At 43.6% G+C, this 72,089-nt stretch overlaps 1 protein-coding gene and 2 long non-coding RNA genes across 3 annotated transcripts; 2 read left to right on the top strand and 1 right to left on the bottom strand.

Annotated features, from left to right (window-relative positions):
- Positions 1-10,980: 10,980 nt before the first annotated feature.
- LOC115385894 (uncharacterized) lies at positions 10,981-13,583 on the top strand. Its single transcript, XR_003931204.1, has 4 exons — positions 10,981-11,123; positions 11,228-11,317; positions 11,593-11,725; positions 13,482-13,583. It is a non-coding gene; the product is annotated as an uncharacterized LOC115385894 (long non-coding RNA).
- A 13,539-nt stretch (positions 13,584-27,122) lies between these two features.
- LOC115385867 (tripartite motif-containing protein 16-like) lies at positions 27,123-42,360 on the top strand. The gene is made up of 2 exons (XM_030087949.1): positions 27,123-27,133; positions 41,087-42,360. The coding sequence occupies exon 2, from the start codon at positions 41,168-41,170 to the stop codon at positions 42,116-42,118; it is 951 nt and encodes a 316-aa protein (XP_029943809.1). The 5' UTR covers positions 27,123-27,133; positions 41,087-41,167; the 3' UTR covers positions 42,119-42,360.
- On the bottom strand, positions 33,427-45,004 carry LOC115385868 (uncharacterized). The gene is made up of 3 exons (XR_003931195.1): positions 44,922-45,004; positions 40,620-40,625; positions 33,427-33,438 (listed from the first exon to the last, which is right to left on the bottom strand). It is a non-coding gene; the product is annotated as an uncharacterized LOC115385868 (long non-coding RNA).
- Positions 45,005-72,089: the final 27,085 nt, after the last annotated feature.

Raw genomic sequence — 72,089 nt, forward strand, 5'->3', positions numbered from 1 at the left:
TTGTGTTACATGTGTAAGTAGGTGTATATTAAAAGTCATGTGATCCTTTCCATAAAATCTTTGAAACTCAATAACAAACTTTTTAAGTGCCAGTTCTGCCATCATTATGGCTCTGGTCTTGATCTTTTCCTGCAGTAATGTATATATGCTGAACACCAAAAGGAACAGATGGTTCCAATATTTAGCAGGAAGAATTCCTTTCAATACAGGCAAGGCATAGAAGAGGAGAAAGGCACGCCACTCTGAAGCCTTCCAAAACTTCCTTTCAGTGATAGATCTTGGGGTTCTAGTTACTTCAACAGGAGGCTTTATGTTTTCTAGTCTCGAATCAATTTCTTTTGTTTGTTTCCCCACGTACCAGGGAGCACCACTGTTTACTGTATCAAACCATAGTGAAGACAGTTGTCGAGTCACACCGAGGCACACATTGTGTTGGTATTCAGGAATGAAACCATTTATCATTTGAAAGTGACCAAGCTTCATTAAAGGAGAAGGGCCTTTGACTCCAAACACTGGCTCTTCCACAGTTGCCGACATTGCATGACTAAAATGATCCTTCTCATTACGCAAGGGAGGTTCCGGTCTATTGTACGGATATGTTTTGCCGCCTTTGTGATAGCAAAAATCACAGCCATAAAAACCATTGAACTGCTTTGTGTTACGAAGTAAAGGACGAGCCACAGAATCAGAACTACAAATAACCACAAATACTTTAGAAACGCAATGGTTTCCCTGCTTGTCTTTCCAGGCAACAACTTCAGTCTCCAATAAAGATGCTTCTTTAACAAATGGTGCTAGTAATGTAAACATAGAGGGCTTACCTGGCCCAAACCATAATGCTGGCATCAAAATGTTTTTTTTTTCTCAAGTCTGGGGACAGTTCATTGACCTGACACTGAATTGGCCAAATGCTGCATTTGGAACTTTTGAATACTGGTGCTCCATCACAATTCCATATTAAAGTTAAGTCATTTTTCCCAAGAACACCACTGTCACATAATTTCTTATACTCTTCACCAGACTGTACATCAGAGACAATCCCCAACTTTGTATCATGCCGATTAAGACTCAAACTGTGTTCTTTCAGAAGCTGTTGAATCTGTGCACGCAGAGGTAACACAAGAAAATAGATGCCTTTCTTCAGGCAAGCATCCACATCAAACAGTTCATTGCAGAAGTCACATTGATGGGGGCAGTCAGCCTGAACACCAAAGTACTTTAAACAGTGTTCACAATAAAAATGAAGTTCATATGAAGATGGCCTTCCAAATTCTTTCTGGAGCATGTAATGTGATGGAGGAATCATACCAGGAAGCATTATGTTGAGCATTTCAAGTAAATTAGTAACTGCTTCTCCCGATAAATTGTGCCGTAGCAGAAAAGACATCAGCATCAGTAATGTTTCCCCTTTTGAAACTGTTGCACCTGGATACAAAGGCTTTTCAGCTTCTCCAGATTCTCCTCCATCCTCTCCGACGTCCCCTCCTCCTCCTCGGTCCTCTCCTCCTCCTCCTCCTCCTCCTCCTCCTCCGCCCTCTCCTCTTCCTCCTCCTCCGTCCTCTCCTCTTCCTCCTCCTCCGTCCTCTTCTCCTCCTCTGTCCTAGGTGAGAATAGTTGTGCTCATAAGTTTCCACATCCTGACAGAATTTTTGATTTAATCATGACATTTTTTCAGAGAATAGTAATGACAACTTTTTTTTTTTTTAAATCAATCAGGTTCGTGGTTACACAACCATGTGGTTCTATAAGGAGAATATGAAAGAAAAATATACAACGTGAAAGGAAAACTTTAGGTTGATGCTGCTTGTGTAAAGACAGACACTTGGATGTTAAGAATGATGAGCCTGTGACCAATAATGACCAGAAGAGGAGTTAAAACCTGCAGTGGGGCTAAAAGGTCTTTGGCAGCCAAAAAGATCTTCAAGTCCCCCCACTTAAAAAGATAAGAGTGGTCTGTAATTTTAATCACAGGTACACTTCAACTGTGAGAGACAGAATGTGAAAAAATCCAGGATATCACATTGTATGATATGAAACAATTTTACAGTAAAAATGTGCCAACAATATGTATTTGGTGCGTACAAACAGGCAAACTTTTTGTCAGCCAAATACTTTGCATATGTGAAGTCTACTGAGAATGGAATTTCCGGAGCCCTTATCTGTATGTTGACTAGTTTTAACAAAGTCAAGGTAATCACTGACTGCTATTTTACAGTGTATGATTAAAGCAGAAAATGACTCCTAAGGACAATCACTTACGCTGTTTTCAGCTGCTCTGCTGTCGGAGACCATTTCAGAATCTGACAGGTATTCTTCATTCTACAGGCGGAAAAAAAAAAAAAAAAAAAAAAGATCAGTAAAGATTATTTGTTACCGTTGGAATTTAATTCACTCAAGCTAAAATTTGGGTGAAGTATGAATTTACCGCTTTATAATCTGTAATTGAGTTTTCTTCATCTTCCCCATTTTCTTCATCTTCTGTGGTACTTTGGCCAAAATCATTGAAGGCCTACAATGTAATAACAAACAAAAGAATTACTTGAAGTTTAAGGTAAGGAAATGATGCAATGCAGCATTTGTCCCCTATTCTTTGGAAGGATGAAGCAAATGTGGAAGTTAATGGCATGCAGCATTGGGAGGGAGCCTATTTAAAATGACAAAGTACTGATCCCAGAAAAATGGAATTACTTGTCTCAATAGCAGCTTTAGTATTGATTTGGTGTTGATGAATTGATTTTTTGACAACCATAACCCCTACATTTTAAAACTCACAAAATGTCTAACATTGGCCCATTACTTCATCTTAAAATGTCATTGGTCTTATGTAAGGGGAGTTCAGAGTGCTTGGTATCACTGTCCATGTTTATGGATTTACCTCTTGAATGTCAGTCCTGCAAGAAATTGTGGGTAAGTCTTCCACCTCCTCATTTTCTTCATCACTGTTTGAGGCACTGCTCACATCATCTTCTTTGTAATTTTGGAGAGCTTCACAGGTTTTTTGGGGCTTAATAAATGGATAGAAAAACCAAGTCAAGTATTTACATTTCAAATGCATAGAATATTAAAGGGCAACTCCGGTTTTTTGACACCTGGATATTATTTATAGGTGTGTGCATGCTCATATACTCACTCAGACAAACATCGTGCACCTCGGAGTCCTCCAGAAGTTATTTAGATCCAACCGATTTAGCAGGGGCCACGGCAGGGGAGCTTCAGCGTGGTACATAATGTCTGCTAAGTCGCTCATTTCGGCTGTATTTTTTCATCCATCGCCAGTGTTATCATAAAGTCAGCTCGTCTACTGTCTTCAGCTGGGTCAGCTGACAGTTTTCGCTAACTTAGCCACAATTAGCTCAGATGGGAACGTTGCGAAGCTCCTCTCCCCAGCAGAGAGGCACTTTGAGTCGGCCGTGGCTGTCACGGTGCCCCGGCGTCTGACTTCCAGGGGCCGAGTTGGGGCCGATTGGGTAAATGGCAAAGAGCTGCTCCACGGAGGTGACGGGAGAGCTCCAGTAGCCGCGCTGCAGCCTGCTTCACGTGCCTCCCTGGTTATGCGGCGGTTCGCCGCGCGCTCCGCGGCTGGCACGGAGCGCGTCTCCGCCCGCCGCGGCTTGCTCCACGGAGGCGCGTGAAGCAGGCCACGGCCTCCAGGGGCCGATTGGGTAAACGGCCTGGAGCTGCTCCACGGAGGCTGATGGGAGAGCTCTGGATCTCTGCTCCCGGGCGGAGACGCGCTCTGTGCCGACTGCGGAGCGCACGGGGACCTGCCGCATAACCACGGAGGTGGAGAGGAGCTCCGCGACGTTCCCATCCAAGCTAATTGTGGCTAAGTTAGCGAGGTGTCAGAGAAGATCCAAGCACAGCAAATCCCATCAGAGCAGAGCAGACCTTTGAGCATCCAACCCCGGGGCGCTCCTGGAAGTCTCTCCTCACCGAGAGTCTCTGGAGGTCTCCAAGCCGGGCAAGGAGTGCTGTGCGTGGGCTGCGGGGCACGCACAACCGCTGATGGGAGAGGCTCCAGCATCCGAGCTAATTGTGGCTAAGTTGAAGAGAAGAGCTAAGCACAGCAGATCCCATCAGAGCAGAACAGAGCAGAGCTTTGAACATCCAACCCCGGACCAAAAGGCCACGGAGGCCCCCCGCCCAGCACGGCACCCAGCGCGGCCGCTGTTTCGGACGGTTCTCCCGACCCAGCGGCTTAGCCTCCAGGCTCGGCTCTGCAGGCAGGCGACCGGACACACGCACCGGTCACCCCTGGCCGTCTGACCACGGTAGACATATGAAGACGGTAGACGAGCTGACTTTATGATAACACTGGTGACGGATGAAAAAATGTAGCTGATATAGGGCTGGACGATATGGCCAAAAATGTTATCACAATATAGGTCTTAATTTCGGTCGATACAGTATAATTCCGATATCGATATAAATAATACAAAAACCTTAGAAAAACTGTTAATCATGTAGATAATGTACTACCTGTAAAACTAGAAATTATTTATCCAGGAAGCTCCTCCAGTATAACATTTTAGAAATAAAAGCTACAATAAATTAAATGTTTACCTTTTATTTAAGAAATATGAAATCACTGTCAAATAAACCTAAGTTTCACCTTTTTCAATATAAATAGCTTTAACTTTACACTTAAATACAGTTATGTTATTGTTATAGATTCAAACAAAGCTGCTTCAACCAGGAAGAAAAATAAAAGTGTTCAGAATTACTGCAATAAACAGAAAAAAGAGTGAGCAACAACAAACAAATATTACTGGGACAGGGAATTGAAATAACTGCCATACACTCACCTTTTCAATATTAATAGCTTGTCTAAACTACAACAGTTTTTATTATAAAAAAGAAAAGTGCTCAGAATTACTAAGGTTAACTACAGAATTACTTAAGATTGTAGTGATTCTGGTGACACTGCAGCGAATCCCTGTACTGTCTTTTTTTTTTTTTTTTTTTGGTGGCATTTGTCTTCACTGTTGCAGCGCCTTGTAAATTGTAGACGGTCCCTGAACCCCGCAGCACCAACGGCTCCTAATCGAAAACAATTTTGCTTCTGCTGCTTGATAGACAGATACTTTTAATGAAAATGAGCTTGCAGCATGTCGTCCACCTCACAACGATGGGATGGAGGCGCCCTTTGTATGTTACTGACGTTTTGTTAAAAGAGTTATTGAGACCGAAAGTCCGCATCTGCCAACATGCTGCTAACTTTACTGGACTGTTCAATGAGTGATATTCCTAATTCGTGGCCACAAATTAATATTTGGAGCGCACGATTTATTATTTCGCGGCCACAAATTAGCTTGTGGAAGCTTGTTCAGTCGCGTTTATATCACAAGTTCTCATTTTGGAGCTCAAACTTACCGCGGTGGAGCTTAGCTTGTGGCCTGAGCTGAGGACGGCCCGCTGGGGTGTGCAGAGTACTGATTACTCTCTCACGGCGCTTTCTGCTCGGCTTGAATCGGCGGCGCCGTGAACAGCAATTAGTGATTGTGAAATGCATACTGTAATGCACTATATCGAAAATGTGTTTAAAATTCATATCACCGTTATTGAAGAAAAATATACCGCGGTATATATTGATATCGAAATTTTGTCCAGCCCTAAGCCGAAATGAGCGATTTTGCAGAGATGATGTCCCGCGCTGAAGCTCCCTTGCCGTGACCCCCGCTAAATCGGTTGGATCTAAATAACTTCTGAAGGACTCTGAGCTGCACGATGTTTGAGTGAGTATATGAGCATGCACACACCTAGAAATAAGGTCCAGGTGTCAAAAAACCGGAGTTGCCCTTTAATTAGTAGTGCATTATATAAATCAAACTTCAATATAGCACAACAAGATGCATAACCTACTAAAATCATGGCATTTACAGACAGATCTACTGGAGTCATGTTCACTGAGGTAAAAACAGCTATTTCACATGATGCGCAGAAAGCTGTGCAGTGGGTTTGACTGGTTTAAGATCAACATCATTCTTTAGAAGGGAATTTATGGTGCAGAGGCAACCGAGTTAAAAAGGCCAGAACTCATCTACACATCATAGCAGTGCTGGAACATGTGTAGGGAATTGAAAAACTGTAATTTTAACAATTAATGTCCGTATGGTTACTTTAATGAATGAATGAAAACATATCTTTACTGTTGCTGTGCTTCACACAGTTGCATTGGTTGGAATGTGATTTAGATATTAGATATTTTATCTAACACATAAATTAGAAACTTCTGGCCAGGGACCAAAGCAAAATTAAACAAAAAAAGCATTGGGCTAAAAGTAAAGTACATGTAGATCTTGAACAAAGTACATACTTGAATTTACCTTTAAAATGTCAGTTTGCAAACATCTCGTTGCAGAAAAGTCTTCCTCCACCTTCTCACTTTCCAAGGCACAGTTTGAGGCACTCCTCAAGCCATCTTTGGCATCTGTTTGGAGAGCTTCATAGTTGTCTTGCAACTTATGACAGGAAAAGGAAAAACACAAGCCGACATATTTACACAGCAGATTTTTAATGCAGACCTTAGTACAGGGGTGTCAAACTCCGTTCCTGGAGGGCCACTATCCTGCATATTTTAGATGTTTCCCTCTTCCAACACCTGATTCAAATGATCAGGCTCGTGATCAGGCTTCTGTTGAGCTTGATGATAGGCTGAGCATTTGAGTCAAGGGTGTTGGAAGAGGGAAACATCTAAAACATGCAGGATAGTGGCCCTCCAGGAACTGAGTTTGACACCCCTGCTAGCTAATAAATAATGTAAACACTGAAAAATGTAGGAACTCCGCTACAAGGCTCGGGAAAAAAAGTGAAAATAATGCATCTCAGAGGGTTAGGCTATGACTTTTCTCCTCTGACATTAAAGCTAACACAGTGATGGCAAATTTACGCGGATTTACGCCGATTTAATCGTTAACATCTCGCCGGGAGTCCGCGAGTCTCCGTCGGATCCAGAAACAGCCCACACTGTGGTGGCGGCATCCGGAGAACAGCACGCACTGGACACTGAAGCGCCGTGCACGGAGTTTCTGATCGCCTCCCATGTTAATCTATCTGACTGCCCGGACACAACGCGCAGGAGGGCTATGGGTGGCCGTTTGTGCCATACACCGCCTGGTACAAAACGCCGTTCAGAACGGCGCTTTTAACGCCGAGCGCCGCCAGGCGCTTTTATTTTGAAACGCCTTCCGGCGTCTCAAACGCCGAGCGCCGCCAGGCGCTTTTAAAGCGCCACCAGGCGCTTGAAAACTGAGTGAGGAACTTTTTTCCATATATGTTTTCTTGTCCACATGACGTTTGATATATTAAATGTATTAAAATATATTTTTTCCTTTCTAATAAATTTTTCAAAACTGAAATGTTTAAAAACAAAAAAAAAATAAATACTTTTGATCAGGGGTGAGCTTAATGAGGAGACTTACAGGGTTATAGGGTGGAAAATGTTCAAAAAATTACTTATCTGACATGTTTTCAGAGCAGCTAAAGTTTGCCAATAGTCAGAACAGGTCACAAAAGGATTGTAAATGTTCCCACAGGGAATTTTTTACCTTTGAAAAAGTTAGATCACATTTTCAAAATGTATGTAGAATCAAATTCCTTCACCGAAAATGTTTTAACTCTCATAAATACAATAAATAAATCCCACCTTGTGATAGAACCCCCCCCCCCCCCCCCCACAAAGAAGTCTTGTGTAAACAAAGAAATCTTGAATAGTTGAGCCTATATTTCTTTCCTTCTCTCCTTCTATTTTGTAATAACAGATTGTAATAATACCTACACATTGTGCAATAAATTATCTTTTTGACCCCAGCCTTGTGACTTAGGAATTGAGAGGAATACATGAAGCCCACTGGTGTGACGATCCAGGAAAAGCAGTGTTCCTCTCTGACAGCAACCTGCTTGGTGGCTCCCCAGATGTCATGGTGTCCAATGACTGCATCATTGAGATAAAATGTCCCTATGCAGCCAGAAATACCATGTTTATAAGTGAAATAATTATCTGTGCCTTCGTACCAGTTAAACTGTTGTTTTATGTTGTGTGATTTATTATTAAAATATAAGCAGTAACAAAATAAAACAAATGATGTCATAATAAATTAACCAGTGTGAAGATTTGTGTTTAAGTAGTTCAGCATCCCTGACACTTACTGCCAAACGAATATTCAAATACTTCTTCTAATCATGCATTCAGATATTATTTGAAAAAACTGAATTGTACTGAGAATGTAATGTTGTAACAGACAAACATAGACCCTAAAGAGAGAATCTCAGATTTATTTTTAAACATTTCAGTTTTGAAAAATTGATTAGAAAGGAAAATATATATTTTAATACATTTAATATATCAAACGTCATGTGGACAATAAAACATATATGGAAAAAAGTTCCTCTAAAAAGAAGACCGATACCTTTTACTGGCTGGTGAAACTTCAGGGGAGGAGAATATTAGCATGTTATGGAGCGCGTGGCGGCGCTCGGCGTCCAAAAGCGCCTGGCGGCGCTCGGCGTTTGAGACGCCGGAAGGCGTTTCAAAATAAAAGCGCCTGGCGGCGCTCGGCGTTAAAAGCGCCGTTCTGAACGGCGTTTTGTACCAGGCGGTGTATGGCACAAACGGCCACCCATAGAGGGCGCCGCGGCTCGCGCTGTCCAGCGCGCCTGCTCCGCTATTTTTCACAAGAGCCAAGAGCACCATTTGTCAAGCTGGATCAAGCAGATCGGACAAGACAGAAAGTCGGAAACAGAAAAGGCAAGAGATTCCGGTCAATGTTCAAAATAAAATAAATTAAATGACGATTAGTTATGGTGTTGCCCGTCCGTCTATAATTAGTCAATTGGGTCTAATCACAAGAGAGATGGACACACACACACAGACAGACGTACACGCCCAATCAAACAAACAAACAAACACACACACACACACACACACTCTCCCACACACACAGCGACAGAGATTCACGTGATGCAGAAAAAAAAAAGCACAGGAGGAGAAAAAGTCTCTCCACAGGACACCAATACACACACATCCATACTGACAGAGCGAGACAGAGGTAACAAATGTGAAAACCGAGAGCAGACGGGTCCAGCCGAGTGCAGTCGATGTGTGACCAGGCGGAGAGCGCAGGCAGCAGATATGCCTCCAATACGAACAGCCGAGCGCTGGCGCGGAGACGTTCGCGGCGCCTCCGCTATGCTTCGGCGTCCAGGGCGTTCCTGGCGTGAGGCTGAGCACCGCGAACGGAAAGCACCAAGCCACCGGAGCTGTCATCGACAGGTCCGGTGGCTGCTCTTCCCAGACTGCTCTCCCCGGCAAGCTATCCCCCGCTGGCTGCTCGGCTAACATCTGCTCGCCACCCGTCTGCAAGAACCGCACCTGTTCCGTCTGTCAACGTCTCCCCGCCGCCCCGGTCTACAACTTTCAGCTGAAACCAGAATTTACTGTTGCCATCACTGCTAACATGTTGAAGACAATAATAGGGCAAAATTTAAAATTTAATCTCTGAAGGAAAAAACGATGTTTTTGACTTCCGTGTCTCGCCAGACAAACTGGCAAACGTGTCACTCACTTTGCATTTTTTCAGCGAATTTTGAACAGTTTTAAATGAGAAAATTACCGTAAATACTTACTTTTGCTTTCTTCCATCTGCAACGTGTACTTTTTGGGATTCTTTCTGTGTCATCCTCCAAATATCTTTTGTAAGGTCCCGAACGTTTCGCCATTAGCTCAAGGTCCCGAACGTCTCGCCATTAGCTCATTCTCCTACCCAGCATGCATTGTCACAGTCATCTCGCGGGACTACTTTATTAAAATGCGCCTATCTCGCGATAGTTCATTTCGCGCTCTGAAACATCTTCCCGCTCACTGAGCCTTGGCTGTGACTCGGACTGTTCCCAAAACGACAAATATTCCTTCATTATGGCTTACGCAATTTATTATTTTAAAGACCACACAGTGGAGGTAGGGAAAATAAGTTGGCTAAGCAACGAAGATCAGGCGGACCTTTCTTCAAAGGCAATTAGTCAGTGTCCGAATCTTGATTCTGAAGAAGGATGGAGGAGAGTGAAATGGCAGCCAGGAAAGAAACGGAAAGACGGGCCAGAGTTTTTTCCTGCTAAGATTCTGATGTTGAGCGGTAAGTACGATACGTTTTCTTTCTTAGCAGGCCATTGTTTTTTTTTTTTAGTAATTTATTTTGTGGCGGGAGATATTTGTTAGCTCCATTTAAGTTTTTAAATCTTTCAAATCCATTCAGGAATTGCACAGAACGGTTAGCTACAAAAACTCAATTGGTGCAATTATATTATCTACATTACCGCCTACCTAATTATCGTTCAGTTTGCAGAAAACACTGCGTTTATTGGTCGTTTCAGCCGTGTCTGTATGGCTAAAACAAGTCTTTTTTTTAATGCAATGTTTTTTTTTTTTTTGCCGCGGATAGGCTACCGCCATTGTGAATAACTGCATTATTGGCATATGAAGAGTTCATACTTAAAATAAAAAGAACTAACTCAAAGTTCAGTTCACATATCTAAAAATGAACTAGTTTATTTTTGTTAGTACTCAATAAAAGCCTCTTCTTAACTATCCATCACAAGTCACTGATCCTACAAAACAAAACAAAATTCTTGAACATGGGTGAAGCGGATTATACAGCGTCCTGTGTCATGCGCACAAAGTCTCTCGAGGAACTTGAAGGTCTTTAGCTCTGCAGCAGCAGTCCTCGACGCAGAGCAGAGTGTTTTTATCTGCTGATATCTGCTCAAATAATGTCCCAACACCTCCATGATACGCTGCGCACCGCTGCGTTATCCGCAAAATGGGCTATGTTTACTTTTATCACAGTAGAGTTTGAAAAAAATGGCTGAATTATGACCATCTAATTTACATCAGAAGCATGCTGCCCTCTCTTGCTCTCAGTCTGGTGTATATTTAATCAGGTAATGTCTGTGTCATTGCTTCACATCTTGTGTTTTATATAGACAACTACAACGATCTTTGTCAAAAGAGAGAAGCATTCATCTTGGGGGAAGACATATGGAAAAAAAATGAAGATCAAGGAGAGGGGCAAAAAAGAAAACGTAAACCAAAAAGGTGGATTGAAGATGATACAGAAGCATCAAAACAGGTAATACATTTATAGAAAAAAGTATAAATCTCTCCTGTACAGAATAATGGTTTCTCAGTCCCATATCAACAATGTTTTTTGATATCAATGTTTCAATTTGCCAGCCACAAGCAAAAAAGGTCTGTCGCGCTAAAGAGGCTGCAGATCAAATGATTGAGGAATTAAAAAGAGATCTTATGGAACAAGGAGTTGAGGTACTCAACCCTCTCTCTCTCTACTCTTTCTGTATTTTCTCTCTCTCCTGTCTCTGTCTCCCCTCTCTCTGTCTTTCTCTGGAGGTGTGTGTACCCATGCTATTTTTTGATACTGTTTAACGAAGGCCTTTTTAGTTAAAAAAAAAAAAAAAATCTAAGCCTGCAGTCAACTCAAACCTAATATACTTAATCAGAGAAATTATTCAAGTTTTTCACAGTCACTGACATTTTCAAAACATGTTATTGTGTTTGTATTTGCTGTTTTTGTGCTATAGTCACCCGCTGACTTGTCAGATGAAGACCAGCCACGGAACTGGAGCAGGGCGATGCTCCAAATTAAGCAATTAAGAGCAGAGAACAAAAGGATCCAAGCTGACAATACAAAACAAATTGTCGAGGCTCTAAGAGGTAAGTTTACTTCTTTACAGCCAAATAAATATACTCACATCTCCAACAGGTGCCAGAATAGTTTATTGAATATTGCAGTAGGAAAAACAGCCTGCACACTTACTCCTTTACTACTTTTATTCAGACAACGTTCAGAAACATCTAAATAAAAGGAGAACGTGACACACACAGACACGGGAAGACCTAAGGAAGATCCATCTTGGATCAAAACATTTGAATGAAAGCGGTAAGGGAGGAAGGGTGCAGGCTGTTTTTCCTACTTCAAGTTTATTTCTTTAACCTTAATGAATACTGTTGATTTGATCTCTTCATGTGATTCTGGGGATGTTGCGCTGTAGAATCACACTACCCTGTCGAGGTACTATGCCTAGCGCTTTACATCGTGACAGATTTTTCAATTCAAATTACACTGCAGTGCTGGGTGGTGCAACCTGAGAAGCTGTCCGTTTTGATGGTTCTCCAGCACTTGCCTGAGACAAAAAGATGTCTCAACTGAGTGGGACTATAAAATAAATAAATATCCATTTGTCCCATGTTTTTGACTTTTAATGTAAATGATGAATGGGTTTATCTGTTTTATATATCGATTTGATTTCATGATTTCATTTGCTTATTGTGATCTTGTGAAACTGTGAAGCATTTTGAATTGCCTTGTATATAAATTGTGCTGTACAAATACATTTGCCTTCCTATTTAGCTGCGATGGGTTAATATAACAATTTAATTGTAGGCAAATATTCTTAGGTCTTTGTCTGTACTCTGTAGTAATGCTGAAGAATGTTTTACTTGACCTTCACTTGGCCCCCAGAGGGGCATAGGCCATCCACAACAGTCCACCAGCGTCCACGGTCCTGGGCGATTCGCTCCAGCTCCCTCCAGGTGTAGCTGGTCTGCTTGGCGTCTGCCTCCAGGTCTCTTCTCCAGGTGTTCTTTGGTCGGCTTCTCTTTCTCTTCCCCTGAGGATTCCAGGTCAAGGCCTGTCGTGTGATGTTTGTTGATGGTTTCCTCAGGGTAGGCCCTATCCATTGCCATCTTCTCCTCCTGATCTCTTCTTCTGCTGGCACTTGGTTGGTTCTTTCCCAGAGATCTGCATTACTGATGGTATTTGGCCAGTGGATCTTTAGAATTCTTTGCAGGCATGAATTGATGAAGGTCTGGACTCTTTTGATGTTGGTCTTTGTTGTTCTCCATGTCTCTGCTCCATATAGAAGGACTGATTTGACATTGGAGTTGAACAGGCAGATTTTGGTGAGAGATGTTATAAGGTTGGATTGCCAGATGTTCTTTAGCGCTATGAACGTTGTTCTTGCCTTCCCGATGCGGGTCTTAACATCTGTATCTGTTCCTCCCTGCTGGTTAATAACACTTCCAAGGTAGGTGAAAGTCTCGACCTCATCCAGGTTTCTTTCTCCCAACTTCACCACTTCTCTGCTGAAGGTGTTGATTTTCAGGATCTTGGTCTTGTTGGGGTGGATGTCGGAGGCCGACTTGTGAGGCATTGGAGGCTAGTCTTGTGGTCTTGTTCTGCATCTGTTGTTGATTGTGGGAGAGCAGAGCAAGATCATCAGCAAAGTCCAGGTCGTCCAGCTGGGTCCAGAGGGTCCACTGGATGCCGTCTCATTACCCACAGAATGTGAAGAATGTTTGCTTAGATGGAAAACTCCTGTACGACTGTATTAGCGCTTACTCTGGAAAATCAACAGTTATGCGTCATATGCAGTTTGTAGAATTAATTATGTCTTGTTTAATTTCACAGAGCTTCCAAAAGTTGTACAACAGTTGAAGGACATCAGTGAGCAGTTGTCATCCATATGCTGTCCCTCAAAAGCCAGTACAACAACTCAACACTTGTCAGTTCTTCCATCTGCCACTCAAGTGGAGTCTGATGACATGGTAATTTTGATTTGTTCACAATATTTGGTTTTATTTTACATTCACCGTTTGAGGCAATGTGGCAACACATCTGGCAACACAATATATTGCCAGATTGTTAGTAAGTTTCCTATTTAAAAAACAACCTTATTGCTGACCATGCATAAACCACCATTATCTTATAATTGCCACATTCCCTTAGTTGTTTAGATTTTGTTTTAAGAGGAATAGCCCCTTCCAATGAAGCATGTTTTTATTTCTTGTTAGTAAAAGCAATGCACCTAAAAAAATTTATGTGTAAGGGTATAATGGTTTTTGTATGTAGCTGATAATGGTGTTCGGCCCATTATCATCATTTTACTCTTCCATGTCTAGAAAAGCTCCACTGATCTAAGAAAAATATCCATAGCTACACCTTTGCTTTATCAACAAATCTTCGTGTATTATTTTAACACTGTGGTTTTCTATTGGGTCCATTAAAATCATGTGTTACTGTGAATTTTCTCTTCAGAGCTATGCTTTTGGTCAGACATCAAGATTGAGGAAAAAATAGAAAATAAAGAGTACTTTTTATTTCCAGTGAACACCACCTCTCCTTTCTTTCTCCTTTGCTTTTTATTACTGTTCTTTGGCATCTAGGATAAGCTTTGACAGAGATGGTGCATTTACTGTTTGTTGTTCACGTGCGTTAGATCAGGGACATAGTGGTAAACGTAAGCATTTATGTTGGAGGTGGATCGTAGCTCTTTTTCTTCTTATCTATTTTTTAGACACATGATAGACATGTTGCCATTTGTGTTGAAGGGCAAAACTACAAACCTGATCACTCTGATGCTGTGTGTGTATTATAATAGCATGCCATTGAATGAATGATTGAGTTCAGTGTTGGAGTTGAAAACAAAAGTGTAACCTATATATACAGCTTTTAAAGCACACTGCAAGTGTAAAGCATTATTAAAATAAATTGCAAATAACTTGTTTTTCAGGTCTCTCTCCTGCCTAATTCATCTGTGCAAGTAAGCAGGAAGAAGTTCAACACACTGCGGACCAGCAACGCATCCATTTATATTGGAGACCTGGCAGTACTGGTGTTTGGGAGGGAAACACTGGCTCACTCAAGCTTAACAGGAAGGCAGTCTGGAGCACACAAGGAAGTGGAGTCCAAACCACAACTTGATTGTCAAAAGGTTGAAGCCATCATTGGTGAGTTTACATGTTTTTAATTGTAAAATAAATTCTACAGACAACCATAGCAAGTAGTACTCTGTTGCATTCTTTTTGAAGTAACTGTTAACGATGGGCGACAATCACATCCTACATCAGGGGTCGGCAATTAGCGGCCCGCGGGCCAAATGTGGCCCGCCGAACTGTCCAATCTGGCCCACGAGAGGATTCCAACACGCGCGCGCTCAAACGCAAGCATTACCCCGGGCCCTCGAGCAGAGGCACGCACCCCTGTTGGAGTGTGATTTCTGTCATTGTGTTGCAATAGACAATCTTTGAAAGATGTGTTGTTTAGTTGTGGTTTCCGGGTTGTCACTGAAAAATAAAGAGGAGTGGCACCTCGTCTGGTGAACTGAGAGCGCAAGTGAGTGCGCTGCACCGAGCTCACCGTGTGTGTTTATTCTCCAGTAACGGTGTGTTTCCACCGGGCGTGACGCAAATTTTTCAGGCGACGAGATTACCGTATTGGCCCAAATATAAGACGATGTTTTTTTCCAGAAACTGCATCTTCAAAAGTGGGGTCATGTTATAATGGCGGACTTATGGTAGATGGTCAATACCCATCCGCGCCGCTAGATGGAGCCAAAGTATCGCTGAACAGAGAGCGAGTGGTGCGATGAAATGAGATCAAATGACCTGATGAAAAATGGCGGATCATCTGGAACAAAGGGGCTGAACGCTGGACAACTGAGCAAACAACAGAGGAGAAGTTATGATACCAACTTTAAACTGATGGTGATCAACGCAGCAGAGTCATCGAACTACTACCAAGCCGCCAGGAGGTCTGGTGGAGCAGAGCCTCGTTCTTATTGGAGAGCACAGAAAACACGCCTACAGATGCTAACGCTATGAGAAAAGCTTTCCGTGGTCCGAGAGCGACGTTTCAGAGAGACTGATAGAAGGGTGAGTGAATACGTCACTGAAAAACAGAAAGACGGAATGTCCACCACCAGAGCCTGATTCAGCTGAAGGCACTGGAAAGTTATTTACATCATTTATGCAGTTTGGACCCCTTGAGGTTCTTATTTGTTGCTTGTTGTTTCTTATCTTGAGAATGAGAATATATTTTTTCCATTTTATATCTCGTGAAATGTTATCTCAGTTGTGAGTTTTTGAGTTTCTAATAATTCTATAATAAAAAGTTGTTTTATGAGTGACCACATTGTCTTCAACATTTGTTTTTTTTTTTTTTTCACAAAATGATCTTTGAAAAATAGGGGTCGTGTTATAATCGGAGTCGTCTTATATTCAGGCCAATACGGTACATACAAAGTCACTGTAATGACGTGATTGTCGCTCAATCTTGAGCGGTGGAGGGCGAGTGTTTCCAGGGAAAAATCCACGCACCCGTCAACTTGCACTGCCACTCGCTGCCGCCCACCACCCGCAGCTCCATTGCTCGTCGCTCGAGTTGAAATAATTGAACCTTTCAAGTGAATTCGCGCCAGGACAGCCTATCAGCGTGGACGTCTTCACAGACGTGCTGACGTATGCCAAATCTAATTGCCGACCCCTGTCCTACATTATCTTTGAAGATTTGTTGTCCCATTGACGAGTAATCACGTGGAGTTGTTGTTTTTCATGTTTATATTTCAAAGTACCTACTAGTAGCTTTCAGTAAGTTTTTGAGTGGGGAAAAGCTTTATTTTGACATCAAACACAACACAAGACAATTTGTGCTGTAGGCACCGCATATTTGAGATTTTGTTACTTTTTTTGCATTATTTGAAATGTTTTACTGAAACGGACGTCATAGTTAAAATGATGTATTTTGTTTTTATGACTGTGTGTGTGTGTGTGTGTGTGTGTGTGTGTGTGTGTGTGTGTGTGTGTGTGTGCGCTTTTCTCACAGACCATGCCTTGTCCAAATATCCAAATATGAATGTTCAAGATGTCAGACGTATTCTCCGAAAGAAATGCAACAATGAAAACTTCAACCTAAAACAAGGATCGAAGATGGAATAAGGACAATCACGTTCTACGCGCACCCCTGCAGACAATTTCCCCAGATAGACATGTATGTATGTATTAATGGAATGGCTCCAAAGTTAAAAGTGCAAAATTAGCTGCATTTTCTCTCCTTTAAAAGTGTTGTTAGGCACTGTAAGTGGCGCTGTCAATGGGACTGATCCACAAGGAAAATTGTTTATCCCTGTTCTGTTGCCATATATGTGCACAAGTTAGTATTTTCAACATATGTTCTTGTATTCGAGTATTATTTCTCCAGTGGTACGGGACTTTAACTCAAGGAATAAACTCTGACTGTTTGACTTCGACCACCACTGCCTTAAGTTTAGAAGTTCATTTGTTTGTAATTACATGTGGACATTGTATTCTGCATATTTGCTCTTTGTTTCACTGTTGTCATGTTCTGTTGCTTTTGTGATCTTTAATGTGGCTCGGGGAGCATAACAAATCATTTACTGTATTATATTAAGATTTCATTATATTCCAAACAATAAAATGAAGAAATGAAATTAATAATAAATTCCCACTATGTTTTATTACCAGTGTACTTACGTGTTTTTAGTAAATTGCTTACCTAAAACGATGCTTACAATATACTTCAAATGTTACTTTGAAGTAAACTTGTGTGTACTTAAAAGTAACCTTACAACTAACTTTTAAGTATACTTAAAAGTATACTTAACTGTACACTTAACTGTACATTTGAAGTAACCTGGAAGTTTACTTAAAAGTATACCTGCATATACTTTTAAGCATACTCGAAGTATACTTAAAAGTATATGCAACTATACTTAAAGTATACTTAAAAGGTGCCAATTTAGTCCCAACAAGTATACTTGTAAGTAATCATTTAGTATAAGTATAAGTATTTTTGGGAAAGTAAACTTGCATATACTTAAGTATACTTATGGTTATGTACTTGAAGTATACTTCTTTTTGGTAAGGGCACAGCTGCCTCGGGGCAGATTGACGGAGGCGAGGCTGCACCAATCGGACTTTTTCCAACCACTCACTCTCACACTGCATTCTCCCAGGTTCCCTGGTGTTCCCTCGTGCTCTCCCATTCAGGAACTGACCAGGCCCTACCTTGCTTAGCTTCCCAGATCTGACAGGAGTGGGTATCATCAAGGCAGTACGACCTTCTCTCAGGCACGTGCTGTGAGCTCCAGGGTTAGGTAGGCAGACAGTAGCAAATTGCGATGTACACGCCAATGACAATTTACATGTGTAGGCAGGTAAGTGCCAGCTTACTCTAACAAAATCAAGATCGCATAACACCATTAAAAAAAGGCTTAAACAATGACTTAATAGCAGTCCCAAAACTCTCCCAATTAACTTTATATCTCATGACCACACAGCGCATTCTTTGTGATCGAGACGCAAAATGAGTGAGAAAATGACAATTCGGACGGAGCTGTCTGCGGTGCCGAAACGTCTCTCTCTGCAGGGCCCACACCCCAACACACATTTAATGAAAGAACACCTGAAAGCAACAACCAAAAACAACTAATAGGTTTATGCTCAAAGCTCTACTGCACATATGTGCCGCTCCTCTTGCCCCTAATTCATGCCATTCACACAGTTATCACAGTGAACAGCTTTAGCATGAAGTGATTCTCCACTGCCCTCCTCTGCTGACTGGATTTCACAAGTGAAGTTGGTTCGCAGCTGGATGAAGCTAGTTCGCAGGTGCGCTAACCGTTAGCGGCTAACGTGACTTCATTCAGAGAGAAACCACATTTTCAGTAACACTGCTTAAAAACAAATAAACTCGCTTACTTGCCTTTATGAAAATGTCGAGAGCAAACAACCATGTTGGCAGATATGGAGTCGAAAGTGCTGCGACCCCCGCCGTCTGACGCCTCTTCCTTATTTCCTCAGTCTGCTCCACGTCATTTCTTTTCCAGGTGGGAAACTGGAAAAAATGGAGCTTGCCTTCTGTCCTGCTCCCATTCCGTCGATGCGACTTATTATGGCAGCCTATCACGCAGCATGATCTTCCCATTTCTGACAACTAATGCCGCACTCAAAGACGTGAATCACAGAGTGAGACCGTGGCCTGTGAAATGGTGATTCAATCCCACAATGCACAGAGTGATGTCACCTGAAAAGGACCGATTCACTCATTGTCCGTGAACGTAGCTAGAGCTTTGGCATAGCAGAGTAACGTAAAAAAGGCAGCGCAGCGATCTGCCTTTTTGCGTATATGATTTTTAGATGGTGAAACTGACTGCGCCTGCGCGAACACAAATCATTGCGACGACATGACAGATAAAGGCAGAGCAGCGCTGTGCCTTCAGGAGAGGGCGTGGCCTTCACTGTAATACAGCGCGAGGGTAAGTTACTTGTGCAGCTTCTCTGCTTGGCCAGGAGGAGGCGGTGTTGAGCCATTTTTACTGGGCTGTGAAAAGCACGAAATGCTGTCACTTTCAAACCGAAAGGTACTATATATAGTACTATATCGGAAATTAAAATTTGAAAAATTATATATAAAATAATAATAATAATAAAGCAATTGAAAAAAATTAGAAAAACTAATTATTAAAATGGAATGATTTCATTTTCCTATCAGCCCAGGGTAGGCAGTGCCTACCCTGCCTACCCTGACTGCACGTCACTGTCTTCTCTTGATAAAATACACCCATGATGCTATAATCCAATCAGAAAAAAAACAGTAATCAATCTGATATAGTAAAGTATCACATGATGTATGATAATACAAAATTCAGTCGGATAAGATACTATATTAAACAGTATAACATTATGAATGTAGTGTAAACGCTTTGCAGACTGTCTGATGGACTGAGTATGCAGGATGCAGGATGGATAGTATGAGTACGGAAGGATGTAGGAGACAGTATGCGGGTTTGAACACAGCCCCCGTTTTTTGCACTGTCGTACACATAAAAAAATACAATACAAGAAATGCATGGCAACTACAACATAAATATGCTGAATTTCCATTATGTAAAAAAAAAAACAACAACAAAATATGAAATGCTAAATTTCATAGGGGTTACAGATAGATAGATAGATAGATAGATAGATAGATAGATAGATAGATAGATAGATAGATAGATAACTTTATTGTCCCAGTGGGAAATTTGTCTTGGGCAAAGTGCTACGTCAACATACATATACATATAAAAACAACACAACGTAAAACCACAGTAGCAGAAGTGCAAAAGGATATTTGTCACTGTTGTAAAAACTCCATTGTAAGCATATTTTTAATTATGTTTAGATATTTAAATTTAGAATGTATCATATAACTCTTGTATCATAAATGATATCTAACAATATCTACGGCTTGTTAGAAAAAAATTAAATACATGAACTTCAGATTATTTCTGTAAATTCTTACAACAAATGACAACCTGCAAGAAAAAAGCTCCAATCATAACGACCAGCAGGTGGCGGTAATGTAACCAGCGGGATGCAAGCTGCCCTAAAACATCACAGAAGGAGAAGAAGAGAAGCACAACAGACACGGCACTGACAGTGCTGCGGTGCTGCGTCTCCATACCTGAGCGGGACCGGAGCCAGAGAGTCCGGCGTGAGGATGGTTGTAACCCAGCTTGTCCGGCAGCCAGCGGCAGCTTTTTCATCACATTTTTACTCGTCAGTTCATAATGTCCAGAGATTTTGTTTTAGTTTTTGTTGTCATTACTTATTAAATTTACGTTCTCGCCACAAATTAGTCACAAAGAATCCTGCGAGCTTTAGGATGCTCTTCAGTAATTCCTTTTCTTCTGATTCTTTCTTGCGAACCACCTTTTGCTTGTGAGCACCGCTCTCAAATTTCTTTTCCCCGTCATTTGCTACCTGACACTCAAGGGGTGAAGCTTGATAGAGGTAGAAACGGTCAGCAAACAGGGAGGCGGGGCGGGTCTAGCTAAGGGTTAATTTGGATCAATCTGCAGCCACAAATGTAAAGTATAAAATGACTGACAGAAAAAATGACCAGTAACACAACAATGCGACTTTTCCAGCTTATTAATAGGCCCCTGAACTTGGGCTTCAGCCCAGGTAAGCCCGAGCATTAAAGCGGCCTTGCTTGTAGACATAAAATAAACACAACTTAGAAAAGAATTGCAGTCTGATTTCACTGTCCAACTTTTTTGAAGTGAGCTGAACTTACTATGATTTTTTTTTAACTCATATGAACTAATCACAGTGAAAACAACATTAATGTTGATGTTACAGTTACCGTCAGGCAGTGGTGGTCAAAGTACTCAATTTCATTAGTTGACTAAAAGTACAGATACTACCAGTGTACCAGTGAAATACTCGTCCACTAAAAGTAAAAGTTGGCAAATCAAAAATAAGTAAAGAAGTAGGCTATTTGCTTTAGAAAACACTTAAGTACAAAAAGTAAATCGTTTAATACTGTCAAACATAATTCAGCACTTCACTTCAGACATATATATATATATATATATATATATATATATATATATATATATATATATATATAAATATATATATAGATATAGATATAGATATATAGATATACACATATGAACATATATGAACAGAAGAAATGTAGGTAAACTGTAAACAGAAATTTATTTATATTTTGTCAATTACCAGCCAGTGGTAATCACAACCAGATAACCCATCTCCAACTTTGTGCAACATATTGCAAATAAGGCTAATAGACAAATAAAGCCAGTGAGGGGTCTTATACACCAGTAAATAAAACAATTCACCAAATGGCACCACCAAAACAACACAAGTCGTCGTCTTCGGGTCCTTGATACTTTCATCCAGCATACAGCTCGTGCCTCAAACACGCTCGAGCCAGATGGCAACACTTCCTGCTCACAATCCATGTTTCAGTGCCACCTACTGGTCTGGAGTTTGAATAACACTGCTTTGTGATTGATTTAAAATAGAAAAAATTAAGTAACGAGCAATGAGAGCCTTTCCTGAAATGTAGTGGAGTACAAAGTATGATATTTTTTTGCCAAATGTAGTGGAGTAAAAGTAAAAAGTAGTCAGAAAAAATTATACCATGTAAAGTACAGATCCTCAGAAAATGTACTTAAGTACAGTACTTAAGTAAATTTATTTCGTTACTGACCACCTCTGCCTTCGTGGGACCAAAACTGATGCGCAGAAAATGATTTCAAAAAGACGTCTTTGGGCTGTGTTGTTGTGCAGTGTGTTTGTTCTGCTCCTTTGCGGACATCTTCTGGATGTGAAATTTATTGATTTATTTGGAATGCTGATACATGATATTGCTTGACCTGACAGGGGGACAGAAAGTGAAAGAAACAGAAAGTAAAATACAGAGGTGGAAAGAGTACAAAAATATTATACTCAAGTACAAGTACTGTTACTCTGATGTGATTTTACTTAAGTACAAGTAAAGTTACCTGTCAAAAAATCTACTCAAGTAAAAGTAAATGACTTGAAATGTACTGAGTAAAAGTAAAAAGTTACTTTTTAACAACGGGTGTTTTCTGCCTCTATTGTGTTGTGCAAGAAGGAAAGGAGGACGTGCATACGTACATATCAATTAAACTGTTTTATTTACAGGTAGTGAAGCAAATTCAATTATATACATGAACTGCCTGAATATATACTCGCTCCACCACTGAAGGTTAATGAGCCCACCACAAATGAAGCTCATGACAAGTTTGTCCACTGTTGCCTGTGGTCCACGTCTGCCGTCCTGCCATCATGTCGTCCTGTTCAGGATGTTCGGCAGCATTCCTGGAGGCTCCAGTGTTTGTTTCCGTGTTGCCACACCGTCACCAAAGGCCTTCAGCTCTGATGGATGTCTCCTCTGAAAACAGAAATATACAAATATTTTCATTACTATGTAAATCACTACCTTTATTAAATACTCAGCATTTTATTTATTATACTCATAGATATGTTTTCTACAGCTAATGCATTTGTGCATCAGAATGCAAAATTTGGTCACAAAAACATGAAGTATGAGGTACATAATAATAAACCAGAGAAACTGTGATCTAAATGATGAATGTATTCACACAATGTGTCTTGGTCTGGTTCAAATAACGACCTAATAAAAGAACAGATAAAACTTAAGCAATTGTGATTTGTTAATTTGTTTTGAGGATGCTAATGGAAAAGATTTAGGGCTCCCACTCTGGCATTAAAAGTGGAGACTTGGAAAAAAAAAAAACAGCAGTTTGGTGTTTGCATGTCAGCAGAGAAAAATGGAGACTGGCTTTCAGAATCAGTGCCTCCATCCACACTGTCTGCTGGAGTGTGAGCAAAGTTATTTGGAAAACGGAGGGAAGAAAGTGTCCGTTTATGGAAAGACTGCATCATGAATTACTCTGCTTTCTCAGCTGTAGGATTACTAGGTAAAGACAGACGCTAAATAACTAGCTTGCAAATGTGCATGTATCAGGAGGCGATAAAAGAGTTAAAAAGCTGCCAAATCCTGCCTGGGCTGTACAGACCACGGGGGGAAGCAGCTGCAGGATGTTTGCTGTGGGACCTGTAACACTGATCACGTCAGGTTGCAAACTAACTTGCGCATATAATTAGCCAGCAGAATAACAGCATTAGTTAGCTTGTTGGAAAGAAAAGGAGAAACAAGACTTACCTCAACATGCTTGCGCACAGGAGCCAGGGGTGCACTGTATTTTTTGTATCTGTGTCCTCGACCTCTCCACGGTAGTCCTCCACAACGCCTTCGCCTGCCTCCATGCTCGCCATCTTCTGTGTGAGACTTGCGCTATGTCTGTCTCTGCTCGCACCAATTAACTCTCCCTTCCATGATTCGGCACCAGAACGCGTTTTCTCTTCTGTTTCAGCCTTTTTTCCTTTTCTTTTTTTTTACACAGTAACGTTTGTGATGTAAAATGTACCGGAGTACATTACTTAGAAGAAAATGTACTTAAGTAAAAGTAAAATTACACTTTTTAAAAAGTACTTGAAAAAGTATAAGTACATAAAAAAGCTACTCAATTACAGGAACGCGAGTAAAGTAATTTGTTACTTTCCACCCCTGGTAAAAGAAACAAGGGAACAGACAAGCTAACAACACCAACAGGGGGTGAAGAAAAGGAAGAGAGTGCAATGATAGACTATCTTTTTTTTTTTTTTTTTTTTACTCCAGACAATAAGCTACTGCACCTACATAAAGACATGACAGAGGGCAACTTACTGACTTTTTGTTGTACAATGTAGCTGGGAGTGAACTGGGGCGTGCAAACTGAAGATTCGAGTATGAAATTACACCTGAACATCAGGAGAGGTCGACTACCGATCACCATTAGTCTAACCCTCCACAAGAGAACAAGCTAACTGAGTCCACAGGTAGAATGTGAAGAGTGATCAAAAATCAGCGTGATCATGAAAATGTGACAGTGATACTGATCATGCATATATGACCTCTGACCCCTGAGAAGACCAGAAGGAGATCAGAGAGGCCCTTAGGGCCCAGATAACCAGCAGCCATCCCAGAGCCCAGATCCGAGCCTCTCCCCCAGGCAGACGCCCACGTGCCGGTCCAGAAGAGGGCAGAGGAAAGCTCCGGCCGGGACCCCCGGGGAGCCAAGACTGGCAGGAGCCATCCCCCTACCTGGGCGCCAGACGCCCGGGGTTGGCAGAGCCAAGAGCCCAGGGCCCAAGAGCCGAACCCCCCTACTCAGGCAGAGGGCCATGACCATACCCAGGAGAACCAGCCCACATAGGCAGCTACTCGCCCCAGGCCAATATCCCCGAGCCACATATCCCGAGATCCAGGCTATCACCATCCCTCTACCCTAACTCTAACCCCCACCACCCATCCACACCCCTCATCCCCCACACACCTCCGACACCCACTCCCCTCCACTCCCATTCTCCCCCACCTCACTCCCCCACAACCCCACCCAGCCCAGCCCCCCCACAACACACACACACACACACACACACACACACACACACACACACACACACACACGCACTTTTGTCTTCCTATCCTCGTGGGGACCTTCCATTGACTCCCATTCATATTTAACTCCTAACCCTGACCCTAACCCACACCAAAACAAAGCGTAGCCCTAAAGAAACGTTTTTGCACTTTTACTTTATTCAGTAACAACAACATGGTCATGAAAACACTGTTTCCCCTCATGGGAACCCAAAAAATGTCCCCACGAGGCACATATTGCTGGAATTTCCATCCTTGTGGGGACATTTGGTCCCCACAAGGATGGAAAAACGTGTACACACATACACACACACAAACACACACACACACACACACACACACACACACACACACACACACACACACACACATCACACAGTCAGTCAACCCTAAGCCAAGCACATTAACATTCCCATGTCATACATCCGTCACGTCCTGTGAGAGACCCTCCACGCCCCCCGGAAAGGCAAGGGAACACTGAACCCCACATCCAGGCCCCCCACCACCCACGACTGCCACCCCAACCGGAAGATGGTTTGGTTGGTATCAATACGTAAAATCATCATTTTAATGGTGGCAACCCTCCCCATAACAGACATAGGTAAGTGTCTCCAACGTAAGAGGTCATCTTCTATTGATTTCAGTCACGGAACATAACTTAGTTTTGAAAGTTCTGATATCCTGTGAGAAATGTTTATACCTAAATATCTAATGTTTCCAGACTGGATTGTCGTATTGGGTTTGCTTTGTAACTCACAGTTTGTAGGCATAGACCAGTTGACAGAAGAATCAGATATTAGTGAGAATTTTAGTGTGATTGTCTGGGAGATAGAGGTTTGAGAGTTCTGCAGGAAAAGGAATACATCATCTGCATAAAGACTTACTTTATGTTCTATAGTGTTGTTGGCCAGGATCCCTCTGATGTTTTTATTTTGTCTTTTAGCAGCTGCCAGAGGTTCAATAAAGATGGCAAACAGTGAGGGAGAGAGTGGACAGCCCTGTCTGGTTCCTCGCTGCAGACAGAAGCTTGGAGAAGTCTGCTAATTGGTCTTACACATGCAGCTGGGTTGTTATATAAGATTTTGATTCAGTCTATGAAAGACGTCCCAAACCCAAATCTGGTGAATGTTACACATAAAAATTTACAGTTTACTCGATCAAAGGCTTTTTCGGCATCTAAAGAGATAATTATGGATTCTAGATTATGTATTGTGGAGTAGTCTATTATATTAACAAATCTGCTCATGTTAGTACATGAATGTCTGCCTTCAATAAACCCTGTTTGGTCAAGATGTATTGTAAGAGAAGTTATCTTTTCTATTCTCCTGGATAAAGCTTTGCTGATGATTTTAAGATCTACATTTATTAATAATGAAATTGGATGATAACTGGATGGAAGTGTGGGGTCTTTCCCTGGTTTAAGTATTAAAGTTATTTTGGCTTGGTTCATATTTGAGGGTATTTTTCATTAATTTTTTTATTTACATTACCATTTTATGGAAAGTCGGAGCCAACATGGTCCAGAATTCTTTATAGAATTCTGCTAGATAGCCATCTGGACCTGGAGCTCCATTATTGGGCATATGCTGCAAAGATTTATGGACTTCACCCAGTGAAAGAGGAGAATCCAGCACTGTTCTATTTTCATCTTTAGATTTTGGAAGATTGAAATCATTAAAAAAAGTTTTAATTTCCTCATCTGTTGTGTCTATTTTTGATCGGTATAATCCTTGATAGCTGAGATTGTGTTTTTCTCCTTATTTGTTTTAAACTGATTTGCCAGGAATCTTCCAGATTTATTACTGTGTTTTGAACCACTTTTGTCAGTGGGTGTCACAGTGCAGGGGTGGAAGGAACCATGCACAGGCAGCCCAGGTTTTGTAGAACTTCTTTATTTCCCAAAACAAGCTTCACAGGGACGAACTGAGCTGAGCTGAGCTGAGCGACTAACACAGACAGGACATGCTGACAAACCCACAAGGAACCAACAAAAAACAGAGAGGGAGGCAGGGCTTAAATAGAGGGGAACACAGGTGTCACACATTAGGGTGGTAACGAGGCAGGAGAACATGAGAAGCAGACAGGAACAGGTGGGGCAGGGCAAGCATACAGAACAAAACTGACCCTGAGTGCCCCCATATGGCCGCAGGAGCACAGGGCGTGACAGTGGGTTGGAAAGAATGAACTGCAAAGGATGGAAAGTGACGGTTTCATTGATGAAGTAACTGAACCACCAGAGCGGTGCCAGTTCTTAAACCCAACAGGAAGGAAGTCAGGAGCTGTGCTCACCTGAGACGACTCTATCGAACAGTGAAATGGGAGAAATACAAGCTGCCATCACTGGAGGAAATAATGTCACGTCTTGTCGGGTCTCAGGTGTTTACCTCGCTGGATGCTGCCAGTGGATTTTACCAAATTCCCCCACATAAGGACAGCAGGAGGTTCACAACATTTATTGGCCTGGTCAGGAGATCCGCTTTCCGCCATCTCCCTTTTGGAATAATGAGCACCCCTCAGATATTTCACTGGAACATGGCAGAAACACTGACAGGTATTAGAGGAAAGAAGACGCTCTATAACCAGGATGTTAGAGGGAGGAAGATGCTCTATAGTCGAGATGTTGGCCCAACAGCGACTTTATTTTGTAACGACACTGAGGAAGAACAATTCATTTCAGAGCTTCTCTGCATGTTTTGCATTTCTATAATCAGGATGTTAGAGGAAGGAAGATGCTCTATAATCTGGATGTTGGCCCAACAGCGACTTTGTTTTCTAAGACACCAGAGAGTCTGGACAACTTCAGTGCAGATTTTTTACCAGGGCAGCACTGAAAGTGTCCTGACAATCTGGTGTACCAGCTGTACAGAGAGAGACTGGAAAAGCCTTAAATGAGTGGTAAAGACAGCGGAAGAAAGAGGAAAGATTTTTTAAAGTCTTTAAATTTATATTAGTCATTAAATTTTAATTATAAACACATTAAACATTAGTTGAATTGTAGAAGAAGAGGAAGGTTGCTGTATATTTATTTGTGGTTGAATGACCTTATAATGACTCTCTGTGTGTGTAAATGTCTGAACTGACAGATGAGGTGATGGTATATATAACAGCTGTGGTTGTGTCACGTTTGTCTGTGTGGTTGAGCAGAGCAGCTCTTCACCACAGACCGAGCTCAGAGGACCTGGAGGACGAGCTGCTTCTCTCTCAGCCTCAGTCCGTCCATCGGCAGCGAGGCAGCATGGACGTCCCAGCAGTGTGTGAGTACTCTCCTTCTTCACAACGCCACTGACCAAAGCCTGGAGTCACTCGTCTCTCTTCTTCTTGTGTCTCCAGACTTCCTCCTGCTGCTCCAGACTCTGCTGGCAGGTTTCTGCTGTGGAGCAGACAGAAACGGTGAGCGGCACTGATGAAGAAAACTGCGTTACTGAGGCAGCGAGGCATTCAATTTAAATTATGAAATGAATATAATTTCATATAATTTTTTAAATTACATTTAATTATATTTATTATATCAATTACAGTTATTTTAATTAAAAAAAAATCCCTTCAAAATGAATTAAACAAATTGTATTGAATTCTTTTAATTAAAAAAAAAAAACTCTGTCCCTGTCTCTCTTTCTGTCCCTCCATTGGCCGGTACACCTGGATGTCTTTCTGCCCGTCCATCTGTCTATCCATCCATCCATCAGGTGAGTCTTCTCTGCGTATCATTCCCAGCCGGCTGCAGCTCTTCGAGTACGACTGTGTGGTTTTTGACTGCGAGGGTCCCGACCCGTCCAGCCCGGGGACGGTGAGGCGAAGAGTCGAAGGTGTGGAGACCTTCTGTGGGTCGGATCCGGAGAGTTCAGAGGGGCACTGTGAGATCTGTCCAGCCTTCATCTTTGACAGTGGCGAGTACTGGTGCCACGGCGAAGGAGGAGAAAGGAGCGACTCTGTCAACATCACTGTTACAGGTACGAAATGGTCAAAACCCGGGATGCACAGATACCTCTGGTTTAAAGGACGAGTACTAATATGAGTACTAACTGTTGTCTACATTCCAAAATCAAATACGGATCATGAGTATTTACTCAATACTATAGAGCCTAATTCATACTCCATAAACAAATGACATGCGAAGGCTATCTTGTCCATGTCAAATTCAGAATCAGAATCTTTCTGTCTCATTGTGATAAAAGTTTTTCCTCCTGCCCGTTCAGTTGGTCCGTTGATCCTGGAGAGTCCTGTCCTCCCTGTGACAGCAGGAGAAAATGTGACCCTGCGGTGCCAGACCAACACCAATGAATCGGACTTGATAGCGGACTTCTACAGGAACGGCAGTCTGTTGGAAACGGGCTACAGAGGAACCATGGTGATTTACAGGGTGTCTGTGAAGGACAGTGGACTCTACCAGTGTGCCGTGTCTGGTTGTGGAGAGTCAGCAGAGAGCTGGCTGGTTGTTCGAGGTGGGGAACTCTAAAAGCAGACTCCTGATATTCTGTTTTAAAGCTTCATTTCCTATGAGAGTAAATACTGATGCTCCACATATTCAGCCTCCTCATCTCTCCTCACAGACCACATTCCTTCTGACCAGCGTCTCTCCTCCTGGCGGATCAGTGTGACCATCGTAGCTCCACTGTTGCTGACACTGGGAGGTAGCGTTGGACATTTATAAATGACTTTGATTTGATTTGTTAAGATTCCTGTTTGACAGGATTTCTCTTTAACAGTAGCCTACGTTTCTTTAAAGAGGCGACGACTCAGAGGGCGGTCAGCTGAAACTCCAACAGGTGAGAAAATAAACAGCTGGAATATCTTTCCAGTAATGCTAATGCTCACTTGAACACACAGAATATTCTGAGTTTTACCCAAGAAATTCATTTTATTTATTTCATTTATTCTTTATTCTGGCTTTTCTTTTTTACTGTCATATAATGAATATATTTCACTGATATATATTCATGTCTCCAGCTCTGACAGCTGAGACGGAATTTTTTTTTTTTTCAAAGCAGCGCATTAACACCTGGTGAGACGGAGCCAATCAGGGAGCTCTATTCCGAGGGTGTGGACAGGTCGGCTCTGAGAGCTGATCATCTCCTCTCAGAGCACCACACACCACAGGATTTGCAATCGGAAATATTAAACATGTTCATTATCTACGATCTCCCCTTCCGACGCCTCCGATCAGAAAAAAATCTCTCTGAACACACCGCACACCACATGAAGCTCGGACCCGAACTCATTTGCACACTCCCGACAATCAGACCTTGTCGGCTTCCGTCGGGAGGAGAAGATCGGAGCAAAATTCAGCCCGATCATCCTGGAGTGCAGCGGTCGGCAACTGGATTTGGCATCGGGCCATTTTTTGGGGGGCACTTGAATCGCGGGCCAGAGGAATGGAGCTCGCGCGCGTCCATCCACAGCGTACAATCGCTGAACAGGCGAGACAGCTGACAGCCAGTTCAGCGCTTTTGTAGCCGTGGTCTCGGCTGGTCTCGCCGTAAAATCCTGAGTCCTCTGTGCCCGAGACCGAGACGAGACCGAGTGAAAATGTGGTCGAGTGCGAGACGAGACCGAGATCTTCAAAAAGTGGTCTCGAGACCGAGACCGATCTCGAGTACTACAACACTACATCTGAATCTTTGAAATACTCTGTAAACGCTTCAATAGAAATGGACAGTGTTCTGTTTTTTTTTTTGTTTTTTTTTTTTTATTCATTCGGTTTCCTCCAATAAAGTTTTGGCTTTTTTGATTTTAGTTTTGATAGGTCTCTGTTAAATTTTCTTCAGTCGTCTCTTTTAGCGTTTCGCATTGTTCTCTTATATTCTTTACATCCATGCTCAACCTGCTCACCACGAGCCACTGTTTTTTGCTTCCAATTGGTTCTCTTAGCTCTATGATGTGTTCTTTTTAATCTACATTCCCAGTTAAACCATTTCGCCTTTATTTGATTCATTTCAGGTTTTCACTTTCTACCTTCTTTTTGGAAATGTAATTTCTGCACTTTTAACTATTTTTTCACAAATACTTTTTTTATTTCTTAGTATAATTTATTTAGATAATTTATTACAAATTATCTATGCTATTCAGTAATTCATCAACCTGCTCAATCTCTATATTTTCAACAGACATGGATGTTCTTTCATTCGCCCATCTGCCTCTTTCCAAGTGTGAAGTAACTGCAGTGTGTGCCTGTTTCACTTCAGGATCACCACAGACAGGGGCGGAGCAGGGGTCCCAGCCCAGGGGGGGCCAAGCAATTCTCCATGGGCCCTTGTGGCCGAAACATCCCCATTAAATCATAATCGCTTCAAAAAAAAATGCTGCAGATAATGTAATGTACAACGTACAATGTACGTAATGTACTACATTGTCTGGTTCAGACACACCTCTTGTTTTAGCTTTTAACATTTCAATACTTTTTATTAATATTTTTATAAAAAATTGATTTTTTTTCTCAAAAGCTCCCAGGTTATTTGACCGACTGACTCCAAATCTCTTGTGAATCCCATTACTGTAGTGTCTCTTTCAGACACACCTCTTTGTTCTCGCTTTAAATATTGCAAAAAAAAAAAAATCATATTTGTAAGAGAAATGCAGTATTTGAGCTCAATATCTCTCAGTTCATTTGACCTGTTGACTGAAAAGCAGCATTAGGACAAGCTTTCCTTAATTTACTCTGTTGTTCAGTTTAGTTTTTTGTCAACATTATTCATGCATCTTCTATTAATTGTGAATAAGGTTGTGATCAACGTTTGTTTTGCAATCCTCTCGTTTTGGCTTTTACCGTTGTCGGAGCCATAATATGAGGTGTGTATGTGTCACTGGGTGTTTAAGGTTTCTATGGTGATGCACGGGTGCTTGGTCACGTGACGCATGCGGTGATGGGCGGTGACTGTCAGGAAGTTATAAAAAGGTGTGCTTACCTGCGGGCAGGTGGAGAGAGGAGAGCAGGGGTCGCCATAATTTTTGTTGATCGTATGCAGTGTTTTTTCCTGTTTTCCTTTATGCAAAGAGGTCTCTGGAGGTGCAGCCGACAGTGTATGCAAGCGGATGTTAAAGGTGCATTGAGGAGTTTGCACGTTTTATGCAAAACAGCGCCCCCTGCAGGCCTTGGACGTAATGCAGCTTAGTGAAAAACTCGTCCCTGTGGCTCGCGTGCACGGACTCCTTCCTCGCTCGTTTAGTAGCGCTCAAGTAAAATTTAAGTTTGTTTTACCCAATTACGTCATTAATTTCACATTCTCCCCCAAAGAAATTGTGGTGCCGGACCGGCGCTGCAACTTTCAATTGACAATTTAGCGCTGTTAGAGGTACTTGTAATGAATATGTCAGGGCACATTGTACACATCATTAAAAATGTGTAACATATTTATGGTGGAAAATAAGTATTTTTAAGGTTGTAAAACTCCTTAATGCTCCTTTAATTAAACGATTTGAACCGCATCACGTCATCATGTGCTTTCTGGAGGATGCGGCAGCACGTTGGACAAACAGAACCCTCAACTTTCCTCTCAGGGCGACAAGGTTGGTTTGGAGTCGCTGCTGCAACCGTAATGCGTAGAATATGTGCGCACCACTAAATAACGTGTCGGCTCACTTGACTGTGTTTGTCAGAGCGCCGGCTGTCTTGACCGCTGTAAACTCGCTAAGCGACACGTTATTTAGCGGTGCGCACAAATTCTCCGCGTTACGGTAAAAGCGAAACCGAGAGGATAACAGGCTGCACCTCCGGGAAAACTAAACAACAGACAACATGAGCGAGAATTTTTTCATTTCTTTTTTTTTTAAAAACCTTATCCTGATCAATGCAACGCGACTCAGCACCTTCTAGCTAGCGTGTCCAGGCCTTCTGATTTACATTCACCAAGAGATACAGTAGGGGGCGGTATGCACCAAAGTTGTTGGTCGCTTACCTCAATTATTCCAAAGAAGAAGAAGAAGAAGACCTGAAGAGAAATAAAACCTACGCCAGAAATACCACAGGGCAGCTGGACTTTCAGCTCTGGATTTATGGAACTGAAATGCGCGGATAATCTATATGACAGAGCAGTTGAACTCTTTTTGAGGAAGGAAAGGAGGATGGATTTTGTTTTCAAATAATCAGGATTTTGGTGAGTAAAATGTTCCTCTTTTCCTAAATAATATTGCTGTTTTATTAAGTTGCTAATGCTTATTGTATGTGCGCAGATGGAGTAGAAGACTTGTGCACTTCAGCAAAGGCATTTATTCTGTCTGCACAAGTATCTATCTGCTGTGCAATAACTGTTCATATGCATATCTGCATCATAAGATTTTTTTTTTACAGACATAAAATAGTTATTGAGAGGTGGATTGGTTCAGGCGGATCTGTTCTGAAGGCCTTAGTGTGAAATGCACGGTCCGCCACTGGTATACACAGTGGAAGTTTTTTACATAACTCTAGTAATGCTTTGCCATCGTTGCCATAATCTATATCCCTATCAATTGATTATCTTTGTAATGGAATGTTAAACTTCTTTAACTGGTCTGCAGTCCCCAGGTCATTTGTCATTTCCTCAGTGTCATCAGACTGGAAAAAAAAAATCTTCATTTTCTTGTGTGTGTGTGCGTTCAAATCGCCACGGCATGACAACGGCAGCAAGAAAGAAAGCTGTAGTTTTCATGTTGGTCCACTAGTTGGTGCTGCTGATTGTTTTTGTTGCACATGTTGCAGAGAACAATACACTCCAAACATTAGGAATGGAGAACACTGACATTCATGTGGACAGAACACCAAGTTGGATTGTTGCTATGGTGACTGTCAACGATAAAATCCTCAGTCTAGGAGAATCTGGACTGGGAGTCATGACGTTCAGGAGGAAAATAAAGTTCTTAATGTTTATCAACTGAGCAAGTGCACAACAATCGTTTACTACGGACATGAAGGGCAGGACCAGGACCAGGACCAGGACCAGGACCAGGAGCAGGACCAGGACCAGGAGCAGGACCAGGACCAGGAGCAGGCCTTCCGCCATCCACTGAGGATGGAATCTGGGTGTTTTCTAAAAGTTCCATCTCGGGAGTTGGTTGCAAAAAGTTGTTTTCAGTGATTCTGAGCGTTGCTGTGATTGTGGTTGATTGAAAAATAACACAAAACAAATTTAAAAAAAAAGACCATAAGAATTTGGGATTGGATGCACCAGCAGCTGAGACAACAACAGTTTACTACAGCCATCAGGCACAGGACCAGAAGCAGGACCAGGACTGGAGAGTCAGAGAACCAGGATAAGGAGCAGTGCTTCCACCAACAGCTGAGATCCTACTGTCATGACGTCTGATAAAAATATGAAACATTTGTCATTCAGTGACATTGAGAAGGAGATCTGATGTCCAGGTGGTCAGTTGTTGGAGCAGTGATGCTCCAGTATTTTGGACTGAAGCCTCAATGGATCTTTTGTTTTCATCTGTCATAAAAATCATTCAAATTTGTTTTCAGAGCTCATTGAAAGGCATCAAAACCTTGTAAAGAATGGTGAACATCCCCAAACAAAGCTCATTCTGCAGTCTGATTGAAGCATGGCTCACTTTTTTTCAGTGTCTGGACTCCCTGACGACAAAAACCTTCCAGAACAAACCATCTACGATGAAGTTGACTTCACCACCAAAAGTAAGTTTTTCACTTTGTCTAAACTCAGCGAGCTGCTGTTTCTATCGGAGGCGTCACAAAGGTCTGAGGTCTGTGGTTGAGGCTCTCGCCTGCAGCTTGGGTTTATTTCAGGAACTGACACGACTCAACAGACACAGACCACATGATCACGAGTCCTGGAGTGGTTTCTGTCTGTCGAGTGGTGGAAGTCTGCAGTTGTTGACACTCAGGAAGAAGACCCTGGATTGATTCCAGACTGAGGCCCTATTCACATGTTCATACTTAACAAACTTCAGGATCCTTCTGAACAAAGAACCAACTGTGAATCCAGAGAAGGGATGATGACAGATGTTTGATGCTGAGGCCATCTCTTCATCATGTGTTCACTATGTGACCAAATAATCTAGATTAGGACAGATTTGATGACATTAGAGACGTCATGCTGAGAAAATGAGATCAGCCTGGTTACAGGGCGGTCACATCGACACAGATCTGATTCAGATCTGATTTATTCACACCTATGAATGAGGCCTGTGTCTGATCTCAAAGTAGCTGAATGCATGTGTCTCTGTGCTGCTCATACTGTGCAGAAGCAGATCTGATCTGTGATGCATGAGAGTAACGCCAGACTCACACTGGAAGCGTTCCAGCTGCGGTCCGGACATCGCGACTAATCAGTAGTCATTAAAATCAGTGCTGTGGCTCACACCTGCTCCGGTCCTCCTCCAGAGCCTGTCCGGCAGCCCGGTAACTTTCTGCAATTATCCTATTTTTCTGGATGCCGGAGCCCTACTGCGTCAATGTGGACATGAGCAGTCGGGTGCCGGAAAGAAAGTCGATACATCTTCCAAAATTAGTGATTTCAAACTAAAGTGTGTGTCGTGTTTCCCTTAATATTCAATTTTTTTTAATTCCTCTGGTAGAATACAGAACAAACAATGTAATGTCGTCATTATAAGCAGTAGAAGAATGAACGGTTTTGTACTTCGTCACTGCAGGAAAGTCAAACGACACCAAAATGGCACAGAAAACGTTGCAGACCCAGAGCAGCTCTGTGTTGCCAGATTGGGAGGGTTTCTGCACAATCATGCTTCTTTTGAACACGTTGGGCGGGTTGATGAAATGGTTCTGTGCTTGCGACATGATTTTATAATGAAAATACGGTTTTTACGGTTTTAATGTGCATTTTCAACAGAGGTGGAGGTTTGGGATGCTTTCTGTTGAGGTAAACGGGTCTTACATTGTTTGGGCTGAGAAAGCGACGGATCTGGACCGGAGCAGACCGCAGACGCACCGGAGACGGTGTGAGTGACAGTGCTGTGGCAAATCCATACTGGAAACAGACCGGAGCCAGTGTGAGCCCGGCGTAAAAGATCAGAACTGGGTGACATGACACTGACAGTGCAGTTCAGACCTCAGTGGACCAGTGGCTGAGGGATCTGAGGAATATTCACCAGGTCATCACTGGATTTTCCTCTAAAACCCACGAGGACTCTGCGTCATGGCCCTTCTGGCTGAGCAGAGTTTTGGGATGAGCAGGATGTGAGCCACCAGAGGAAAGTGGGAACATTGTGTATTGACCCATATTAAGCCCATTTGCAGGTAACCTTATTGTAGACTACTTTAAATCCATCTAATCAGGTAATAACGGGATCCATCCACGTTGCACTGACATGGTTCGTCCATGTGGCTCCATTGAGTATTTACCAATATCGAGCCCATTTATGGAATTTTGTTTGCTGGATGAAGCTGAAACTGTCTCGTCAGCTTCAATGGATTCTATTGTGTTTCTATCAAACTCATTTGGTCAAATCCAGCTGTTGCTCTTATGTGTTGCTGATTCTGAGCCCATTCAAACACTTCTTGTTGAAATATAAATGGACGCCCGCCTCATGAGCCTGTTTGCGGTTTGTTTTTTACCTGGTCAGTCACGCACAGGGAGAACCTGCAAACTCCACACAGAAAAGGTGCAGAATCAGTTTATTCGGAGAAGACAGGGTGAAATGCTCATTCATGAGATTAAGATGATTTCACAGAATTTGTCGAGTTCTTTTTTTTTAACCTGTCCTGTCCAGCATGGAAGCAGCAGAATGGGAGTCTGGCTGCTGTTATGTGCCCGACAGATTTGCTTTTCCAAGAGGAGCTTGGATAAGCTCCTCTTGAATTTGTTGAGTTCTGATGAGGGAAATAGCTGCATGCTAACAAGCTAATCTCACTTGTTTCAATGGCAGAGTCCCGAGTGAGGCCAGCCACCAGCGCTCCCTCGTCACATGACCACCAATTTCAGGAAGTGGAAGATTATCCTTGATACAGCGTCGCTCAGGTGAGGAAGTCATTCAGACGGCTCTCCAGTGCCTCCAGTTATCACATCAACCACTCATTTTATGAACTGAATCAACACAGTGACTCTGCAATGATTTAATGATTAGATGTAACGATAAGCTTTTCATTATATTTGAGTTATTTCATATCTGCTTCTCGTCTGACTTCATTTTGTAGTATTATGAAGTGTTCTGAACTTTATTATTTTAATTCTCCTTCAGCTGAGCTGTGACAAACAGCCAAAACATGATCAACCTCAGTGCATTAATAAACATTAATTCATTAGAATTATATACATTTCTGTGAAATTCAAGATGTTGCTCACCAATTACAATTTAAAATTAAAACTTAAGTAAAGATAAGAAACAAGCTAAATTCTGTTTTTGGAATCTTTGTTTGTTTCTGAAACATTTCAATTCAAATCTTCCAGGCTGGAGAGTTTGTGAGAACAGACGACATCTGACTGAATTTCCTGTTTGGTGACGTCGTTTCTTCTAAAACTGAAGATCCGTTTTTTTAAGTTTCATTCCAATAAAAGCCTGAAACCAACTGCAGCGTCTCAGCATCTCATTTTTGTTTCTATCATCATCACCATCGGCGCTCGCCGCTCTTATGATCAGCATTGCGGTTTCTGCATCGTTGTGAATGTTCTTGAAGTGAGACTCACAGGAGAACAAACAGCTCGGGTTTTATGAAGCACTTTTTAAAACGTGTGGTCGACTGCTAACGTGACGCCATGGTGAACATACAGCAGAAACCAGAACCGGAGCTGCAGAAATAGTTCAGAGAAACTGTTGAGGGGCTCGAGGAAAGAAAGTGTGAGCGTGATGAAGAACAGTGAGAATGGTGGGCTGAAAGCTGAGGAGCAAATTTACAGAAGCTTCAGTAACAGAAGCTGCCGGACCTGGACCATCAGCACTGCTCTTTATATCTGTTCTACTCTTACTGATACGACTTCACTCAGGTGCAACTGAGGAACTGTTTCCACATTTCAAGCATTTCTTTTTGTGTTTCCATTTCAGTATATAATAAATTATTTTTCTATATTTCAAAATGCACGATGTGAATTATGTGTCACAGTTAACTTACATCCTACAATCAATGACATTGAGACATGAGTCGTGTTTATTAGTCTTCACCCAGTCAGGCTGTTCTCTCTGCAGATGTCTGGGTGTTTATTGTTTATTGTTGTTTAGGGATCCCCATTCGCTTCCACCGTGATGGTTGCTCATCTTCCTGGGGTCCCAATTAAAAACATTGACAAAAAATTACAATAGAAAACAGAAGTATGGCAAAAGTTTACATAGACCTTTCTCGCCGTACACCTTGACAAATATTTAGGCCAACTCAATCAGCATGTCACTCACCAGAAGTCTGACAGATGTTTTAAATTCTTGTAACTTGGAGACTCTATTTCTATGAGGTAGTTTGTTCCATAGCTGAGAAGCCCTGTATAAAGATGACTTCTGCAAAAAACAGGTTCTGGGGCGGTCAACAACCATGTCTCCTCCAGAGGCGCTTCGTGTGGGATGAACATGGGTCTGATTTACAAACGTTACTCTCTGAAATAAAATGTCAGATTGTTTAGTTGTAATGATCTTCTTCAACCACATTAACAAGCTATATTGCACTTTACTAAGAAACATTAACCAAGACAAAGTGGAGTGCATGTCTTTCACTCTGGTAGTATGAGGACATTTCAGAACTAAACAGGCAGCCTTATTTTGGCAACCTGCAACTTAGCGAAGTCAGTTTTATTTGCAGCGGAGCAAATGACATGACAATCCTCGAGCTGAGATAAGCTGACAGCTCCACTTCCAGCACATTAGAGATCACATTTCCATCAGGATTAGCATCGTACATTGTCGAATTGTCCGCATACATAACAACAGATGCCTTCTCTAATACATGAGGTAGATCATTCTTAAAAACAGAAAACAGAAATGGCCCCAGACAACTGCCTTGGGGAAGGCCGCAGTGGACACCAGTGCTACTAGACAGAGAGCCATTATAAAACACTCGCTGGCTTCGGTCTCTTAAATAGTCTCAACGAAAACAAAGATTTTGAAGAAAGCTGTTCTTCCCTCCAGCGGGTCTGGAAAGCAGCTCCCGGGCTGCCGCTTCTTTCTGAGGGAAGATGAAGCTCTATCAGCACCGCGGCGCTGCTGGAACAGAAAAACAGTCTGAGGGACCAGCAGGAGAATTCTAACCACATCGTACAGAAAACACACAATGTAATGAATCATATTAATTTATCTTACTCTCTACTTTGAAGACTCCAGGAAGAAGACTTCATGTATTCAGTCCGATCTGCCGTCGGGCTGAAGCCATCTGCTGTTAGCTGCTGCTAGCTGAAGCTAGCTGCTGTTAGCTGCTGCTAGCTTCAGCCCAGGTCAGCAGGCTACAAAGACTGAGACAAGAAAGACACATTTGAATGAGAACAAGAAAAAAACACACACACAAAAATGCACACACTGGACACAGTGGACACACGCGTTTGTGGACTGAAGCATTGAAACCTGCGCTCTAATCTTTCAGTCTGTCACATCTTCCACATGGATGCATCACCTTCACAGTACTGTTGTCTGTTCACCATGGCTTGTATCAGAAACACAGGATGTACATGATGTGATTATTTAAAAGAAAAAACTTCTCTCATCCACCCTGAAGCTCTGTACTGATCAGCGGTCTCCCTTTAACTGGCTCCAAAAAGCCTCCTTACAAGCAGATGGTCAAGCAGACTGAAAATATCACCTGAGTGGATCCGCTTCTCTGGGATCAACTTCAGTTTTAGATCTGATAGTCAGATGTAGTCTACCCTGATCGATCATACAGTACAGTCACGTCATAACGTGACGAGAAGAACTAGGAAAGTCAAAAGTGGAAGGACTGGATGGCGACTGACAAAATTTTTTAAATAAAAGCCCTGAGAAAGCGAACAGGTTTTGACAAGTTAAATGCAGGTTTTTATAGGCCTTTTAGGGACAACTTGGAACAGATCTTAATGTCAGTGACAGCCAAAAATGAGTAAAATGTATTTATTTACATCAGCATGTGGTGAATATTAGATGTACTGTACACAGAACAGTGTCTGTGTGTGTGTGGTCAATGCAGGAGAAACACTACTAATTTTAATAATAACACTATAATTGCACAGAGAGAGACAATAAAACAATAAACATTGAAAACATCTGACAAGAACTTTGCCAACAGTCAAATCCAACAGAGACACAATAAACCAACAGCAGTGTGGTCATGTCGGGCTGTACAGGATGTTTGATCCCTTTGCTCTCTGGCTCCCTCTAGTGGACGCAGACTGCGACAACATCACCTTCGTCTCGTGAGCTGAGTCTGATCAGAGGAGCTGAATTCCACTGGAGGAGTGTCTGCGGCAACAAGGAGGTCAAACACGATGCAGCAGTGTGAATTCAGAAAGAGAAGCTAAAGAGAAGAGCTGGAAATCAAGCTGAACGCTGGAAGAACCGCCCAGACTGTGTGAACCTGGTGAACCACTGAAAACACTCAGCTGGATTCAGACATGCACAGAAAACACACAATGGGTCACCAGTTCAACCCAGCAGTGTTTAAAAGCCACAAAGTAACAAAGAGGTAAAGTGACTGTTGCTTCCATATGATTCACACTGAGAAACCAGAACAGAGAACAGACTCAGAGAGGAAGTGACATCTCTACTGTGAGGCTTCAAAATAAAATAACGAAGGAACATAAAAGACTGGCTCGACGTAGTGTTTGTTTCTCTGGGTTGGTTCAACGGATGAGACTGAGGAGAAGCTTGACCTGATGTCAGAATCTGACTCTGTGGGTAAAACATGTCGGGAACATCCGCCTCACAAGTTTCACCACAAAGTTCATCATAAAAGCTGCAAATCCTCTGAGATTCATGTGACGTTCAAACAGCCAGTCATCAACATAGTGACCACAGCAGGAAGAGAGAGGAAACAGGAAAAGACTGAACCTGCACCGACACCAAAGCAGGTTTATTTTGGAATCTCGGTGAATTAACACCCAGCTGACACCACCAGTACTCAGACACATGGTGATTTGGAGGTTTTATGTGTAGAAATAAATTCCTGGTGTGATATTTATATCTGGTAAAATCTCTTTAAAAGAAATAAAGTTACCATTTTACCCACATTTAAATTATTTACTTTCTAAACTGCTCTTGTATTGATTTATTCTCAAAGATGATAAAGTGAAGCAGTTCAGCCCGGAGTGTGTCTCACAGTCTAAACACTCCTCTCCTCATCTGCTCCGCCCCTCCCTTCAGATCAGCAGTGGGTGGAGCAAACATGTGAGACGACAAACTACTTTCACTTCTCCACAGGTGGAGCCACAGCAGAGACAGTCTGGACTCTTCTGAGGATTTCTACTGATGTGAGTAAAACTGATGCTGGCAGCTGGATGAGGACAGGACTCACTGAGGGGGATTTACCAGAAGCACAGCAGCTGCTTTACTCACTCAGGAAACAGGAAACCAGAGGAGGGTTCAGCTTCAACCTGCTGAGCAGGAAGAGAAACTCTTCAAACGCTGGCTGTTGTTGAGAGGAGAAAATGGCTCAGAGAGGATCTCAGCTGGATCCACTAAAGTTCTCTTGCTCCATCTGTCTGGATCTCCTGAAGGATCCGCTGACGGTTCCCTGTGGACACAGCTACTGCAGCAGCTGTATTCAAAGCCACTGGGATGAAGAGAAGAAGGGAATCTACAGCTGTCCTCAGTGCAGGAAGGAGTTCAGACAGAGACCTGACCTGGAGAAGAACCTCCTGTTAGCAGAGTTAGTGGAGGATCTGAAGAAGACTGGACTCCAAGCTGCTGCAGCAGAGAGCAGAGACAAACTGCAGGACGTCCTGAGAGAGACGGAGACAGACGTCTCACTGAGAACCTCTGAAGAGGAGCTTTCACTGCTGCAGCCTCAGCCAGAGAGCAGAGCAGACTTCCTGCAGTATTCGACTCAGATCATTCTGGATGGAAACACTTTAAACAGCAGGCTGTCTTTGTCCAGCGGGGACAGAAAAGCCACTTTAGTGCTGCTGCATCAGCCGTATTCTGATCATTCAGACAGATTCATCGGAACCTTTCAGGTTCTGGGCCGGCAGAGTCTGACTGGACGTCATTACTGGGAGGTGGAGTGGACGGCGAGAGGAGTGGATGTAGCAGTGACGTACAAGAACATCAGCAAGGCGGACCATGAATATGGGTTTGGATGCAACGACAAATCTTGGGGTTTAATTTGTTACGACAAAACTTTCACATTCCGCCACAAGAAGATCAGAACTCCCCTCTCGGGTCCCTGCTCTCCCTCCTCCAGGGTGGGAGTGTACCTGGACCACAGAGCAGGGGTCCTGGCTTTCTACAGCGTCTCCATGGCGACCATGACTCTCCTCCACAGAGTCCACGTCGCCTTCACGCAGCCCGTCTACGCTGGAGTGAACATTTATCCCTGGGCCGTGCACTTCTGGAACCTGAGGAAAGGAACGTCTGTAGAGTTCCTGAAGCCTCAGTAGAGGACTTCCTCACTCACACACACACACACACACACACACACACACACACACACACACACATGGCCTTTCAAATGATCAGAATTGTAATTCTTTTAATGGTTCATTCTGGACAATTAACAAATAGTTCTTCTGTAACAAGGACAAAAAAATGATAAATTGATCAAATTGTTTTGGCTTCAAGAGTCCTGTGTATTTGATTTATTGATTTGTTCTCTTGTTGAACCAATAAACACTTGAATATCTACCAACAAGTGAGTCAAAAGGTTTAAATTAAAAGATACAACTGTTGAATAAATACAGTGAATATATTAGACTACAATGTGACTCCAGAAGAAAAAGAACATCTAAAGACTGAGATGAAACTGCTACAGAAACAGATGACCAAGACAAGAGGACAAAAAACAGGACACATCGGACCAGAAGACGACCAATTTTACCAAAAATAAATAAATAAATAAATCCATGTCTCAGCAGGAAGGATGGTATCAAGAATCATCTATTGACTCTTCAGACTCTTGCTCTTGCTTGATTGTTGCTTTCAGACGATGGTTAAAGTTTATCTCCGTAATCGGAGATACAAAAAGCGGCAAACACACAGGCACGAAGGAAAAAAAACGCTTTGGGGTGTTTTTGATGAGTACATAACTACATGTGAAAGTGAATTTTGCATGATACAGCCCCTTTAAAAATCTCCGTCTCCTCCGTCTCCAGGGCAGTGGGTTCAGCAGGTTACAGGTACCGGGCCTCCACTGTTTCTTTGCTTTCTTCCATACCAATAAATATGTCACCAAAACAGCAGGACAGGTTTCAGCACCTTTATTATCAACTCACACAACCTGCATCTCAATTAAGTTCTTACAAAACAATAGAAAACCAGAACCGTTATTTCAAACATTGAGCAGAGTAAGAAATAAACAGAAGATAACAACATATTCCTCAAAATAATTAATGAAATAATAAGCAAAGCACTGCCTGATTCAATACCAAAATAAACAAATGCAAATGAAGATGATTATCTCCAAATCAAATGTTACATTATTAATAAACCAAATGCTTCTTGTCTGACAAATAAAAACCTGGATTTAACTTTATAAACCAGAGTTTCTTAAAGCTGTTATGTCCAGGGACCTCTTACAGGGAGAACATTTTTCAAGGATTCCTCATCATCCTCTTGTTAAATTAATTAAACACAATCTGCAATTTGCAACCTGAAATGCCATGAAAATTATTTTTCCAACTTTCAAACTGAAATATTAAAGATCTGTAGAGTACAAATGAATTTAACAAAATTGAATTTGAGTAATGTCAATCGTCTGAAAGCTGCAATACGTAAAGTTACAGCCAAAATACCAAGTTTTACAACAATCAAGCAAGAGCAAGAGTCTGCGCCTGGTGAGTTTGTAACAGGAAAAGACGTTTTCGTGTGTCGTTACGTGTAGAGAAGCCAGAGCTAAAGAGCTAAAGAAGAAGAACCTTAGAGAACCCAAAGCATTTTGATGATGTATTGGTTTTGAAGCTCTGATTGGCTGAAGTGTGCTGTCAGTCAAAGGAGTAACCGACGCCCCCTGCACAAAGGTTTGTGTTGGCTTGTCCCCAGACCCTCCCCAGCTCCAAAATCCAAATGTGGATGTGGAGCAGGCGGGGCTGGTTTACAAGGCTCGGTATGAAACAGCTCAGATTACAAGCTTAAATAAGACAATATGAGAAAATGCTGGGACTCCACTGGATTCACCAAAGATCTTTCACCCAGTTTTATTTAGATGAGCCGCCAACGCCAAACACCATTTCACAGGAATCTGAGGTGGAGACACAGTAACTACACGTCCTGCTCTCTAAACCAAACTGACTGTGATGTTTGTGCCTGATTCCACTGAGTGTTCAGGTATCAGAGCTCATAGTCTTACATCTAACGTGACCAAATGCATGCTGGGAAGAGCGAGCCAACAGATGTGAGAGGTAAACTCTCCAAAACAGATTACACTGACATTTAATGTCTGATTACACTGTGCCATTTAATGTAACTTGGGAAGAATCTCCAATGATCCACTCTAACTGCTCAATGTTAACAGACTTGTTAACCTGGCTGCAGCTCGCTGAGCCTCAGTTTCTCAGCCCGACAGAGGTCAGAGGTCACAGTTATCACTTCCAAATCTGTGTTGCTCGAAACATCAGACAGCTCGGTGACCTCTCCCATGCATCCTGCAATCACACCTACATCTATTGTAGTTATAAAGATTAAAAAAAAAAGTTTAATCAACATGAGTCCCAGAGATTCCCGTAGAAATAACCAAAGCCTGTATAGATCGGTTGCCAGAAAGCACGTTACTGATTCTGTATTCTCATTCCACTTGCTCAACCAGTGTAGCCCTACTCAGAAAGATAAAGGAAAGAAAAAAGGTGTAATCCGTTCCAGGTTACTCACAGGAGACTAAAAATCCTCCTGGTCATCCCATTCTGGATGAGTCAAAGGTTTTCTGTTTCCTCCTCAGGAGTTCTGAAGCTCTGAAAACATCTGAGTCAGCTGAATTCTTGACAACGCCACAGAGAAACCAAACCTCCAGGAGAGCCAGGCTCTCCACATCTCTTCACTCTGACATGTTGTCTCTAAAAACTGGAGAAATGACATTAAAGTCTGGAATGAACTCTCATCAGGCTGAACTCCATGATTCTCCCTGTTTGCTGACTCAGCAGTTTCCTCCATCAGACTCCTTCACTGCTTCCTGTTTTCTCTCTCTCACCGTTTCTATCTGTTCTCTCATTTTCTGGATCTTAGTTCATTTCAGCTTTATTTATTTATAAGAACTAACAGGGAACATGAGCTGGGATCAGACCGTGTTGGGACAGGTTAGTTTCACCCTCCTGATGATGTGTTGTTGCAGCAGCAACGCTGCTCTCAGCTTCAGCTCTCTCTTTCTGCTTTCTTAACATTTTTATTATGGCCTCGATGAGCTTTATTTTGTTGTCAGTGGACTCTAAAAACTCCTTTAAATATGTCTGTTCTCCTTTCAGGACTTCATTTCCTTGTGCAGCAAGATTTTTTTGATGATCTTTCCTGAAATGAAAACCATCCTTGGCTTTTTGAAGTTTCTCGTCATTCTCTTTGATCAGCTTCTCCACCTCTGTCAGCCGGACCATCTTCTTTTCTTTACTCTTCTTCAGTTCCCCCTCCCACTTCTCCAACATCTCCATCTTCTCCAACATCTCCATCACACCAACCAACTCGTTCTCTTCTTCTTGTTTCTTCTTTAACTCTTCTTTCAGTCTCGATATTTCTTCCTCCAAATCCTTCGTTCTTGAGCTTTGATCAACAAGCTGCACTTCTTCATCCGTCTGTGGTTTGTTGTCACCTGCAAACAGGAGAAAACAAAAGATCGGTTTCTCCCACATGATCCAGCTGAACACTCCGTTCTCAGAGTTCTGGCCTACTGGAGGTTCCAGGTTCTCTAACAGCAGAACGGGAGGCAGAGCTTTCAGCTCTCAGGATCCTCTCACGTGGAACCAGCTCCCAGTTTGAGTTATGGAGGCTGACACAGTCTCTGCTGTCAGCTTTTCTATGGAGTTAAGCTGCTTCAAGACACTCTGGACCGTTTTCTGGAGAAGATGCTGCAGCTTTAGACTGCTGGGAGACCTGCACTGACCTGAGGCTGGTTCTGCAGACTCCCTCAGTTTGTGGTCTCATTACATAAACAGCACCACCTCATGGCCTGGCATGCTAACGTCATCGTTTTCTTCAATTTCTTCCATTTCCATGTCAACGGGCATCATTTTGAAAACCTAATGTAAATGTAGAACTTTTCTTAAAACTGTGAAATACTTTCACTTGAAACATTGTCGGGCCCAGATACTCTAGCATGCAGCGAGAAAATCAGATGTTCACATGGAAAAGTCAAAGTGAGGATCTTTCCACTGTGATGTGAGACTGCTGACCACCAGCTGCTGCTCCTGAGGAGAGCTCCACCCACAAACTGAGGCCAAGAGAGAAAACACTGCACTGGAAAGAAAATATTGTAATATAACAGTGTTTTACTGTTTATTTTACTTTTTTTTATTTTCAAAATGCCAATAATTCACAAAAAATAACTGTGATTTTACATGTCAAATGTAATATAACAGGAAATTCCTGTAACTGTGAAAAAAGGTATTATTTCTGTTCTTTTACAAAGAAACCCAATTCGAAATACGGATATTTATTGTTAAAATATGTTAACAAGTGTGTCATAATTTCACAAATATTTTTCTGTTAGTTGAGGGAGTAAACTGTAAAACTCAACTTTACAACCCTGAAAAAAGAGGGAAAAATCACTTAAAAATACATACAAACTTAAAGTAAAAATATCGTAATTTCACAGATATTTTTCAGTTATTTACGGAAATAAACAGTAAAATTAAACTATACAACTCTGAAAAAAAGAGGGAATATCATTACAAAAGGGGTATATTTCAGACATAGTTGCAAAATGGGATTATTTGTGATTAATCATGATTAATTAATTTGTAAGCTGTGATTAATCTGATTAAATAATGTAATCATTCGACAGCCCTAGTTTTTTTATGAGAAAGTAAATTTCTCTAATTTGAAGGTATTTTTTTGGCGCCCCAGCTGCCAGAAAATTACCGTTTTTTTATGTTTCTTTTTAACAGTGCGAGAGCAGCATCAATGCAGGTCAGTACTAATGTAAATAAACTAAACTGAAAGTGACTCACTCTTTTTGTGGAGTTTCAGCTTCCAAAAGGCAAATAAACCTGAAGACGAGATGATGAGGCAAACAGCCAAGACCACGATGACGATGGTCAGAGCAGAAGAACTGGATTCATCCCTGAAAACCTCCCCTGGAACGACAGAAACCAGCAGGACGTTTCAAGAGGAAGACTTCAGACGAACTGAAACCAAACTCGACTCACCTTCAAAACTGAACTGTGCAGTTCTGCTCTGGCTGATGTTGCTCTGTTGGACTCGACAGGAGAAGGTGTTGCTGGGTCTGGTCTCCACAGTCACTCTGCTGCTGACAGAGTAGAGGCCATCAGGACCTCTGAGGGTCCGTGGAGGTCCAGCAGAGAGCAGCTTCCCCTCACTGTCCAGCCACAGCAGCTCGGGCTCCGGATACCAGCCGGCAGACTCACAGCACAGCACCACTCCTCCACTGGATCCATCAGCCTCTGCTGAGACGGCCACGTTCGGGGGGGCAGCGCCTGCAGATGAAGCACAGACACTGGATTCAATCAGCTTCATTCAAATGGAAAAATCAGTCCATGTGATCTCTGCTGTGGACTTCCTTCAAGACAGGAAATCCATGTCTCCAATCAGGTGGCGGCTTTAACTCCAGAGTGACCCAGCTGGATACCAGGAAGCAAATTCCAAGACAGAAAGCACAAATGGTGCACTGATCATGAAGAAATGGAGTCACTTTGCCCTTCAGATTACACAGGATAAACTCTGCAACAAGAACAAGAACATTTTATACACACGAAACAAAACTCCAACATCAAGTCAATGAATGGTTCTCTACGGAAGGAATGTCTGCATCAGTGTTTCCATCTGCTTTTGGGTCCTCTTTGGTTCTGACAAACACACCTCACAAGTCTTCCCTTTATTGTGACACCAACATGATTCAAATACATCTTGAAGTTGCAGAGATATACTCTTTTCATCATGGGCATGTCATTTTGTAGCAGCAGGTTTAAGAAGAGTCCGGTGAGCTCAGAGTTCAACAGGTTCATGCTGTTATTTGTGTTTCTGAGTCTGAAGGTGCAGTCATATTACTTCACAATGAAGAGTATTATTTCTTGAAATCTCTTCACTGAGACAGAGATGTTGAACCAGGTGTTTCTGGATCTGTCTATTTCCTCATGGTGACTGGTAAAGACTCAGTGAAGTCAAGGCTTCCTCACTCCACTCACCAACAAGCAGATGAACCTCGGTGGAAGTCTTTTCTGGAGCAATGCAGCTGTATTTTCCCTCATCGGACAGCTTCACGTTGGAGAGTCGCAGTGACAGGTCTCCGAGCTTCAGTCTGCTCGAGGACAGATGTGTTCTTCCAACGTACGACGAATACTGGTTGTTCAGCAAATCCACGCCGTCACGTCTCAGATGGACAAATCGAGGGCTGAGGTCTGACCTGGACCACTCCACTGTGCTTTTAGTCTCATCAGCAGCAGGCTCCAGGTGGCAAGGCAAAACCACATCCACACCCAGCATTGCCAGGACCGGCGTGGAGGGGCCGACCATCTGATACTGACCTGAGGAGGAAGCAGTCATGCAACACGGAGACAAAGTTTAATCATCAAAACAACAAGAATCACAATCATAAAGATCAGCCCACGTCACAAGAAGCACCAAACAGAAATGTTCTGGGTTCCTCTCTCGAAAGACTCTACGGTTGCAGGTGCAACGGAGGCGAACTGGACAGATCAGAAGCCACTAAACAGACGAGCCGGACACTCATGGTGGTGAGTTCAGTCCTGGAGATGGATTATTGGAGCAAAGGAAAGGTGTGGAGGTCTGCTCTGAAATGTTTGTTTCAGTATTTATCTGGATCCAGAGAATTTAAATAATTTAGAGGAGGAAGATGTTCTATAATCTGGATGACAATTGTGTTAAGAAAGTGTGTCATTCTCCTGTTGTTTGACCAGTTGAGTGTTTGAGATCACATGAGCTCTTTCAGAAGCGAGTCCTGAAAGTCCCCAGTGGTTCTCAGAGTTCTACTGACCTTCACAGCTTCTTGTCAGAAGAAGAAAAACAGCTGCATGGCAACACACCGACACACTGACAGCGGAGCTCCACAGACGTCTGGTCCACCAGAGAAACATCCTGAAAACTGAAATAAACCCGATGAACAGGACATTCTTCCATGTTAAAGAAAACTGTGAGCAGCTGAGTCCTTGGCTTTGGAGAAGCAGTGGACGAGTGGACACTGTGGATTCCTGAACGAGACGATCAGAGCAGCTTTCACTCTGCAACATTCAGGGGGAAAAGACTGAAGTTTAGAGTTTTGTTTGTTTCCATGAAATGTTGCTCTGACACGCTCGCAAAATGCTTTGACTCCGTCTCTGAGGAAAACAAGACTTTCTGAAAATGCTGGAGCTCTGCTCAGTGCAGATGGTGGACACTCTGCAGCTCGTCCTCCGAGCAGCCCCTCCTCCCAGCAGCTCGTCCTCCCAGCAGCCCCTCCTCCCATTAGCCCCTCCTCCCAGCAGCTCCTCCTCCCAGCAGCCCCTCCTCCCAGCAGCTCCTCCTCCCAGCAGCCCCTCCTCCCAGCAGCCCCTCCTCCCAGCAGCCCCTCCTCCCAGCAGCCCCTCCTCCTAGCAGCCCCTCCTCCCAGCAGCTCCTCCTCCCAGCAGCTCCTCCTCCCAGCAGCCCCTCCTCCCAGCAGCTCCTCCTCCCAGCAGCCCCTCCTCCCAGCAGCCCCTCCTCCCAGCAGCTCCTCCTCCCAGCAGCCCCTCCTCCCAGCAGCTCCTCCTCCTCCATGTTCATGGAGGTGATCTTCTCCTGACAGGGGTCCTGTCTCACCTCGCTTCCTCATTCATCAAATTGATATGATTGGATATTGATTAACAGATATGAATCATACAAATGTTCCGGATAACAAATCGTTTCATGTCAGTAAAACTCTCTGAATGCGACGTCTTCTGGAAGAAACATGGAATTAACCAAGACATGTGGAATGAGTTCAGGCGTCACCTGCTCAACAAACTAACTCCATCATCTTCAGTGTTTCTGCTGTTTCATAGGTTTTAGCGTGTTACCATCGTGACAGAAATCTTTTCTGAAAAGAAAACGTCAAAATGAAGAGATTTCACTGGAAACGTGTTAACACGAGAACTCCCACGTTCTTCTTGAAAACGCATTCAACCCAGAGAGGGGCCAAATGGCCCCTGATTTTAAATGCGCAGCTCAGCGGCCACTGTTGGCCCTTCTTTTCATTTGTAAATGCAGTCGATGCCTTCCAGCTTGTTGGTTCATGCAGACCTCTGAGGGGGAGGGGGGGGGGCTTGAAATGAAAAGAGCCAGGAACGACTGAGAGCTTTCCTCTGGAGGATGGCAGAGAAGATTCTTTCCAAACACAGTGAACTTTTTTAGTCATCAGAAATAGTCTAAAAAAACTATTGACTGTTTCTAACATTTTTTCCACACCTGTGATTCAGCTTTGAACGTGTGTGGTTTGAGTGGTGAGAGTTTGCAGAGCCATCGAAATATTGTACAGATATCCTGCTTTGCAATGAGAGATAATCACTTTCCTTTTTACTTTTGTTGGGACAGAATAGCCTGACCAAAACTAGTTTTGGTAAACTGCAAGTCTCAGGTTTTTCTCCTCTACCTATAGAGGAATAATTCATTTACCAACACAGCGGATGCGTGAGTCTGACTGCAGAAAGAGCCTCATTGACCAGTTGTTGTTTGTCCTGATCTTGCATTGTCAGCTGGATAATGTTGTGATAAAATAAGTTATCCTGCTAAATTAACATTTGTGACTGGGAGCCATTTTAATGAGCCATACGGATAAAGAAGGGGAAGAAATGAACCACATTTCAGTGGCCGATGGCTCAACACGTCTGTTTCTTTCAGTGCATTCTCAAAAAAACCCTGAGTTTTACTTGAATTTACAGACATTACAGAGAGATACGGTCCCAGATGGACCGGCCCATTCTGGTCAAAATACTGTTGTATCAAATATTTATTCAGCAGAGAGATACGGTCCCAGATGGACCGGTCCATTCTGGTCAAAATACTGTTGTATCATATATTTATTCAGCAGAATTGTTGAATTGTTCGGCCCATTACCAGAAAGCCTTAAAAATAGCAGTATTAAAATATTAGTCCGTCCATATCAGATGGATCAATTTCCAAAAGATTCATTTCAGGACAAATTCGGGTCAAAATACTGTTGTATTGAAATTTTTATTAAGCAGATATGATTAACTCCTTTTTCCTACATTTTGCTGTGAACAACATGCTGTGTTGCCACGGCCCACAGACAGAGGACAGGAGGCTGATTTCTGTGTTTTTGTGATTTTGCAAATCTGTGGTTTAGAGTCATGTTGCTCATAAATGAAAGACTGTTTGTACCGTGGAAGACCCCTCAACCAGTAACTTTGTATGCATGTGTGTTTGTATAGATTACTCATTGATTAAGTATGATGTGCCGCATGCCCCCACACACACAAAAAGAAAAAGAAAAAAAAGCTCTTCATACTAAATAATGATAAACCAACAATGTATATGCCTTATATTCTCTAAATAATCTGTAATAAAAGAGCAGATAAACAGCTGGTGGAGCTGAAATAAATGTCATGAAAATATCTAAAATAGTAAAACCACTACTGGTATTATAACTCCATGATAATGTAAAAAAGGGTGCGAGTCGATGGTATTCTATAAAACTCGCCTGTTTTGTTGTTTTTCTAAAAACGGTTTGTGTCACTGGCTGCACAGTGACACACAGGATCGCTGCTCTTCCTCCTAACTTTCTGCAGACAACATGCACAGTAGAGCAGGGAGGGAAGTTTGCCTCCCTCCCCCACACACTCTGGTCAGTCAATCTAACAAAAGAAGTTGCCCATGGTCTCCATTGTCCTCTGCTGAAGAGCCTTGTTTTCTTGATAAAAGCATCTCTTCACACCTTCCTTGGGGCCATTTGGCCCCGCTGTGGAAGATATGCACCAAAAGGCAAAATGGCCCCACTGCCGAAGTTCTAGTGTTTTAAGTTAAAATGTGGCCGTTTCACACACTGAGTCAGTGAAACAGGGAGTTTGTCCTGACAAAAACACGTGAAGTCACCTAAACTCTGACAGTAACAGATCGGTCACTGTTACACAGAGTTTATCAGAGGAAGTCACACAAACAGGAAAACACACCTGGATGTGTTTTCACAGCGGCTCATACCTGATCAGTGTCTGGAGGAGTTTTCTCTGAAGCTTTTGGCTCTGAAGATGCAGAAAAACCTTCCGATAAAGGAAATGGAAACCTTTGAAAATGGATTAAAATGAGCAGCAGGAACAGGTTTAACTGCTACCAGTTCTCATGTATCGTTGTCTTTGTTAATGATCTGTGTTGAAACCTTCTAAGTGGGTCATGAGACACAGTTTTATATCAGGTAAAGATGAGATCTCATGAGGTAATGATTGATTTGGATCATGACTTTGACCTGAAGCAGCATTAAAGGATATATGATTCAGTAGAAGGTAATGATTAAGCTGTTGGTTGTGTTGATGAAGGACAGTCAGCACACATGTACAGCAGGGGGCAGCAGAGAAACAGACTTTTCCCAACCACTCACTCTCACACTGCATTCTCCCAGGTTCCCTGGTGTTCCCTCGTGGTCTCCCTCGTGGTCTCCCATCCAGGAACTGACCAGCACTGACCTTGCTTAGCTTCCCAGATCGGACAGGAGTGGGTATCATCAAGGCTGTACGACCTTACGACCGCTTCATAAAATACACCCATGATGCTATAATCCAATCAGAAAACAGTAATTAATCTGATATCGTAAAGTATCACATGATGTATGATAATACAAAATTCAGTAGGATAAGATACTATATTAAACAATATAACATTATGAATGTAGTGTAAACGCTTTGCATACTGTCTGATGGACTGAGTATGCAGGATGCAGGATGGATAGTATGAGTATGGAAGGATGTAGGAGGCAGTCTGCGGTTTCAAACACAGCCCCCGTTTTTTGCACTGTAGTTCACATTAAAAAAATACAATACAAGAAATGCATGGCAACTACAACATAAATATGCTGAATTTCCATTATATATGAATGAATGGATGAATGAATGAATTTATTTATTTTTCGAACATATATAAAGTGAAAGTAAAAAAGATAAAAAGGAAAGTTAATGCAAATCAAAGAAAAAGAAAAAACAAACAAACAAAAAAAAAAACCAACATAACAGCATAGTTCGAAAAAAGGAGTAGGAAGAAGTAAAAACTTTTTAGAGATTCCTACCCCTTTTTAACTATTAACAAGTTTTAAAATCATACATCATAGGACATCACATAATATATGTATACATATACCGTGCAGATATCCCTATAAATACATAATAAATACCCACACATACCATATAGTTATCCCCATAAATATATACTGTATAACAGAATAATTATAATATAACTACAGTATAACAGCAATATATCAATTTCCACTATATGTATAATACTCAACACCATTTGTTATCATCATCCAGAGTTCCAGACTTCCTCCTCCATATACTTATTAAGAAATATTTTTTTGTACTATAAAAAACAACAACCCCAAAATATGAAATGCTACATTTCATAGGGGTTACAGATAGACAGATAGATAGATAGATAGATAGATAGATAGATAGATAGATAGACAGATAGATAGATAGATCGATAACTTTATTGTTCCAGTGGGAAATTTGTCTTGGGAAAAGTGCTACATCAACATACATATACATATAAAAACAACACAACATAAAACCATAGTAGCAGAAGTGCAAAGGGATATTTGTCAAGGTTGTAAAAACTCCATTGTAAGCATATTTTTAATCAGGGTTGGGGAGTAACGGATTACATGTAACGGCGTTACGTAATCAGGATACAAAAAAATTGTAACTGTAATCCGTTACAGTACGCACAAAAAATATGTAATCTCGTTACAGTTACTTCTGATAAAAACACGGATTACTGAGCGGGATTACTTTTGAAAATCAGACAGAATATCGCAGCAACAACAGACATCCGCGCCGTATACAGACATTGTGACACTTTACAACACTTCACAGCACTTTACGGCACAAACCGCCATATTGTAGATCTATAAACAACAGACACCGTAGATATATAAATGATAGACGCCGCATCCACTGCTGTCTTGGAGCAGCCTCCCGCTCTACTGATATGTTGAACCGTGAAGGAAACAAATCACGTTGGCATCAGGGGTGAAAGTAAGGTAAGATTCTTGCAGGAACTGTGCAAAAAAATGTTTTAGTTTGTACGCAAAGTGTGCGAGGATCATACAAGACAGATACTGATAAAGCCTGCTCATTGTTGACATCCTTGAAAGCATAATGTTTTTTTAATTGTTTGAATGTTACTTAGAATGTTTAAATGTAACACATGTTGTGACGGTGGCGGTGACCTCTTCACGACGGAGCCAACGACCAACAAGGACTGCTGACCCTCAGTTCAATCAACGCTGTTATTGTTGTTACAGTTAACGTATACTGGACACATGTGGCTCACACCAAACTCTGCCGGCACAGAGGCCAGCTCACTCTCACACCGACCCTTCTCACTGTTGGTCCAACATAACGGAAATGAAACTTAACATAAAAAGACCAGAAAAAAGGCATCAACACATAGAAAAACATTAACTTAACACACCTATAACAAAACGAAGTACATTTTAACACAAAATACATCTTGAAATGGCCCGAACAATCCCCTCCCATGATGCCTTGCGGCACAGTATGGCGGCCCCCGGCGGCGCCTGCCGCCGCCACTATATATATATATATATATATATATATATATATATATATATATATATATATATGTATATGTATACATATATATATATATATATATATATATATATATATATATATATATATATATATATATATATATATATATACTGTATATATATATATATATATAAAACGCGTGAACCCTCACAATTTATTACTTGTGGATTTATGTTTAGTTTATTTTGCAAAAATGACTACCCTGTTGTCTGCAAAAAACACACAACAGTGGACACTGGATTAACGTTACGCTACAGTGAGAGACTGCCGCTACAAGCTGCAACCTGTCACGGTAAGCGAGGACTCCAGTGGTCAGGCGCATTAACCTTGTTCAACACGTCACAGAAGATGTAGTCTGGAGATGAGTGTTATGTATTCATCAATTTTACACTTATTTCGGTAAAATTTGCTTGAAAAAAGAAAGGGCTCGCTTTGTATGCATGAGTGAAAGTTGCTTTTCAGAGGCGTTCCGGGGCGTTCCAGTAGGAGAGGCCAGTATCTTTCTTACCGGCACGGCGTTCCGGTGCGTTCCGGCTTACTTACACCTATGGTTGGCATGGACTTTACCACCTGCTGCTGGAGTCATGGCTGCTCTCAGGGAGAGAAACTCATTCTTTGGCTGGAAACGTAGACATTTTGTATTTAAGTCAGATGAGGCCCACAACTTCTCTGTACAATGTAAATTCTGCCTCCAGCTGTGAAAATGCTCTCAACATCCAGGAACTCATCAAACCTGAAGACACATCTCCAGGTATGAAACACACCTGAACTCACAGTGAAGCTAAAGTGTTGTTAGCCTGCTAACCTGTCAGTAACCTGCTAACCTGTCAGTAACCTGCTAACCTGTCAGTAACCTGCTAACCTGTCAGTAACCTGCTGCTGAGAACCACAGCCTCACCAGGCTGAACTCAGAAGAATCTGATGGAGGCAATAATATCTTCAGCCTGTATGGAGGATTTACTGGAGACTGCATGTTCCCTTCTGTCATTGAGGAATGAATGATCTCTGGACTCTTGATAAAATACTTTGCATGGCCGACCTGAACACAAAGCACTGCTCCTCACTGCAGCAGTACAGCTACACAGCAGACTGAGTATATAATATAAATGTGTGTTAACACTGTCAATGTGGCTGCTGGTGCTGCTGCTGGACTGCAGAACTACTGGAGAAACACAGTCTGAACTGATGGTTCTGATCCTGAGTCAGAAAGAAAGGAAGTCAGATTCTCAGTAGGTTTAGAGGATGTCATGTTGTTGGTATGAATTGGGGCTGAACTTCAGAGTTCAGCAGAGTTCAGAACACTCAGAGCTTTTAGTGTTTTCTGTGTGGAGTTGTCAATACACTGTGAGGACAACACATTGTATTTGTCTTTATCTTTTATGTTTGCTGGTGAAGTAATCTAAAAGTAACTAAAAGTAATCTGGTACGTTACTTTTTAATTGAAGTAATTAGAGTAAGTTACTGATTACATTTTTTGACAAGTAACTTGTAATTGTACCGGATTACAATTTAAAAGTAACTCTCCCAACCCTGTTTTTAATTATGTTTAGATATTTAAATTTAGAATGTATCATTTAACTCTTGTATCATAAATGATATCTAACAAGATTATTTCTGTAAATTCTTACAACAAATGACAACCTGCAAGAAAAAAACCTCCAATCATAATGACCAGCAGGTGGCGGTAATGTAACCAGCGGGATGCAAGCTGCCCTAAAACATCACAGAAGGAGAAGAAGAGAAGCACAACAGACACGGCACTGACAGTGCTGCGGTGCTGCGTCTCCATACCGGAGCCGGACCGGAGCCGGTGAGTCCGGCGTGAGGATGGTTGTAACCCAGCTTGTCCGGCAGCCAGCGACAGCTTTTTCATCACATTTTTACTCGTCAGTTCATAATGTCCAGAGATTTTGTTTTAGTTTTTGTTGTCATGACTTATTAAATTTACGTTCTCGCCACAAATTAGTCACAAAGAATCCTGCGAGCTTCAGGATGCTCTTCAGTAATTCCTTTTCTCCTGATTCTTTCTTGCGAACCACATTTTGCTTGTGAGCACCGCTCTCAAATTTCTTTTCCCCGTCATTTTCTACCTGACACTCAAGGGGTGAAGCTTGATAGACGGAGAAACGGTCAGTAAACAGGGAGGCGGGGCGGGTCTAGCGAAGGGTTAATTTGGATCAATCTGCAGCCACAAATGTAAAGTATAAAATGACTGACAGAAAAAATGACCAGTAACACAACAATGCGACTTTTCCAGCTTATTAATAGGCCCCTGAACTTGGGCTTCAGCCCAGGTAAGCCCGAGCATTAAAGCGGCCTTGCTTGTAGACATAAAATAAACACAACTTGGAAAAGAATTGCAGTCTGATTTCACTGTCCAACTTTTTTGAAGTGAGCTGAACTTACTATGATTTTTTTTAACTCATAAGAACTAATCACAGTGAAAACAACATTAATGTTGATGTTACAGTTACCGTCACGCAGTGGTGGTCGAAGTACTCAATTTCATTAGTTGAGTAAAAGTACAGATACTACCAGTGTACCAGTGAAATACTAGTCCACTAAAAGTAAAAGTTGGCAAATCAAAAAATTTACTTAAGTAAAAGTAAAGAAGTAGGCTATTTGCTTTAGAAAACACTTAAGTACAAAAAGTAAATCATTTAATACTGTCAAACATAATTCAGAACTTTTGACATATATAGACACACACACACACACATATATATATATATATATATATATATATATATATATATATATATATATATATATATATATATAGAGAGAGAGAGAGAGAGAGAGAGAGAGAGAGAGAGAGAGAGAGAGAGATATGAAAAGAAGAAATGTAGGTAAACTGTAAACAGAAATGTATTTATATTTTGTCAATTACCAGCCAGTGGTAATCACAACCAGATAACCCACCTCCAACTTTGTGCAACATATTGCAAATTAGGCTAATATGCCTCAAACAGCACACGCTCGAGCCAGATGGCAACACTTCCTGCTCACAATCCATGTTTCAGTGCCACCTACTGGTCTGGAGTTTGAATAACACTGCTTTGTGATTGATTTAAAATAGAAAAAATGAAGTAACAAGTAACGAGAGCCTTTTCTGAAATGTAGTGGAGTACAAAGTATGATATTTTTTTGCCAAATGTAGTGGAGTAAAAGTAAAAAGTAGTCAGAAAAAAAATATACTCAAGTAAAGTACAGATCCTCAGAAAATGTACTTAAGTACAGTACTTAAGTAAATTTACTTCGTTAATGACCACCTCTGCCTTCGTGGGATCAAAACTGGATGTGCAGAAAATGATTTCAAAAAGACGTCTTTGGGCTGTGTTGTTGTGCAGTGTGTTTGTTCTGCTCTTCTGAGGACGTCTTCTGGATGTGAAATTTATTAATTTATTTGGAATGCTGATACATGATATTGCTGGACATGACAGGAGGACAGAAAGTGAAAGAAACAGAAAGTGAAAGAAACAAGGGAACAGACAAGCTAACAACACCAACAGGGGGTGAAGAAAAGGAAGAGAGTGCAATGATAGACAATCTTTTTTTTTTTTTTTTTTTTACTCCAGACAATAAGCTACTGCACCTACATAAAGACATGACAGAGGGCAACTTACTGACTTTTTGTTGTACAATGTAGCTGGGAGTGAACTGGGGCGTGCAAACTGAAGATTCGAGTATGAAATTACACCAGAACATCAGGAGAGGTCGACTACCGATCACCATTAGTCTAACCCTCCACAAGAGAACAAGCTAACTGAGTCCACAGGTAGAATGTGAAGAGTGATCAAAAATCAGCGTGATCATGAAAATGTGACAGTGATACTGATCATGCATATATGACCTCTGACCCCTGAGAAGACCAGAAGGAGATCAGAGAGGCCCTTAGGGCCCAGATAACCAGCGGCCATCCCAGAGCCCAGATCCGAGCCTCTCCCCCAGGCAGACGCCCACATGCCGGTCCAGAAGAGGGCAGAGGAAAGCTCCGGCCGGGACCCCCGGTGAGCCAAGACTGGCAGGAGACCATCCCCCTACCCGGGCGCCAGACGCCCGGGGTTGGCAGAGCCAAGAGCCCAGGGCCCAAGAGCCGAACCCCCCTACTCAGGCAGAGGGCCATGACCATACCCAGGAGAACCAGCCCACATAGGCGGCTACTCGCCCCAGGCCAATATCCCCGAGCCACGTATCCCGAGATCCAGGCTATCACCATCCCTCTACCCTAACTCTAACCCCCACCACCCATCCACCCCTCATCCCCCACACACCTCCGACACCCACTCCCCTCCACTCCCATTCTGCCCCACCTCACTCCCCCACAACCCCACCCAGCCCAGACCCCCCACAACACACACACACACACACACACACACACACACACTCATCACCCACACACACATATCACACAGTCAGTCAATCCTAAACCAAACACATTAACATTCCCACGTCATACATCCGTCACGTCCTGTGGGAGGCCCTCCACGCCCCCCGGAAAGGCAAGGGAACACTGAACCCCACATCCAGACCCCCCACCACCCACAACTGCCACCCCAACCAGAAGATGGTTTGGTTGGTATCAATATGCAAAATCATCATTTTAATGGTGGCAACCCTCCCCATAACAGACATAGGTAAGTGTCTTTTGGTTACTTAACGTAACCCCGGTTCTCAGAGTAGCATGAGTGAGATGTCTCACTATGGGATACGCCCCCAGCGTATGCCTCAGAAGCATTTATCTCACTACGCCAATCCTGATTGGCTGGTGATCGCGACGCCCACCGAGGGTGGAGCCACCTACCCTTTAAGTAGCCTGCGTCATCCACGCAGCGTCACTCAAAATAAGCACCTCTTCTCGCTTCGCCCAGCAAGAAGGGCTGTCTGGTGAGACATCTCACTCATGCTACTCTGAGAACCGGGGTTACGTTAAGTAACCTAAAGTTCTCTTTCATAGCATTCGTTTCGATGTCTCACTATGGGATATGGAAACTCCCGTATTGCCAGACATGCTTATCTGACCACCAGCTCTCAGGAAAGGCCCTCCCCCCTGCCCTAAGAGAGCCCCGCAGTCAGTACTGCATGAGCCAGGCTCAGAGCAGGGATGTCCAGCTTATAAAAGCGGACGAAGGTGAGTGGTGAAGACCAGCTCGCTGCTGCACAAATCTCCTGAATTGACACCCCTTTACACAGGGCCCAGGATGCAGCCAGGCCACGTGTAGAATGGGCCCGCAGGCCCACAGGGGCCTGAAGACCTTGACACGTGTAGGCCAGAGCGATCGCTCCCACAATCCAGTGGGAGAGTCGCTGCTTTGTGATGGGTCTGCCCCTGCAGGGGCGAGCCCAGGACACAAAGAGCTGGTCACCTTCCCGAAACCCCATTGTCCTGTCCATATAAATCCGCAAGGCACGGACTGGACACAGCATGTGCAGCCGCCGTTCTTCCGGAGAAGAAAATGGCGGTGGAGAAAATGCTGTAAGAACAATAGGAGAGCATGAGCCCACCACCTTGGGCACGAAGGCCAGGTGGGGCTTCAGTGACACCCTGGCATTCCCAGGGGCAAACTGAGTGCACGAGGAGTGCACTGAGAGTGCATGAGTGTCACTAACACGCTTGGCAGAGGCCAAAGCTAGAAGCAGCGCTGTCTTCAGAGACAGATGCTTGAAGCTCACCTCCTCCAGTGGTTCAAACGGAGCTCTGGAGAGCCCATTTAAAACCACCGCCAAGTCCCATGGGGGCGCCAGTGGCCTGCAAACAGGAAGCAGCCTGCGTGCCCCTTTCATGAAACGGCAGACCAAAGGATGCTGGCTGACCGTTTTTCCACCAAACCCCACATGGCACGCGGCAATTGCAGCCAGATACACCTTTATTGTGGAGAAGGCTTTACGTTTGTCAATCAAGTCCTGCAAGAATGACAAAATAACACCAACAGTGCACTGAAAGGAGATGTGTCCTTTTTTCTGACACCACTCCTCAAACACCCTCCACTTACAGTCATAAAGAGACCTAGTGGAGGCTGCTCTAGCACTCTGAATAGTGTCAATCACATTCTGAGGGAGTCCAGCAGTATTTTAATTACACCACTCAGGGGCCAGGCCCAAAGAGCCAGGCGCTCCGGATGTGGGTGAAAAACTGTTCCCCCTGCCTGTGACAGCATGTCCCTGCGGAGGGGAAGCTGCCATGGCTGCCCCGACAGGAGCTGATAAACCTCCGCTAGCCAGTGCATGGCCGGCCACTGCGGAGCTATCAGAACCAGCGTGTGGCGATGCTCCCTGACTCTGTCCAGAGTCGGGGGAATCAAAGCCAACGGGGGAAAAGCATACAGGAGGACCGACGGCCAGACGTGCGCGAGCGCGTCCACGCCGAGCGGCGCACCTGGATCGCGTATTGAGAAAAACAGCGGACATTGTGCGTTCTCTCTCGACGCGAACAGATCCACAGTGGCTCTGCCAAAGCGGGCCCACACCTGCTCCACGAGGGCTGGATGTAACATCCATTCCCCGTAGAGCGGCGCACCCCTGGACAACAGGTCCGCCCCCCGGTTCAGAGCCCCCGGGACATGGGTGGCTCTCAGAGACCGGAGGCGGACGCTGCTCAAACAGGATCAGTCTGCGTGCCAGCATGTGTAATTGCCGGGAGCGCAGACCTCCGTGACGGTTGATATATGCCACCGTCGTCGTATTGTCCGTTCTCACCAGGACATGATGTCCCCTGAGAAGCGGAAGAAAGCGTCTCAGCGTGAGAAACACCGCCAAGAGCTCGAGGTAGTTTATGTGAGCGCGCTGGAGATCCTCGCTCCAGACGCCCCTCACGTAATGGTCCTCGCATATACCACCCCAGCCCGACATGCTCGCGTCTGTGGTGATCACTTTCCGGGACAGGACGGGGCCCATAGGCACCCCTGTCACCAGACAAGCCGGGTGGCGCCAGCGACGCAGTGCCATTACGCATTGCGCACTGACCGTCACCCTCCGTGCACCATGACGCACGGGATTCAGCCTGAGGGAACGCACCCACAGCTGAAAATCCCTCATGTACAGACGGCCGAGCCGGACTACAAGGATGGCCGAAGCCATCAGGCCCAGTAGTCGGAGGCATAATCTGAAGGGGACCAGATTGCGCAGGGTGAAACGCGAGAGGCAGGCTCTGAAAACGTTCACCCTCGCCGCTGACAGACGGGCCGTGAAGGACACCGAGTCGAGTGATAACCCCAGGAAGATTATTTTCTGCGCTGGAGATAATACACTCTTTTCCGAGTTTATCATAAAACCCAGGTCGATCAGGTGTTTTATGAGGATGTGCGTTTGCGCGATGGCGTCCTCTCTGGACCGTGCCAGGAGGAGCCAATCGTCCAAGTACGTGGCCAGCCTGATGCCCTGTCGCCGCAGCGGGGCAATGACCACTTCCGTACAACGCACAAACACCCTTGGGCTCAGAGATAACCCGAAGGGCAGCACTCTGTACTTGTAACAAACACCCTGAAAAGCAAACCTCAGATATTTCCTGTGAGGAGGATATATCGGAATGTGGAAATATGCGTCTTTGAGGTCGACTGATGTGAACCAGTCGTTCCGACGCACCATACGCAGCAGGGATGCGTGTGTAAGCATCCTGAACTGGTATGTTCTGAGGTATTTGTTCAGAGCCCGGAGATCCAGGATTGGGCGAATCCCGGCCCCTCCTCGTTTGGGGACCAGGAAATACCTGGAATAAAAGCCGCTCTGACATTGTCCGGGAGGCACCACGCATATTGCTCTCTTTTCCAATAGCGAGTGAATTTCCTCCTGGAGAACACGAGCTGACTCTCCGCGCGCCTGAGAATGCACTATACCAGAGAAACGAGGGGGAACGGCTGCAAACTGAAGCCTGTAACCCCGCGATATCGTTCTCAGGACCCAGGCTGAGCTGGGGAGCGCGGCCCATCTCTCTGTCCTCAGGCAGAGTGATGTGACAGCGTCTGTCAGACCGCCTGTCACTGGAGACTCCATAAACGGTGTTATGGCACCCCCTAGTGACAAGATGCGGTTGCAACCGGCGTGCGCCACTGCGCATGCGCCGGGTGTTAGTGCATTGACAGGTCCGGTGCAGCTCCGGGACCGGAGACGGGACGTCACCCGCTCCGGAACCGGGAGCGACACCGAACTGTTTATGTTCTTGTTTGTTAATTGTGACTGCGCCCTTGACCTGCGGTTTGGATGCGGCAGTTTTTATTAAAATCGATAAAACCGATCACACCAGACAGCATTTTTGGCTCCGCTCTCGCCTCAATGCAGCAGCGCTACGAGGCGAAGAAGAGGGAGGATGAAGCTCTCCAGCTCTGCCTCCCGCGCAAAGCCGAGCGTCCACCTGCCCCAGCCCCGCGGCAGAGCGCCGCGCAGGCTACGGCACGTCCTTCTTTCCCTCAGTTTAAAATCCCCACACGGTATAATAAAATCGATATTGTTTTATTAAACAAGAACAGTGAAGTGTGCTTGTGTGACTTCGGGGAGCGCACGCAGTAGCGGGGACTCGTGGGCTCCGGAAATCGAACCAAGCACGCTGAGGAAGAAAGACAGGTGGGGCTGCTGAACGTGCAGCCCCGGCACCGGTCTGAGGAAGGAGACCATCAGGTCGGCTTCTTCTTCTTCCTGGCCTGCGGACCGGCAGTCTGCTCATTCTGTGACGGCAGAGCTGCTGTCGCTGCAGTGGCCTTTCTGGGCCAGCCGGACCTCACCTCCTGTCTGGGTGGACCAGCAGGGGCAGGACGGGCTTTCGGCCGTGTGGGGATTTTAAACTGAGGGAAAGAAGGACGTGCCGTAGCCTGCGCGGCGCTCTGCCGCGGGGCTGGGGCAGGTGGACGCTCGGCTTTGCGCGGGAGGCAGAGCTGGAGAGCTTCATCCTCCCTCTTCTTCGCCTCGTAGCGCTGCTGCATTGAGGCGAGAGCGGAGCCAAAAATGCTGTCTGGTGTGATCGGCATGTCCAACATGTCCTCCTTCTCTCTGTCCGATAGGTTAGACAGGTTGAGCCATCTGGCTCGCTCCTGTAACACCATCGTCCCCAGAGACTTACCCGTGGCCTGGACCGCACAGTGCTGCACGCGGAGGCAGATGTCCGTTATCACGGTAATCTCGTCCCACACCGCTGGGTCAGGTTTGGTCGCCATGTCCTCAAACAGGTCCGCTTGGTAAGCGGAGAGCATGGAGGAGACATTAAGCGCCCTGACAGCCAGTGCTGCTGCCCTGTAAGCCCGCTCAGTCATGGCAGACTGGACGCGGTCCGCTTTGGAGGGCAGCGTGGGATCCCTGGATGAAGCGGCTAGCCACGGGTGCAAATGTGCAGCGACTAGCGGCTCCATGGGGGGCATACGGAGAATACCGAGCTTCTCCATGCCCTCGCAATCCAGGGAGGAAGCTCCGTGGATGGAGCTTCTGCCGCTGAATGGGTGATCCTTCCATGAGGAGGACAACTCGTCGAGCAGCTCGGGGAAGACGGGGAGCAGCTGCTTAGCTGTCCTCGCAGCCTGAGGGAATTTCTTCCCTTCATAACGGGACCTGGTGGTCTCCGTTATCGCTTCAGGCCAGGGGATGTTCAGCCGGGATGCAGCGCGTTTACACACAGCCTGCATGTCCATGCTGACAGCGGAGGGAGCGGGCGCGCTCCCCTCCTCGTCCCCGAGGACAGCCTCAGCGCCTGGTGTGGCGGGCTGAGTGGCAAGCTGAGCGGAGGGAATGAGGACATCGTCCTCACTCTCCTCCTCGGATATGAGGAGCTCCGAGATTGTCTCGTAGTCATCCTCATAGTCCAACTCCAAAACGTCTTCCGCGAGCGGAGTCGGGGCGGCTAGGTCCAGCTGGGAGCCCCAGCTGCCGCTAGCGCGCGGGCCGACAACCGCATCGTCACCTTCCTTCTCCCCGCTGGTGACAGGTGTGTCACCCGCAGGAATGAAGGGGTCCTGACCGGACGAGCTAGCTTGGCGTGCTAGGCGTCGTCGGAGACTCTTGGCGGTGAAGCGGGTGCAATGCTGGCAGGAGCCTGGGGCCTCGATAGCCTGCCGGGCGTGTTGCAGCCCGAGGCAAAACGAGCAGACCTGGTGTGAGTCGCGGCTCGATATCTTATTGCCGCAGGCGCAGGCCCGGGCCCCGGAGTCTCCATCTCCTCTGGTGTGAGAAGCGTGGGCGTCCATCGTGGTTAGCTGGAAGCTAACCTGAGGCGCCGCGAAATTAGCTGGTGTGCTAATTCAGAAGGACGGAGTTAGCTGGTGTGCTAAACCGCGTCCACCGTCCCGTGGTGTGGTCAGGTAAGGACTCTCCAGGCTATGGTGAAGGCTGGAGGGTCGCGAAGTGTGGCAGCTAGCGCTCGGCGATGGAGCAGAGATAGCTCCGTCTGTGAACAGTTAAGCTAGCTGTCACTGAGGATAGAGATATGCTACACGAAGCGAGAAGAGGTGCTTGAGTGACGCTGCGTGGATGACGCAGGCTACTTAAAGGGTAGGTGGCTCCACCCTCGGTGGGCGTCGCGATCACCAGCCAATCAGGATTGGCGTAGTGAGATAAATGCTTCTGAGGCATACGCTGGGGGCGTATCCCATAGTGAGACATCGAAACGAATGCTATGAAAGAGAACTTCAACGTAAGAGGTCATCTTCTATTGATTTCAGTCACGGAACATAACTTAGTTTTGAAAGTTCTGATATCCTGCGAGAAATGTTTATACCTAAATATCTAATTGTGGCAGGATGGGTGTGTTTAGTGTTGTTCTCAACCTATTGGCTGGGGGTGCTATAAAAACCCCTTGTTCGTCTGTGTTGTTGTTTGGTTCTTGCACTTCCGGGTTGGTGATGGCTCCGGGGGAGCGCGTCAAGCGCATGCCGCAGCAGCGTAGGTCGGGCACGTGGGTCCTGATGGTCTGCGCATTTGCCCCGCTAACGGATGTAGGAAGCGGTATGTTGTTGTGGTAACTTTACGTTAATCAGATATTAGTGAGAATTTGTCAATAAGTGTGATTGTCTGGGAGATAGAGGTTTGAGAGTTCTGCAGGAAAAGGAATACATCATCTGCATAAAGACTTACTTTATGTTCTATATTATTGTTAGCCAGGATCCCTCTGATGTCTTTATTTTGTCTTATAGCAGCTGCCAGAGGTTCAATAAAGATGGCAAACAGTGAGAGAGAGAGTGGACAGCCCTGTCTGGTTCCTCGCTGCAGACAGAAGCTTGGAGAAGTCTGCTAATTGGTCTTACACATGCAGCTGGGTTGTTATATAAGATTTTGATTCAGTCTATGAAAGACGTCCCAAACCCAAATCTGGTTAATGTTACACATAAAAATTTACAGTTTACTCGATCAAAGGCTTTTTCGGCATCTAAAGAAATAATTATGGATTCTAGATTATGTATTGTAGAGTAGTCTATTATATTAACAAATCTGCTCATGTTAGTACATGAATGTCTGCCTTCAATAAACCCTGTTTGGTCAAGATGTATTATAAGAGAAGTTATCTTTTCTATTCTCCTGGATAAAGCTTTGCTGATGATTTTAAGCTCTACATTTATTAATAATGAAATTGGATGATAACTGGATGGAAGTGTGGGGTCTTTCCCTGGTTTAAGTATTATAGTTATTTTGGCTTGGTTCATATTTGAGGGTATTTTTCATGATTTTTTTTATTTACATTACCATTTTATGGAAAGTGGGAGCCAACATGGTACAGAATACTTTATAGAATTCTGCTAGATAGCCATCTGGACCTGGAGCTCCATTATTGGGCATATGCTGCAAAGATTTATGGACTTCACCCAGTGAAAGAGGAGAATCCAGCACTGTTCTATTTTCATCTTTAGATTTTGGAAGATTGAAATCATTGAAAAAAGTTTTAATTTCCTCATCTGTTGTGTCTATTTTTGATCGGTATAATCCTTGATAGCTGAGATTGTGTTTTTCTCCTTATTTGTTTTAAACTGATTTGCCAGGAATCTTCCAGATTTAATACTGTGTTTTGAACCACTTTTGCTCAGTGGGTATCACAGTGCAGGGGTGGAAGGAACCATGCACAGGCAGCCCAGGTTTTGTAGAACTTCTTTATTTCCCAAAACAAGCTTCACAGGGACAAACTGAGCTGAGCTGAGCTGAGCTGAGCTGAGCTGAGCTGAGCTGAGCGACTAACACAGGCAGGACATGCTGACAGACCCACAAGGAACCAACAAGAAACAGAGAGGGAGGCAGGGCTTAAATAGAGGGGAACACAGGTGTCACACATTAGGGTGGTAACGAGGCAGGAGAACATGAGAAGCAGACAGGAACAGGTGGGGCAGGGCAAGCATACAGAACAAAACTGACCCTGAGTGCCCCCATATGGCCGCAGGGGCACAGGGCGTGACAGTGGGTTGGAAAGAATGAGCTGCAAAGGATGGAAAGTGACGGGTTCATTGATGAAGTAACTGAACCAACAGAGCGGTGCCAGTTCTTAAACCCAACAGGAAGGAAGTCAGGAGCTGTGCTCACCTGAGACGACTCTATCGAACAGTGAAATGGGAGAAATACAAGCTGCCATCACTGGAGGAAATAATGTCACGTCTTGTCGGGTCTCAGGTGTTTACCTCGCTGGATGCTGCCAGTGGATTTTACCAAATTCCCCCACATAAGGACAGGAGGTTCACAACATTTATTGGCCTGGTCAGGAGATCCGCTTTCCGCCGTCTCCCTTTTGGAATAATGAGCACCCCTCAGATATTTCACTGGAACATGGCAGAAACACTGACAGGTATTAGAGGAAAGAAGACGCTCTATAACCAGGATGTTAGAGGGAGGAAGATGCTCTGTAGTCAAGATGTTGGCCCAACAGCGACTTTATTTTGTAACGACACTGAGGAAGAACAATTCATTTCAGAGCTTCTCTGCATGTTTTGCATTTCTATAATCAGGATGTTAGAGGAAGGAAGATGCTCTATAATCTGGATGTTGGCCCAACAGCGACTTTGTTTTCTAAGACACCAGAGAGTCTGGACAACTTCAGTGCAGATTTTTTACCAGGGCAGCACTGAAAGTGTCCTGAGAATCTGGTGTACCAGCTGTACAGAGAGAGACTGGAAAAGCCTTAAACGAGTGGTAAAGACAGCGGAGGAAAGAGGAAAGATTTTTTAAAGTCTTTAAATTTATATGAGTCATTAAAATTTAATTATAAACACATTAAACATTAGTTGAATTGTAGAAGAGGAAGGTTGCTGTATATTTATTTGTGGTTGAATGACCTTATAATGACTCTCTGTGTGTGTAAATGTCTGAACTGACAGATGAGGTGATGGTATATATAACAGCTGTGGTTGTGTCATGTTTGTCTGTGTGGTTGAGCAGAGCAGCTCTTCACCACAGACCGAGCTCAGAGGACCTGGAGGACGAGCTGCTTCTCTCTCAGCCTCAGTCCGTCCGCCAGCAGCGAGGCAGCATGGACGTTCCAGCAGTGTGTGAGTACTCTCCTTCTTCACAACACCACTGACCAAAGCCTGGAGTCACTCGTCTCTCTTCTTCTTGTGTCTCCAGACTTCCTCCTGCTGCTCCAGACTCTGCTGGCAGGTTCCTGCTGTGGAGCACACAGAAACGGTGAGCGGCACTGATGAAGAAAACTGTGTTACTGAGGCAGCGAGGCATTCAATTTAAATTATGAAATGAATATAATTTCATATAATTTTTTAAATTACATTTAATTATATTTATTATATCAATTACAGTTATTTTAATTAAAAAAATCCCTTTAAAATGAATTAAACAAATTGTATTGAATTCTTTTAATTAAAAAAAAACCTCTATGTCCCTGTCTCTCTTTCTGTCCCTCCATTGGCCGGTACACTTGGATGTCTTTCTGCCCGTCCATCTGTCTATCCGTCCATCCATCAGGTGAGTCTTCTCTGCGTATCATTCCCAGCCGGCTGCAGCTCTTCGAGTACGACTGTGTGGTTTTTGACTGCGAGGGTCTCGGCCCGTCCAGCCCGGGGACGGTGAGGCGAAGAGTCGAAGGTGTGGAGACCTTCTGTGGGTCGGATCCGGAGAGTTCAGAGGGAAACTGTGAGATCTGTCCAGCCTTCATCTTTGACAGTGGCGAGTACTGGTGCCTCGGCAAAGGAGGAGAAAGGAGCGACTCTGTCAACATCACTGTTACAGGTACGAAATGGTCAAAACCCGGGATGCACAGATACCTCTGGTTTAAAGGACGAGTACTAATATGAGTACTAACTGTTGTCTACATGCCAAAATCAAATACTGATCATGAGTATTTACTCAATACTATAGAGCCCAATTCATACTTCATAAACAAATGACATGCGAAGGCTATCTTGTCCATGTCAAATTCAGAATCAGAATCTTTCTGTCTCATTGTGATAAAAGTTTTTCCTCCTGCCCGTTCAGTTGGTCCGTTGATCCTGGAGAGTCCTGTCCTCCCTGTGACAGCAGGAGAAAATGTGACCCTGCGGTGCCAGACCAACACCAATGAATCGGACTTGATAGCAGACTTCTACAGGAACGGCAGTCTGTTGGAAACGGGCTACAGAGGAACCATGGTGATTTACAGGGCGTCTGTGAAGGACAGTGGACTCTACCAGTGTGCCGTGTCTGGTTGTGGAGAGTCAGCAGAGAGCTGGCTGGTTGTTCGAGGTGGGGAACTCTAAAAGCAGACTCCTGATATTCTGTTTTAAAGCTTCATTTCCTATGAGAGTAAATACTGATGCTCCACATATTCAGGCTCCTCATCTCTCCTCACAGACCACATTCCTTCTGACCAGCGTCTCTCCTCCTGGCGGATCAGTGTGACCATCGTAGCTCCACTGTTGCTGACACTGGGAGGTAGCGTTGGACATTTATAAATTACTTTGATTTGATTTGTTAAGATTCCTGTTTGACAGGATTTCTCTTTAACAGTAGCCTACGTTTCTTTAAAGAGGCGACGACTCAGAGGGCGGTCAGCTGAAACTCCAACAGGTGAGAAAATAAACAGCTGGAATATCTTTCCAGTAATGCTAATGCTCACTTGAACACACAGAATATTCTGAGTTTTACCCAAGAAATTCATTTTATTTATTTCATTTATTCTTTATTCTGGTATTACTTTTTTACTGTCATATAATGAATATATTTCACTGATGTATATTCATGTCTCCAGCTCTGACAGCTGAGACGGAATTTTTTTTTTCAAAGCAGCGCATTAACACCTGGTGAGACGGAGCCAATCAGGGAGCTCTATTCCGAGGGTGTGGACAGGTCGGCTCTGAGAGCTGATCATCTCCTCTCAGAGCACCACACACCACAGGATTTGCAATCGGAAATATTAAACATGTTCATTATCTACGATCTCCCCTTCCGACGCCTCCGATCAGAAAAAATTCTCTCTGAACACACCGCACACCACATGAAGCTCGGACCCGAACTTATTTGCATACTCGCGACAATCAGACCTTGTCGGCTTCCATCGGAAGGAGAAGATCGGAGCAAAATTCAGCCCGATCATCCTGGAGTGCAGCGGTCGGCAACTAGATTTGGCATCGGGCCATTTTTTGGGGCACTTGAATCGCGGGCCAGAGGAATGGAGCTCGCGCGCGTCCATCCACAGCGTACAATCGCTGAACAGGCGAGACAGCTGACAGCCAGTTCAGCGCTTTTGGAGCCGTGGTCTCGGCTGGTCTCGCCGTAAAATCCTGAGTCCTCTGTGCCCGAGACCGAGACGAGACCGAGTGAAAATGTGGTCGAGTGCGAGACGAGACCGAGATCCTCAAAAAGTGGTCTCGAGACCGAGACCGATCTCGAGTACTACAACACTACATCTGAATCTTTGAAATACTCTGTAAACGCTTCAATAGAAATGGACAGTGTTCTGTTTTTTTTTTATTCGTTCGGTTTCCTCCAATAAAGTTTTGGCTTTTTTGATTTTAGTTTTGATAGGTCTCTGTTAAATTTTCTTCAGTCGTCTCTTTTAGCGTTTCGCATTGTTCTCTTATATTCTTTACATCCATGCTCAACCTGCTCACCACGAGCCACTGTTTTTTGCTTCCAATTGGTTCTCTTAGCTCTATGATGTTCCCAGTTAAACCATTTAGCCTTTATTTGATTCATTTCAGGTTTTCACTTTCTACCTTCTTTTTGGAAATGTAATTTCTGTACTTTTAACTATTTTTTCACAAATACTTTTTTTTATTTCTTCTTATAATTTATTTAGATAATTTATTACAAATTATCATTCATCAACCTGCTCAATCTCTATATTTTCAACAGACATGGATGTTCTTTCATTCGCCCATCTGCCTCTTTCCAAGTGTGAAGTAACTGCAGTATGTGCCTGTTTCACTTCAGGATCACCACAGACAGGGGCGGAGCAGGGGTCCCAGCCCAGGGGGGGCCAAGCAATTCTCCATGGGCCCTTGTGGCCTAAACATCCCCATTAAATCATAATCGCTTAAAAAAAATGCTGCAGATAATGTAATGTACAATGTACGTAATGTACTACATTGTCTGGTTCAGACACACCTCTTGTTTTAGCTTTTAACATTTCAATAATTTTTATTAATATTTGTATAAAAAATTGATTTTTTTTCTCAAAAGCTCCCAGGTTATTTGACCTATTGACTCCAAATCTCTTGTGAATCCCATTACTGTAGTGTCTCTTTCAGACACACCTCTTTGTTTTCGCTTTAAATATTGCAAAAAAAAAAACATATTTGTAAGAGAAATGCAGTATTTGAGCTCAATATCTCTCAGTTCATTTGACCTGTTGACTGAAAAGCAGCGTTAGGACAAGCTTTCCTTAATTTACTCTGTTGTTCAGTTTAGTATTTGTCAACATTATTCATGCATCTTCTATTAATTGTGAATAAGGTTGTGATCAACGTTTGTTTTGCAGTCCTCTCGTTTTGGCTTTTACCGTTGTAGGAGCCATAATATAGGGTGTGTATGTGTCACTGGGTGTTTAAGGTTTCTATGGTGATGCACGGGTGCTTGGTCACGTGACGCATGCGGTGATGGGCGGTGACTGTCAGGAAGTTATAAAAAGGTGTGCTTACCTGCGGGCAGGTGGCGAGAGGAGAGCGGGGGTCGGTGTTTTCCTTTATGCAAAGAGGTCTCTGGAGGTGCAGCCGACAGTGTATGCAAGCGGATGTTAAAGGTGCATTGAGGAGTTTGCACGTTTTATGCAAAACAGCGCCCCCTGCAGGCCTTGGACGTAATGCAGCTTAGTGAAAAACTCGTCCCTGTGGCTCACGTGCACGGAAGAGGGGGACTCCTTCCTCGCTCGTTTAGGTTGCGCTCAAGTAAAATTTAAGTTTGTTTTACCCATTACGTCATTAATTTCACATTCTCCCCCAAAGAAATTGTGGTGCCGGACCGGCGCTGCAACTTTCAATTGACAATTTAGCGCTGTTGGAGGTACTTGTAATGAATATGTCAGGGCACATTGTACACATCATTAAAAATGTGTAACATATTTATGGTGGAAAATAGTATTTTTAAG

Source organism: Salarias fasciatus, chromosome 3 (assembly GCF_902148845.1).
Source record: "Salarias fasciatus chromosome 3, fSalaFa1.1, whole genome shotgun sequence".
NCBI classification, from domain to species: Eukaryota; Metazoa; Chordata; class Actinopteri; order Blenniiformes; family Blenniidae; genus Salarias; species Salarias fasciatus.

What these genes read in the sequence shown, in the direction of transcription:
- LOC115385867 (XM_030087949.1), top strand. Translation starts at nt 41,168, where the DNA reads ATGGCTCAGAGAGGATCTCAGCTGGATCCACTAAAGTTCTCTTGCTCC.